General features: G+C 47.8%; 2 protein-coding genes across 3 annotated transcripts; both read right to left on the reverse strand.

Annotated features, from left to right (window-relative positions):
- Positions 1–234: 234 nt before the first annotated feature.
- On the reverse strand, positions 235–27,067 carry NEK9 (NIMA related kinase 9). 2 transcript variants are annotated; one of them, XM_058806279.1, is made up of 23 exons: positions 26,879–27,067; positions 26,459–26,488; positions 25,516–25,693; positions 22,602–22,657; positions 21,664–21,734; positions 17,828–17,933; positions 14,757–14,888; positions 13,663–13,773; positions 13,036–13,100; positions 11,995–12,045; positions 11,151–11,343; positions 9,806–9,950; positions 8,633–8,833; positions 8,203–8,249; positions 7,213–7,368; positions 6,686–6,794; positions 6,000–6,161; positions 5,461–5,631; positions 5,189–5,248; positions 4,421–4,611; positions 4,032–4,196; positions 3,144–3,356; positions 235–2,752 (listed from the first exon to the last, which is right to left on the reverse strand). In XM_058806279.1, exons 1-23 carry the CDS (start codon positions 27,065–27,067, stop codon positions 2,630–2,632), a joined length of 2,925 nt encoding a protein of 974 aa, XP_058662262.1. In that variant the 3' UTR covers positions 235–2,629. The 2 variants fall into 2 exon arrangements, with proteins under 2 accessions (XP_058662262.1, XP_058662263.1); XM_058806280.1 differs by lacking the exon at positions 26,459–26,488.
- Positions 27,068–31,471: 4,404 nt separating this feature from the next.
- On the reverse strand, positions 31,472–47,917 carry TMED10 (transmembrane p24 trafficking protein 10). The gene is made up of 5 exons (XM_058806308.1): positions 47,660–47,917; positions 42,906–43,026; positions 38,477–38,550; positions 34,153–34,279; positions 31,472–33,711 (listed from the first exon to the last, which is right to left on the reverse strand). Exons 1-5 carry the CDS (start codon positions 47,885–47,887, stop codon positions 33,590–33,592), a joined length of 672 nt encoding a protein of 223 aa, XP_058662291.1. The 5' UTR covers positions 47,888–47,917; the 3' UTR covers positions 31,472–33,589.
- Positions 47,918–70,759: the final 22,842 nt, after the last annotated feature.

The following is a 70,759-nucleotide window of genomic DNA, read 5'->3' on the forward strand; positions in this document are numbered from 1 at the left end:
AGAAAAGAATGGGTTTTTTGTTTGGTTGTTGTTGGTTTCTTTTAATGAAGGGACACAGAAACTGACTTTTTTTTTTTAACCAGAGCACAGAATCTAAAAGCCCTTTCACCCTCTTTCTATAAGCAAAAGAAAATAACCAAAACCAGAATGCCAAAAAAACAGATGACTGTATGCATATTTCCCTTTCCTTTTTTGGAAAAAAATAAGACAAGAAAAGGAGTTCAAACACGGGAGTATGAGTTTAAACATTTATTTAAACAGAAATTCCAAACCACTCCACCCTTTAACCTTTCAAAGAAAGACAATGACAAACTAGTTTTCAGCCAGAGTGTCAGAGCAGGCATAAGTTGTGTTCCACTACAACACTCAGTAGCAATACTAGCAGGAGACCAACACATATGGAGCTAGCACTGCAAGAAGGGGAGAAGTAAAAAGGGTTTGAAACTGCTCAAAGGCACTTCTGCCTGCCTGCCTTTCTGTTTTCAGCCCAAGACAAAGGTGCTACCTTTAAACTGCTTTTTTTTGTTGCATAGCTGGCTGGTGTGAAATCTGTGGTCTGTAACAGGCACAACCTGGATAGCGTGAATCCTCTAAGGCACATATGAGATTGTGGAGCACAGGGCATCCTCTGTCAGGAGCCCTAATCCTCCACTAGATCCAAGGGGAATCCAGTCTGTGCACCTAGCTTCCCAACTGCAGAGCATTGAGAAATGAGGATAGCAGTGCACTGCAGGAGAGCGACTCTCATCAGCTTGGTGCTTGCTTTTTGGACATGGCTCAGGCTCAACATTTCAGTCCTCAAAGGCACTGTTGCACTTAACCAACGACCCTCAAGCCGGGACCCTGACCTGAGAACTGGCTCCAACGCACGGGGGGGAAAGGAAAGCAGAGCCACAAGGGCAAACAAGCCTGGCTGTACCAGGGCACCTGGTTCTCACTGCCTCCCAGGAGGGCTCTCCTCCTGCCCTGCTTCTGGCAGCAGTGGACAGGCACTCTGGAACGATTCTTGCCCTGGACACTGCATTGGGAAGACAGCACTTGATTCAGCTCCCAGATACTAGCAATAGGCACCAAAGAAGTATTTAAGAAGCATTATGTTATGAGCAAATGGTTTGGCATCCACTTCTAGAGACAAATGGAGAATGCTGGATTCCCCGGAATAGTCTCTCAAAAGAAGACTGTCAGAGGTGATGTGATATTCACCTCCAGTAGACCTAAGGCAATTCTAGTAACATGCCATCGATGGGGATCATTTAAACCTGATGAAATGATAACCCCACTCTCACAGCAAAGGTGAGAGGAACTTAGGACTCCTTGGCGGCACCAAGTAAGGCAGGGGAGGCTAGCTGCTCCCAGAGATCCTACCAATCCCATTAGCTTTACTTCAAAGTCAGTTTGCTAATAAATTTAAGGGGAATAAAATTAACCTCATTCTCTAACCTCATTTATTCATTTTCTCTAGAAAATGAATAAATCTTGAGCATCAGACCATGCCTCTTCCCATCTCCAATTTTCTTGGGAAAACGTCTCACTTCTTGAAAGAAGGTGAATTCTGGACTAAGATTTGATCATTCATGGTCTTTGGGGAAGGCTGCATCCTGAGATCACAGCAGTAGTGACGTATTCTGGGTAGGAAATGGCATTCCAGCTTCATCAGAACACTGAGTGGAAAAACACGGATTTTTCCCACACCCACACAGAGTGTAGGCACAGGGACTGAGCAGAAGAGAAGCCAAGCAGGGAGCAGCTACAGGTTTATGCCAAGAAACCAGAAACTCTGGCACTCAAACCAAGTTGAACAGCTGGAGCAAGAAATGGGTAACTTAGTCTGAGGCCCAGATGCTTGGCATCTGGTTGGGAGACATGTGGTCTGAAACCAAGAACTACAGATCCAATCTCAGACAGTCCCCACTACTGCTACGGGAAACACCCGATTCACTCATCTTGGTGCATTGCCTGGAAGTTGGAAAGCCCTCAGCACCCAGAATAAAGCCTTCAAACTCTGTCTATACAGACCAGTGGACTCAGCCATATGGCCAGAAGCTATGCCTCGAGGCCAGGGACATGCTGTCTACCATGATCTCCCTAAGAGGAACATCTCCACTGCCTCCAGAATGACACATTCGCTGGTCCCTCTGCACCTGAGCAGAGGCCGGGGCCTTATCATGTGTTAAGGAGAGGATCCTAGTCCTTCACCCCTCTGAAGTGAAGGTGGCAAGTCTTAGGGCTCAGCCAGCTTCAGTACAGAACATGTTTCCTCCTCTCATCTAGAGATGCAGTGATGAATACTGGGGTCCCAAAGGCAGCTCCCAGGAAACAGTGAAACAATGAAAGGGCCACAAGCTGCTACTGGAACCATCGCCATAATGGGGCCGTTCTGCCTCACATGCAGAACTGACAGGTAAGGTACAAAGAGGAGCTGCTGCTGCTTCAATCACTGAGCTGGCCTAGAGCTCAAGGGCCCTCCCCCTCTCAAACTCACTCCTAGTTCATATCAAACGTACATGGGTGCTGCTCTGGAGCCTCTGGCCTCGCTCCTTGTCCGCGAGTGACCTGACGCCAGAAAAGCCGCTCTCTGCATTTGGTTAGTGTGCTGTGAAGTTAGATGGATCCCAGTGGGCTCAGGAGACTAGAGGTTGGAGCGGCACGAGTCCGTTCCCAGGAGACACCAGGAATCTGAATCCACATCAGGTTTTGGATCCACTTCCATCTCCTCTTTGGTTGTCTGTGTTCCTTTGGAATGAACCTTCACCTGCCAAAACACACAGCAGTTACCCAAACAGCACCAGGACAAGTTGCACAAAAGCTAAAAGCTGCACAAGGCCCAGTTTGTGTTCTCCACAGCCATTAGTTACTCTTTGCAACATATGACTGACCATCACTTCTCATCAAGAGAAATAAAGGGAAATCCCAAGTCCTCAAAGGGTGGGCTGTCCTCAGAGGAAACTCTTCATTCCTGTTTTGCTACTACCAGAGCCTGCATCAGCAGCTTATAAAAGAAACAGGCATCTTTCTTAGTCCCACCAAATTCTGTTCTGATGGAGATGGCTGTTGAGAGTTGTTCTCTTCTGCACAGCCTCCACAATCTGCAGGAGCATGGTGAGCCCTGAGCACGGATGTGCACCCGGATGACGGATTCTCACCTGCTGCATTTCCTCCATCCTCCTGCAGAACCGCTGGAGTTGGGCACTCAGACGAAGGGTTTCCTGCTGCAGCTTCTTCTGATCATCCAGACACTGTAAAACCAGGCCTCGCAGGTGTGTCACCTCCACTTGCAGAGCACTGCACATGCAGCCTGCACTGGGAGATGCATCCTTCCCTTCACCACATGGTAAGGCTGGACTCAGGCAAGTAGGCTGCAGAGACATGGAAGGAAGGCAGGCCAGGTTTGAGTGCAAGGCCAGGAGCTGTATATGCCACAAGAAAAAAAAACACGCCCAGAGTATTATCCCAGCTTGTTCCCTGACTTGCCAAATTTCTAGTAGGCAGGGTCAACAAGATACTTCTCCTTCTGTCCTCTGTACAAAGCCACTAGCTTCCTTCTTTTCCTGGGAAGCCTGTTCCTATCCTCCTAGCACCAAAATCCATACAGTTTACCCCCAATTCCCTAAGTGTAGGATCCATGCCTCCCTTGGGACAGAAAACTCCTGAAGTTAGGTAGTCTCACAGGTTGCAATTTCTCATTGATTTTCTGTATCAATTTATCTTCCTATCTCTGCTTTCTAAATTTCTGTTTTCTGCTAGGCTTCTGAGACCTCAGCTTCTCTTTTTTCCAATTGCATTATACACATTTTCCCACAGAACTGATCTCATTACTTTAAATCTGACCAAGAATCAGCTTTGTACTCCCAAAAAATCCTTGAGAATTTTTCTCTTTGCAGCATCATCTCTGATTATCACCAGCCCTCTCTTCCTCATCCAGATGAATTAGGCCTATCCAACAGTCTCTTCTCAGCTCTCCCCATAATTCAAACATTGCCATTTATGGTCCCCAAGAGCTTTTAGCCAAGCATTCACTTTGATAACATTACCCAGGGCTCTGTTTTGGGCTTGTTTAATCCAACGGGTTCCTCAGAGGCCACTTTGAGTCCTTGAAGTTTCTGGTAAGGAAGAGTCTCCTTCTCAGGCTCTGAAGATGCCATGCTCAGAGGAAAGGGGCTGTCAGGCATGGGGATGAATTCAGCATTCTCCAGCTCCTGGATACACAAAAGAAGCTCTCTCAGGCCTGCCAACTTCCTGCAGGTCATTTCATCTCAATCAATGCACCAACACCCTCTTGTGGTTAAACAGGCAGCGAGGCTTTAAGGGCTCTGTGCAACACAGCTCTAAGAACCTATCAAGTATCCCTCAAAGGTGGAAGGGGCCACCCAGCTCTCCCAGCCTAGATGCCCTTTAAGGTATTTCTGAGAAGCCACGTTACCTTCCGAAGCCAGCCAGGGCAGGAGCTGCTGTCAGCACTGTTGCCTCCTGTAGCTTCTGCAGTGCTGATCCAGCCCCCCAGCTCACGATCTGCTTCCATGGTTCCCCGAAAGCCCCCACTGGGATTGGGGGTTTCTGCTTCCTGTTCACGATCCTCTTCCTCTCCTCCCCCAGTTGTGCAGCTCTGAGGCACTAGCAAACAAAAGGGAAAACTTTTGTTTGTGCACCAGAGAGGTTTGTGCACCTCTGCTATTCCTGTTGCAAATCCCAGATGGAGCAGAGAAGATGCATAAATGTGTACTGTATGCCCATGGTGAGAGCACATGCTAGCATTATTCCCCTCAGCAGTTTAGCTCCTAACGTTCCCTGCAGGCCTCTCCACAAGGGCTTGTGTGCAGCAGTCTTTTGCAGTTTCTTGGCCCCAGCCCTCCCACAGGTCCAAGAAACTGGACTTCACCTCTCCAGCAACTATAGCCCCTTCTCATATCAGTCCCCTTCAGTGAATTCCTCTCAGCTTTTCCATGTCAAATTGAAGTTCCTCAACAACAAAGGCCTCTCTGCACCCATGTTGTTTCTCCTGTTTCAAGTGTTGCTTCCTTGGGTTTGGGCCATCTCTTCCTGTACATGGCACCAACTAGATTTCTTCCTTTTGAGCTCTTCTGTGAGGCCTTTCAAACACAGAGAAACCATGCTGCAGGACCAAACTTCCTCCACTCAAACTAACCACTGAGTGGACTTAAACCAGAGCTCCTCAGGGCATGTTACTTACCAGTACCAATGGACAGACCACTGCTGTTGGATCGTATTGTTTTGGAGTTCAACACCTTTTCTGCAAGGAGAGAAGCATGCTTTCAGTCAGACTGCCACACAGAAAGCAGGATAACTCCTACAAAGCCAGTGGTGCAGGCCTATGGCTCAGAGCAGCTTGCCACATTTCCCCCAGAAATTTGGCCTGTTCTCAGGCAAGATTTATACTCTCCTGGCAAAAGAATATATCATCATAAACAAGATCCCAAAACTACATCCTAAATTTACACTTACCCACAATGATGATGGTGTGCCAGCCACGGCATGACAGGTCTGGAACATGATGCAATGATCCAAATATTGGCCGAGGCCACGAGGTACAAATATCTGAGCCATGAGTTCTCTCAGTCGAGGTCATTGCCAGCCGCCCGTTCCCGCCATTACCCCAAGCAAAGATATGGTTGTCTGAGGAGAGAGAAATTCAGGGGCTCAGGTCCCTCCCTCCTTCTGAGCCTGCAGTTGCTGTAAGGATCAGTCTTTCTGCTGTAGCTGCTATCCCAAAGTACCTAATCCACCAGCTCAGTTTAGACAGTGGGAGAACAAACCAGTAACAAACCTAACAGGGAGCCACCAAGTCAGTACTCTGCAGCCTTAGGGACAGCAAATACTTGGAGGGGTGATTAACAGGGCAAGACAGCCCCAGGCCAGGAGGATTTCTTTATTTTAGGGCTGTGCTGCAGGGCTGGTAAATGAAACGATCAGTGAGAGCCAGTTAACCGCTCTGCAGATTAAGTTTAAAGTAACCCACCACAACTTGGCAAAGAGCCACTCACCGTCAGTAGCAGCTATGGTGAATTCATCTCCACAGGAAACCCTGATCACCTGCTTGCCCCCCAAGGGGCCTCCCAGCAGGTTTATTCCCAGGTGCTTCTTATAGTCCCCGACACCAAGCTGTCCACACTTGTTGGAGCCGAAGGTCAGCAGGCGGCCTCGCTCTGCCAGGAGGAAGGAGGAGACAGTCACAGTGAGGGCCCAGCTCTGCAAGCAGCCATGAGACAGAGCACAGGCAGCAACAGGAATGGCTCTGCTGAGTGGCCAGCCAGGCTGGAAGGGGACAGTGCCAACCAAAAGGAATGGGTTTAGCCTGGAAACACCTCCCCATTTCCTTTTCCCACTGCTTCCCTTTTCTGATGCTGGGGGTTGGGACTCCTCACAGTTCTCTGACTGATGTGGCTTGGGCAAAACCTAAGTTGATCACAAATAATTCCTCTGCTAGCCCAGAGCATATTTCCCAAATTTTTTTTTTCTCCCCTTTAAAAAAACAGGAAGGCTGACATTGCTGCTTCAGCTGGCCAGGAAACAAGACTGCTGAGAAACAGGAATCCTGAGTTCCTGGAGCAGGCATGAACCTTGCTACCAAGAGCAAAATCCCCAGTGTCAAGGGCCAGGCTGAAAGGGCAAAGTTGATGTAATGTAATTCAGCAACCAGAATTCAGTTCTTACTGCACAAGGCTCTCACCATCAATAGAAGCTGTGTGTGTCTTCCCTGGAGAAATGGTACGGATCTTGTAGAAGGACAGCTGCTTGGCCAAAGTAAGGGAAGTGGCGTATGGCACCTCACAGTATGTCTGACAAAAGATGTTGGTAAGCACAGAGTGAAAAAAATCACACATTAATCAGCTAAGACCTACTCATGCCTGACCACAATATTAAACCCAAAGTTTAGGTTTAATGGACCTAAAGTCTAGGTTTTAGGACCTAAAGACAGTCCTAAAACAAGTATGATAAAAACCTGCCAGAATCTGTATCACTGGATAAGTCACCAGAGCAGCTCACTCTGTTTCACCGCCTCAGATCTGACATAAGCCCACAGGCCAGACAGAAAACTGAGGAACAAATTGCCCCTTCCCATAATCCCAGTATCCATTGTCTTGACTGGAATTAAAGCATTGGCATGAAGCTAATGAGTACTTTGTCAGAGAACTTCCATTTCCCCATATACTACTGATTGCTGAAAGCTGGTGCCAAGCATCCAACCACACTCACATCATGATTGATTATCCCTGCTGTGCACTGATTCAGGCCCAGCTTGTTGAACTCGTTGAGTCCACATGCCAAGACTTTGCCCGTCTGGGTAAGCAGGAAAGTTCCATCACAGCCACAGTGAACGGACACAATGTTTAAGGTCTTCGGAACATCCACCTAGGTGGAAGAAATACATCCTAAGAAAATAAAAATCCCAACACCTATTACATGGAAGCTGGCACGTGGAAAACATATGAGGGTAGAGCAGCGGCACAGCTAGTCTGGACATTATCAACAGCCAACACAGTTACTTTGAATGAAGCTGTAAGAATACCATAAAGTCTGTAGCATATGGAAACTCTGGTCACAATGCAGATATTCAAGGCAGACATCAGTGACCAGCACAGGAACATGAAATATGATGCACAGGCAACCTGGCCAGATGGGCTCTACAAACAGCAAACACAGTTAGGTGAGCAGGACTGGGTTTGTGTCTGTGCCATGTGGGTGTGATACTATGTGATCACAGATATTCGGCTTCCAGGCACATCCTTATTTTTTTCTAATGCACAGAGGGCTGGAATACTGCAGTTACCTCAGCATTGTATTTCAAGAGGGTTTTACTTTCAACTAATCTTTAACTCATTATATTAGATTCAAAGACTTGCAGTAATTGCACCGCTGTAAGTTTTCTCTACAGACCCAAGGTAAGCCATTTGGTATGTCTCACTATGATTTCTACAACATCTGGCATTTCCAGTTCCATCATGGAAATCAGAGCAATGAAGCTCTAAGCTATGATGCTGTCTGGTTTGTGAGTGGTATGATGATCTGACATGATTGCTAGGAGAGAAATGAAGCAAAATGAAGGGAAGCAGCAAAGTTAAAACCCTTGAAAATTCTATAATGCCTCAGAAAAAAACACCTGAGCCTCAGAGAGAGAGTATTTCCAAACAGCAACTAATTTGGATTTATGCCCTTGCAGATTTTAAGAAGTAGTCACAGCCCTACCTTCTGAGGGGTGTAGTGATCTTCTTCTGAATCCAAGCCCAAGCGTCCTGCATCAATGAAAATACTGCAGTTACAATGGCCTCCCCAAGTGCCCATATCTAAGAACTGGTGTTACCTCTCCACAGTCCCAAAATGATCTCCCTACAGAACTAGAATCTCCCTGCTCCCCTACATCCATCATCGCCCACCAACCCCACTCACAGAACCATTGGGAAGCCAAGTGGCACCTTAGAGCTTTCCAAAGTTCTAAGGCTTCAGTCTCCAGTTCCCCATTTTTACAAGGAAATAAAGTCCCAGAGAAACAATGGTTTTTGCCCCCAGGGTATATACCAGGCAGCCCTCACCCAGGCCCTGCACTGCACACCTGCAGCAGGCCCCTTTCCAGCAGGCACGTCCCAGTGCCTTTAGGGATCAGGGAGACTCTACCTACCGTACTCTCCACAGCCCCACGTGTAGACTTCTCTGTTCCTGGTCAGCACTGCCACATGGTTATCTCCACATGAGACCTGCTCCACAGCATTGGTAAGAAAGAAATCCAGCTGCAGGGGCTCAAGCACTTCAGAGCCATAAGCCTTGTCAACGCCAATGCATCCATAATAGTCTGAGCCAAAGGCATACACCTGGCCCTCGTCTGAAGGACAGAAGGGAAGCTTGGTCAGCACATGGGGCTCCTGTTGGGCTGCATATTAACTTCTTAGGACATGGTCAGAACAACTTCTTTCCCGCAATATTCTTCTTTAGTGCAGAAGAATGTCATCAGGAGACTATGGAGTCCTTTCTTGTTCATGTTAAGATGGATCTTACATGACAACCTGTAGCTACCTCAGTGTCAAAAAACCTTTGTCTGAACCTGCCAATTTCTTTAACAGTAACCCACAAATTGATTCTGTGGCCATCTAAGTCACTCCTCCCGCAAAATGACCACCTGAGCTTATCTCTGTCAAATTTCTGCCTTTTCAGCACTGGAAAAATAAGCTTTTTGAGAATAATTTCCATGGGTAAAGCAGAGTCAGATTCTTCTATAATAGACAATACCACACCTAACACATCCTTTTAAAGTATGATCAGGGTTAGAACTAGAGACAGCAAGCAGATGTCAAGCATTCTGAATTAAACAGTAAATCCTAGATACACATTCTTTTTCATCACTGGGTGATTCTTTCCCCACACAGTCCAAAGAGAGTTCCAAATATACCCACATTCTTGATTTCAGGCTTCACTATCTTTAGTGTGAGCATGAATGGAGGCAACACAACCACAGGTAAAAGCAGAAACTCTGTACAGACACATAGATTTGTGGTCAACACCCAGCTTTATCACCAAAAAGTAGCACATCCTTAGCAAAATCCCATCCTTCTTGGGAGTCAAAATAATGTTGACCCATCTCAAATGTTGAGATACAATCTATCCCAAATGCAATAATGGTGGTACTATCCTCCAAATTGAGGGATGAGTAGCATATGGGGCTCTCTCCTTTGTGCATGAAGCTGCTTTGCTAATCTCATGGTGAAGGCAAACACCTCCAACAGCTCAGCAAAGTGACAGGATTTGTCAATGCCTACATATCCTTAAGAGTCTGAGCCAAAGGAGATCCAGCTCTCACCCGTGATGCACACTGTGAAATCATCTCCACAGGACACCTGGCGAATGGCTTTGCCCTGAAGCTTCTCCACGTGCTTTGGCTGCCGGTAGGAAGCTCGGTCTCCATGTCCCAGCTGCCCGTGCAGCTTGGTGCCCCCCTGCATATTCTGCAAGACAGAAACCCCTGGTGAGGTTACATTCCCAGAATCCCACAGATGCTGTCAATAGCTTACAGTAAACAACAGAAGCAAACAACAGAAGACAGCAAGGAGCAAAAGAAAATGTTCTGTCTGCTCTTGGGAAGAGACTGACATCTCTGAACATACAGCAGGCAACAATCTCAGTGGCAGCACAGACTTTAGTGCAGTGATGCACTAACAAGGAGGGATCCAGTCTCAGGTCAGCACCTGGTGAGGAATCCCTGCTCCGTCCTCATCTGCCAGGCTACAGAATCTAGTCCCTGTTGCAGGACTGAAATTCATCCTTCAGCTTTTTGAACTACTTTTCTAAATCCTAATGGCTGCAAAGAAATGCACAACCTGAAACAAATGTCATTGACATGGTCCATCATAGTAACTGTACAGGAAAATTATACAAAATAAGTACTGTTGAAACAAAAACTACTAAAAGCCAGCTGAAAGTTTTTAGTGGTTGATCTTGCAGGAACATGCAGCAAATTACTCCAAGCTGGACTCCTCCTATTTGGATCTCTTTCCTTTCCTACTGACTTCTAACCTGTTTTAACAGATTCTGTATCATCAATATAAAAACCCATGGAAGCCAGGAAATGACCTCCATGTCAGAGACCATCTCAACATGAGAAGCTGAATTTGATTGTTTAAAATGCATTATATGCCAACATTTTTATTCAGTTTAAACTATTCCAGAATTTCCACTCATCATAAAAGGCAGAGCTGTTTAGTATGAGATCCCTCTGCTTTCAGATGGAAGTTGCCTTGCAGATGACAACTGTATTACAAAAAGGTCACTCATCCCACCCATTCTGATCTTGAAAAACCTCCTCGAAAATACAAAAACTGAGAATCACTAAGTCTCCACTGCACGTCTAAGTAGTCAGGAATGGAATGAACACCTCAGGAAGAGATGTTTGACTCAGTGTTTGGGCCTGCAAGACTACCATCTACAAACCTCAAGTGCACAGCAAGTCTCCAAGACACTTCTTGTCACAAAAGAAAATGTCTCCCAGAAAAACCCTTGCCTTGGGAGACTTGTGTCAGCCCCAGCTCAGATGGCCTCAGTGTCCACTGCAGTTGGAATTCTCCCTTTCCAAGCTCATGAACAGTCAGCAGTAGATGTGAACCCCCCTTTCCCACCCTGACCCGCCTCCTGCAGCTTGTCTCACTTACCACCCAGGTGTAGAGCTCCTTCTCCACCGTCACCACAGCAAAGTGAGTGTTACCAGCACACACCTGGCGGGCACTGCAGCCACTTTTGATGGCATCCAGCTTCTGGGGGGTGGACTTGCCACCACCCCAAACATACACCTCACTGGTGCGGGAAGTCACCACGGCAATGGGAGCCTCGTTCACGGTACTTGACCTGCACAAGACCCCCCCCAACAAAACACATATGCTTTCATGAGTTTGCATTCCCTGTCATCATCCCTCTTCCTGCTGTTGTCTAAGCAGTTTGCTCTTCACAACCATTCATGGTTTTTATTTTCAAAAATAAAATTCAAAATAAAAACCAAATTCTATTTGATAAATAACAGACAACCAGCTATATATGTCACAGAAGCTAACTGCTTCACAGAGCAGCCCTGCTTACAGGATTGCTGGGAACTATGCTGAAGCTATGCTATATCAGGTTTTATAGAAGATATTTATTTATATTAATGTAATATTCATCATTTAGACAATCATGTTCCTCCTGATGAAAGGAATCTGTGTGAAAGGAGAGATTTACATTACAACTCAGATATGTAGGCTGCAAAGATGACATCCTCAGTAAGACAGATTAGAGCTGGATGGGACCTGCTGAGGTACAGCTCCAGCCATACAAATAAGTAGGATATAAAAGGCAGAGTAAAACACAGGACAATAAGCATGCAACTGCTGTGTCAATCTTCTAGCATTCAGGGATCTTCTAAACCACACTGTTCCATTAAGGCTGTCACAGGCTAACACTCTCAGTTCCTCTCTGGGGAGCTGTTCTCTCCATACTTCCTTTCAAACACGTCTAAATAATTACCTTGGTCGCTTATTTGGCCCATTAAGCAGCGTGACTTTCTCTTCCATCTCCCTGCCAAGGGAGAAAAAGGATTTTAGGAAACAGCAACATAGTCTATGCAATTTACTGACAAGCAGCACACACAGACTGTTTTCCTTTCCAATAAAATGCTGCTGCCTCTTGGAGGAAGCATGGCAGCTGTTTACCAGCTCGCAGCAATACACAGTAAGTAGGGCAGAAGTAATGTAGCACACAGCTAACAAACTTCTAGAGAGCTGAGGACAACAAACTATGTCTGCATGAAAATGCAGCCAACCAATACCCATATTGCAAAAGAATAACCTTAAAAGGCTAAATACTATCAGGATTTGGCCTTTTACCAATGCCTATAGTGAGACAAAACTCAAGCTCTGCTGATCACCAAGCAAAAGAGTATTGCTGTAAAGGACTAAGTCTGCTGTTCCCAAATAAACCAATGTGGAATAAAAACAGCCCAGAATTACTGTCTTGTTCATGACAAGATAGTGTGTGCAGGCTGATGGTCTAAACTAAGCTAACAGGGGCCACTTTCAATGCAAGTCTCTCTCAAAGAGGGAGACAACAAAAGGAAAAAGTGGGAGTCTCTATATTGAAAGTATATCATTCTCTATACTGAATGATCATTCTCTATACTGAATATATATTTTGAATATATATATTCAAAATGGCTTTTTCCAATGACTGCAAGAGGATCTCTGCGACTCTTCGTTCACAGAAATTTGAAGAGTAAAAAGAAGCATTCCTCAAAGAGTCTCAGAATGGAATACCTCAAGGTTCTCAATACAAAAGCTTCTAAGGATGCAGAGACCTTTCCCATGCACCAACAGAACATCAGATCAGAAGACAAGACTGCAAAAATGTGCTTTTCCCCTAAGGAAAATGAAGTACTTAAATATCTGCCCCACATCAGTCTAAATCCACTTCAGAAGGTTGCTATGAAAGCATAAACACCACCAGTCTGCACAACCCCTCCTGTGTTCCCTGTCAGCCATCCAGGTTTTCAGGAAGACCATCTGAGGTTACCTCCTGCGTTTGCTGAGGAGGGGATGTTCAAGCAATTCATCTGCAGTGGGTCTCTTTTCTGGGTCCTGAAAGAAGGAAGCAACAAGTAATTCTCTGGGAAATATTCATCATCTACAACAAAATCTTGGGCCAGAAGACTCATTCAAGCCTGCCTGGACTTCCTTCCTTGACTCCCTTCAGAAGGGAAAGGAATCAATTCAAACATTTAGAGTGAATAGGGATAAATACTACAGATATGCAGGAGGGACTTGCATGCTGCAAAGGTATTAATACTATGTTTGCTCTCAATAAATTAATTCCCTACAGAATGCCAGAGCCCTAAGAGACTGCACTGAGATGATGCTCCTACATTCACAGCACTGCATTAAAAAATAATTGCTTCTGCCAGCCCATTAAATACTTGTGATCACAGTAAACCCAGCACACCTCCAGATCTTGCAGGACTGAGACAAAGCTTTCAGAGGACTGGAGAAAGCCCAACCTTAGTGATGCCTCAGGCCTCACAAAAATTACCCTGCATCAAGAGCTCACATACTGAAACAGGCATGTCATTCCCCTTCACCCATGAATTCCACGGCTGAGACAGCTGGGAATGGGTATCTGAAAGTTATAAAGTATTTCACCAACCTGATCAAGGCAAGAGTTCACCATTTGGATCAGCTCCCAGGAGTAGACAGTGGAATCCACCTCCATGGCACGATTTCCCTGTACAATCTTCACACAAAGGTTCAAGGGATTCTAGGCAGAAACCAGAAACCAGTCCTAATGGAACCAAACTGGACAATGTGTCCAATGGGGAGAGATGCTATAGGCCACCACTACTTTCTTCCTCCATCTCTGATCAGGACAAATCCCTCTTCTTCCCTGCCTAGCAGGTTCTCCAGAAATCTAATAACAATTCCTGCAGAAATGGTACCTCTGATAGGTAGGACTTGGCAACATCCAGCTTTTCACCAAATTCTCTAACAGTGCAGGGAGATCAGGCTTCTCTGTGCATGAAATCTCCTCTGTGGTACACTGCCCTTAAACGCACCACAGCAGCAAAGCCTGGACTTGAGAGCCATCACTGGAGAAAGTCAGGAAAGGGTGGTATTTTCACATCTTTTCTTTCAGGGTTACAAAATCTTGCCTACAACAACTAGCAGCTTCTCCCATCATATGGCACAAACTAGCAAATCACATGTGTCAGCCAGCAACGCTCCTTTCACCCTCCCCTAAGCCAACTTGACCAGACTTCTCTTGCAGCCAAGTTTTGAGAAAGAGTAACAGGATCTAATCTCATGAAATGTGAAGGCCAGAACCTTTTGCTACAGAATGCTACACAGAAAATTCACAGCTAGTAATGCTAAAAGAGCAAGAAGACTACACAGTCACAAACCTCCTCCTTGTAGTGGAAAGGACACTTCCTTCACAACCATGATACAAATTAGCACAGTTATTATTCTGCATCTAACAAACATGAGCTGCAGACAAGGGTGGGTTTGGCAGAAGCCAGGGAGGCTGCTGCATGAAGGCAGGAGGGAAATCTGCATGAAGGGTAAGGGGAATCATGCAGATATTTTCTCTGGCTATAGCTGTCACTCTCAGGCCACTGTTTTTTTAATTAGTAGATTTAAACAAAAACAAAAGAAAAATATGACTGAAGAAAACTATGAGCTGAGTGTGAATCTTAGGACAATAAAAAATAAGGTTATTCAGTCCATGTTGGTTTGAAGACTTACAGTGGCATCAAAGGTCCTCTTCAGAGTAAGCAGCTCAAAGATGACACAGCCCACAGCCCAAATATCTGATTTGAAGTTGTATTTCACACCCTGGCAGAGTTCTGGGGACATGTAATATGGAGTTCCCACCAGCTAGGAAAAGAAACATTTAAAAATCAGGAATGATCCAACAGCTTTCAATTCAGGAACTCTGTATCCATTCTGTTCACACAGGACAGAGCCAGACACAGCACTGGTGATACACCTCCCTAATGTCCTGGAGGGATGGGAACAACAAGCACACTTTTTCTCCTGTCAACCACAAACCTGTCTGGCCCTGAGCTTCCTAAGAGATCCTAGACACCTCTCTTCTCATGTACCTGATGTGGTACAGACTTCTCACTAAAGTAATAGTCACAAAAACACAGCAAGGACTTTCCCCTCTCTTAAATATACATCATTTAGGGGTAATCAGGGCTTATGTACTGACCAGGCATATGGAAACCATCACACGAGGCTGAAGATAAAGGATCTAGCAAAGCTTCCAAATACAGATGCCAGACCTTGGCTGTGGAGCCATGCTGATCACAGGATAGTGCCAGGACAAAGGCTGCTCTGTCTCGAACAAAAAGAAGGCTTCCTTTTGGGTCAGTATGCAGAAAGCTGGCTTGAGTCCCACCCAAAAGGCCTTCACTTCAGAAGTGGACTTTCCTGAACAATTCTTTTGTGTAGAACAAACACCCCCCACCACACAAAAATTCAAACCCCTGCATATAAACACAAAGGTCTCCCAGGTACTGCAGAAGCAGTGGCTTAGCTCAAAGTCACAACAAGGAGACACAGAACAAACGTGATAAAAGATGTAAGAATGAAGCTTCCAGATGAATGGAGCTCACTCCTTAGAAAGAAACTAGACAGCAAAACAAAGTAAGAGAGAATTTAGAAAAAGGAGAAATATTTATAGACGACCTCTTTTCAACTCTCTCAGCAAAGCTCCAAGGAGCTTTACAAAGCCTGCCCTTCAAGAGGCTCTGCAAGTACACTGGATACCTAATGGGCACATTGAGAGTGTGCCATCTCCCTCCCATTTCCTGTCACAGAGCCTGACCACTGCAGAGCTACACGAGTCCCTGCCATGGGAGGGTTCAGGAGCCCTGAGATTCTGAGTATCACACAGAGAACTAGGACACTGCACATAAACCTTTTCTAAACAAAGGATAATGTAAGCTTTCTGTAAGACAGATGTATTTTCTGCATCTTTGGTAAATGGTAGAAAATGATAAATTAAGAAATCAGCGTTTAGTAAGAAAGATGTGAACATTCTACAAAATCACAATTTGACTGCTACAATTACAAATACTGATAATAACATGTTTTGCACTAATTTCCCAGAAAATTACTTCCAGTCTGCCACTGGTCATTAGGTTACAAATTGAGCAAGTAGACCAGGGGATAGCCAGCATGTAAAAATCAAAATATGGTTGAAGGTGTGTAGTTCAAAATGTTTCATATGTGAAAAAGGAAAAAACAATGTTTGCAAGGTCTAGTAGGTATAGATGAATACAGAAAACACAGGCAAAAACAAACCTGGAAATTCACAGCACAGACTGAACTGCCTCTGAAAGTCAGAAGGCCATGAAAAGTGTGACAAAACAGAAGTGGCTCTACTGCAGCCCAGCCTAGTGAAGGCTTTATGCAGAAGCCTTGAGTTCCCATTTACAGTGGAACTGCACAATAGTGCTCATGTTCTGGAAGGAGACTGGCAAGTATTTAACTACACATCCTAACAGAGCACCAACGCCTGGCCTTAAATTGAATGATACAGGCTGGTAAGAGGAAGTGTGAGCTGGCTTGTGTCCCAAACTATAATAAAGGCTTTAGCAGACAGGAACTTCAGACAATGTCTCCTTTTCCAAGCCTAACACTCACCACAGAAATTAATGGAGCTGAGAAATCCAAGCTGAACCTTGCAAGTGCCTGCAATACAGCTTACCCTGTGTCATAACTGGCTGCAAAAATGCTTTCTGGCAGGGTCTGGAACAAGGCCAAGTTTGACAGCCTTCTGGCAGAATTAATCTCTCCTACAAAGCTTTGTCCCCCTTCAGGAACATTACCAATAAGCCATACATCTGGCTACCATAAGAAACACAAGTGCCTTTCTTGCTTCTTCACAATCCAGTTCAGAGCCTGAATATTAAAGAGATTTGAGACATGCCTGTGGCACAGTGCAATGTCAGGCACACACATCCAAGCTATCACAGATCCACCTGAGGCAAAATTTACCTGTTAGCACAGCAGTATGACAAAATTACTGTAATTTGTTAAGCTGGCCTTAACTAGCCCAGAGGAGAGTGTTGCTGTGATGTGACCATAGTGCTGTCTCTGTCCTTCAGCTAACACTGCCTTCCTGTTACACAGACTCACCTTTAGAAGTATCGTGCCTAGGGGAAAGAAGAGCAGTGCTCTCTAGCATGGCTACACCAGTTCTGGTACAATTCTATTCCCATAGTGGCACCTATCTTTAGTCTGCTGCTGCTTTCCAGAGAGACAGACCTCCAAAAGTTAACCTGGGAGCAAGGATAACTGGAGGCTGCAACACATCAGCAAATATGGCAAAGTTAGTGAGACAAAGTTAGGAAGTAAAGTTCTAGCGAGGTGGGTGCCAGTCTCCAAGTAATAAGTGACAGGACAAGAAGAAATGGCCCCAAGTTGCACCAGAGGAGGTTTACACAAAATTCTAGGAAAAATTTCTTCCCTGAAAGGGTCAAGCATTGGAACAAGATGCCCAAAAAAGTAGTTGAGTCACCATCTCTGGAAGTGTTAAAAAAAAAACCTGTGGATGCAGCACTTGGGGACATGGTTTAGTGATGAACACAGCAGTGCTGGGTTAATAGTTGGACTAAATGATCTTAGAGGTCTTTTCCAGCCTTAATTCTATGATACCATAACACTGAGGGAAACTGAGGGGTGAAGGAAAGGAAAGTAACAGAAAACAAGCAGCAAGAACGTACAGCATCCCTGGTCTTCTGCAAGGCATGCAGAGATGAAAAAAACTACAACTCAGTTTGCACACAAAGATGGCAGATACTCACAGTCTCAGCCATAGAGTACTCAGAGTTCAGCTTCTTTGCCAACCCATAGTCTCCCAATTTAATCAGGTTTGCCTTGGTTAGAAAGATATTTAATGTCTTTATGTCTCTGAAACGAGAAAAAGAAATTCAAACACTTGAATACGCTTACAGATTTCACAGTTTTTCACAGATTACTCTATTTTCCCCCTAAAATGAGCTACTTGCTACTCTGCCAGCACTCTGTCACACATATGTACACAGAGTTCTCCAAAAGCAATTTTGCCCCAAGTATCAGGGCAGTAACTGTAGTTGTCCATGTTTTATCACATTCCCACACAAACACAACGCAGCTGCAGAAGCTCAGGCTCAGACACCTATGTAAAGGCCACAGATCAAAGATAGTTCTTTCTCCCCTCTCAGTTACTAAGAATGAAGGTCATTGAGCAGGTCTTATTTTTCTAGTTTTATAAATAGACCCAAGCCAGGAGATGCTGAGCTCCCTAAAAACATAAGTATGAATATGTATGTATGCAAATATAAACACACACACAGAGGGTGTGAAACAGACGCCACTCTAGAACTTCAGCATAATGTCTTTACTCCTCAAGAAGAACTCTTTATAACATGACACAGATTCCAGCCCATGAGTTGGCTGGGCTGACTGAGAAGGCAAAGTCTACATTTGAAGGGGGAAGGAGATCAGAGCAGGCTGGTTAGAAAGGAGCCTGTGGGCTGCATGCCAGTGTTGGGGGTGATATCCATAGCCCAGGTGAAGTGCATCTGCACCAACACACACAGCATGGGTAACAAACAGGAGGTCCTGGAAGCCACCATGCAGCAAGGAAGCTGTGACACAGCTGCCACCATGGAAATGTGCTGTGTGCACCACTGGAGGGCTGCAGAGCAGCTCTTCATAAGGGACAGCAGAGCAAGGACAGGCAGTGGGGTGGCTTTGAACGTTGGGGAGCGTTTCAACTGCACAGAGCCCAGGGTCAGGGACAATACGGCTTGGTGCCGGTGGGTGAGAATCAGGGGGAGGATCACCCAGCCAGGATGAAGGGCTGATGTTTCATGATCACCAGTTTTGGTGGGAGATTTTACCCTGCTGCATGTCTACTGGAAACTCAGCACAGTAGAGAGGAGGCAGTCTAGGAGATTCCTGGAGGACGGATGTGGAGATAACGTCCTGACACATCTGGTCAGAAAGCCTACTGGGGCAGTGCCTGCTGTTTCTGAACAGAGAAGGGCTGGTGGGAGATGTGGTGGCTGGAGGCCATCTTCGGTAGTGACCATAAAATTAGTTTTCAATTCTTGGTGAAGTAAGGAAGGAGATCAACAAAACCTCTACACCTTGGAGTTCTGGAGGGCAGACTTTGGTCTTTTTGGGACACTGGTTCAGACAGACCCTTGGGAAACTGCTCTTAAAAACAAAGGGGTCTAGGAAGGCTGGACACACTTTAGGAAGGAAATTTTAGAGATGCAGGAGCAGGCTGTTGGAGAAGCTGGCGGCCCATGGCTTGTGTAAGTGCACTCTTTGCTGGGTTAAAAACTCTGGGTGGCCTGGGCACAGAGCATGGTGGTGATGGGTGCCACATCCAGGTGTCAGTCAATAACCAGTGGGGTTCCCCAGGGCACAGTGTTGGGCCAGTCCTGTTTAATACCTTTATCAATATTTTGGACAAGAGGATTAAGTGCACCCTCAGTCAGTCTGCAGACAACACCAAGCTGGGCAGGAGTGCAGATTGGTTGGATGGTAGGGTAGGCTCTAAAGTGGGATCTAGACAGGCTAGATCCATGGGCTGAAGCCAATTATAGAGGTCCAGTAAGGTGAAATGTCAGGTCCTGCACCTGGGCCACAACAACCCCTGCAGTGCTACAGGCTGGGGGCAGAACGGCTGGAAAGCTGCCCAGCAGAAAAGGACCTGGGGATGCTGACTGACAGCAGCTGAACACGAGCCAGTGTGTGCCCAGGTCACCAAGAAGGCCAGTGGCACCCTGACTAGTATCAGAAGAAGTGTGTCTTCTTGTTTAAAACAAATAGGATTGTTCCCCTATACTCAGCACTGGCAAGGCCACACTTCAAGTCCAGTTCTGGGCCCCTCACTGCATGAAAGACATTGATGGGCTGGAGCGTGTCCTGAGAAGGGCAACACAGCTGATGAAGGCTCTGGAGCACAAGTCTGATGAGAAGCAACTGAGGGAGCTGGGGGTCTTTAGCCTGGAGAAAAGGAGGCTCAGGAGAGAACTTTCCACTCTCTACCACTGCCTGAAAGAAAGTTGCAGCAAGATGGGGGTCAGTCTCTTTTCCAAGGTAACTGGTGACTGTTGTCACAAGAGGAAATGGCCTCAGGACATGCTGGGAGAGGTTCAGGTTGGCTATCAGAAGAATTTCTTCACTGAAAGGGTTGTTTAGCATTGAATGGGCTGTCCAGGAAAGTGGTAGAACCACCATCTCTGGAAGCATTCAAGAAACAACTAGATATGGCACTTAGTGCTATGGCTTAGTTGACATGGCGATGTTCAGTTTGACTCTTGAGATCTTGGAAGTCTTTTTCAGCCTTAATGATACCATGATTCTAAGTATTATGCCCAAGAGATCAAAAGGCTGATGGCCAAAACTGATAGAAAACACTCTCTCTCAGACAGAGTAATCTGTGTGTAGTTTCACAAATCAACACAAGAGGCTGGAAATAGAGAGGAAGCCCTGGCAGCATGATATGCTTTTCATGGCCAACACTTCTTAACACCCACTTTTCCTAATGCACCATCAACAACTTCCCAGTGTAGGTCAGGAAAACATCAAGTAAAGCAGCACTTTGCATTCATCCATTGTGGCATCACAAAGCCCTGGGTCACTCTGACAATGTCTGGAGCAGAAAGAAATCACTGCAAACATTTAAACAATTGTTCAATTCGTTATTATGGAAGGATTTGGGGCCACACATGTTCAGAGGTGGTAAGCAGGAAATCACTGCAAAGCAGGACAGACATAGCATTTGCCTCAGGCCAAAAACTTAGGCACTATTTGCTGAGTGTAGGCTACCAACCCCTCACTAGCAAGGCTTGCCAATTACTAAAGATTCAGAATGGCAGCAGCCAGAATGCTATCCTACAGAAAACATCCTCACACAGCTATCCCCATAAGTTAGTGCAGCACATGATCCAACTGTGCTGAAAGTGGCTGTCTACATGTGCAGTACCCCCCAGAACATCATGGCCTCCTTGAAACACACATAAGATGTGAAATTTACTGCTCCCAAACAGAAAAGGGCAACAGAAAAAGGTAATTAACTACACATTAAAATCTCAGAATAACTGTCAAAATCACCACTACAAGCTAACAGACTGTACTAGCTCCTTAAGTAACAGGCCACAGAAATAAGATTCGGACAAATGCAGGACATATCTTCACATGGGTTATATTAGAGCAATGGACAAATGCAGAGTCTTCATCACCATTAGGCTCCAGGAATTACAGAATGATGTACACATTGGCTTGCAGCTATTAACTCTGGAACAGCTCAGAAGTACCTTTGGCCTGTGGTAAATGCTCTTCCTACCCACTTTAACAAACATCATTCATGTGCTATCGCAATAAAGGGCAAATTTACTTCCTTCCTCTGTGGATAAACTCTTTGTTCACACAGCTGCAGTTCCAATTTCAAATACGAGATTTCCTGCACATTTATCACAAGACAGTTTCTAGCCCAATAAAAAAGGGATTCTTGACATCTAGGAGATGCTATTACACTGTGGAGAGAAGCTTGGTGCTTGCTTCAAACAAAAGAGCAAAGAAGTTCTTCACTGACCCCCATGAACTGCACTGGTTACCTCAGCTTTCTGCATGCCACACTTACCTGTGAAGAATTCCAGCTCGATGAATGCAGCTCACAGCTGATGCAATTTGAAAGAGATACCAGACCACCATCTGCACAGGAAGGAATATAAGCATAATGTGAGGCTTGAAAAAAATTCAAAACCACAAAACCCTACACATCCCTGTCACACTGAGGCACAGCAAGATGGCCTGGCCATACATTTAGATGCCCTTTCAGAAGTATGAAAATTTTAGAATTTTCTAGTTTGGAAATCTCTAAAACAGATATTTCCATAGGTAGATTGTTCTACTTCCATTCATAGTGTCTGTCCTGACAAGCATTAGAGATCCAATAAGTGACAAGACTTCAGAATGACAACTAATGACCACTTGGGAAACACCTACAGTTGTGCTCTCCAAAATATGAATTGGGACCACTAAATACTCTCCATGAGCCAGAGAGCCTTAGAAGTTATTAAATAAGACAAGTAAGTGTAATCTAAAACTAATCAGCTCAGCATGCAGTGAAAGCAGATGGCAAAAAGTAAGTTTTAAATAAAATAAAGACAGAAAATGAGAAGAGTAAGACAGATTCAACAAAATTACTTGAAAAAAAAACACATACAAAATTATTAAGAAGGGACAGAAACAGAGGGCCCACTAGGAAGAAACACAGAAAGGTTTAAAAGTTAAATGTTTGCCAAGATGATAAGGTGAAGAAAGCCAGCTCTCTTTCATTATCCTCCATTGGAACTATATACTGCTTATAGACAGTTTAAAAGGAAAATAAGTTTCAGACGGTCCACAAATGCTTGCAATATTGAACAAGGAGGATACCAGCCCCCAGATAAACACAGAAATTCCCCACCATCACAATGAAAAAAATTGAAGAAATACACAAATAATCCTACAGATTATTTGTGTATTTGCCAGAACATTAGGCCAGCCCCACTGCTCCCTCAAACCACTCCAAATTACCTCTTCTTCAAATAACTTGTCTTTCTGTCGCAGAATCTTATCGTAGAGGTTCCCTCCTGTAATTATAAGTGAGTGAGAAAGACAGAGATGTTCATCTTAGTTAATGGCAGCAGTTACTCTGCTCAAATGCTGCTGGGAATACTCAATCCTGCTAAGAGATCTGATCAATCGCTACAGCTCTCTCACAGCATTCTTCACTTAAACTCATCAGGCACTCACAAAATTAAGTTCTTCTTCCATCTAAGAACTTCAGTGGTGTGTTTAAGCCTAAGCAGAGACAATTCTCTAACACCACACTAATACTCTCTGAAAAGCAAACCAGTAAGCTCAGCCAGCAGTCCTTACTTTTTTATTTATCTTTTTAAGTGTTTCTTGGGGTATGTAAACATGTATCAGGTGTACACCAAATCACATGAGATTGTCCTGCTCAGCATTGTATATACAAATAACACATTAAAAAAGAGAAAGAAAACAATTTTTAAGTCAGAGTAGTCCCTGAAAGCACAATTGACTGTCTTTCCCTACCTACTCCCTCTGGACTGGCCTCTTCTTTATCTGCCTTGCCAGAATTCACAGAATTCACTGGTGCAGAATTCACAAAGCACTGACTACAGCTATACCACTAACAGAAGCCTGAAATCAGCAGAAATCTTTGGTGCACCCCATGAATTCAAGAGAGCAGACTGAAAATTAAGGAGAGGTGAAAGAAATTATGCTGAGGGCTGCAGGTATTTAAACTCCCTGTCAGATCAGCACCCAAACAGTAAATCCCAAAACTCTGATCACCTCCTGTTGTTATTCCAAATCCCAATTATCATATATTATATATATTTCTTCTCATTCAGCCTTGCTGTAACTTCTCAGCATTTCTTTTTTCTGCCTTATGTTCACATTTACAAATTAGCTACAAACTACTTTCACACTCACAATTTAACCGAAGTATTCACTTCTGCCTCTTCTTATGAATGTCTTTTCTAACTACTCAAACTTTGCAGGTTTTTAGTCATTTGTGTTTTTCATCTCTCTTTTTTCCTCCCATTTTTTTGGCAGCTTTTTGGAACAAAAGAGCAGCACGATAGGTACTACATTGCCAAAATCCTACCCAAGGAGACAAGTTAGCTCTTGACTCATACAACAAATACCTCTATGCACACATACAAAAACCAAATTAATTTTGTATTTGTTTCATCTACTCACATCTAACCTTCCAACACAGGTTATTCTCTTTCCAATTACTGTATTTTATAGGATATTTCTTTCCAAATGTATTTCATTTGTATTCACTGATGTTATCCCATGGTAAATCCAAGTCTTACAGTACCACGATGTACACATGGAACTAAAGGCAAATAAATCCGTAACTCGCCTTCCTCCTCTCTAAAATAGGGGCAACATTTACTGAAATTTGAAATTCTTTTCTAGATCTTCAGAAGAGACAAGCCAATTAAATAGTAAAACCTTTGGATTCTGAGAAGAAGAAGTCTGAAAGTGACTAGTCCAGCTTTACTTTAAAAATTACTCACAAATTACCTTGGGCTTGTACACGGTAAAAAAAAAGCCAAAGAAACAACTATTTATGCATTGGCACAACCACTGCGTGGAAGTCCAAAGAATATTTCCTCTTTCTCATGTCCCTTGTTCTCTGCCATTCAGACACACTCGGGCAACACCAGCTATACACTCATCTCTTGGTTATTATCCCAAAGCCAACAGAGGCATTTACAAATGTGCACAGGCATCAAGACTACACAGCTTTTCTCTATGCCCTCCAACAAATTTATCATGGCCTCAAGCATTGCAGTCTTTCCACAGCAAGTAAGCAATTGACACAGAGAGAGAATGCCTAAAATAAAAGGTGCCTCAAAGAGCTAACACTCCCCTATGCTTGCACTGGACTCCATCCTCCATAAGAACAAAAAGCAGAGAAGAAAAACCAGCTTTGGCCAAGCTGCCAACCATGGTATCTGACACCCTTCTAAAGGACGTTGCACAACTCTGTTGTGCTCTCCAACCTGTTCCAGTGAAAGCAATCTGTTGTATAAGGTGATCACAACACGACTATACCCTTTTCCAGCAAAAAATGTTTTCCTAATGAGCCAAGGCTTAATGCAAGCCCTATACAAACACCAGATACTCTGCCTGGGGAGCCGTCCCACTCACCCAAACAGAAGCCACACTGCAGTTCTAGGCATGCATCCTGTTCCAGCAGCGTAAACTGTCTATGGGCTGCTTTTCCTGACATCTAAAAGCAGCTGCTGGTCACAGCCTCATTGCAAATCCTGCTCTCGCTCCATCCGAGCTAGGACTGCCTTCCCTACCAACTCCAAACACCATCATCTGAACTACTCTTGGACAGAATTTCAAAACTTTCTCCACCACCAGAAGGACCAGGTTTGTTGTTTGGGGTTTTTCAATAGTAAATGTAAAAGCCGAAAGCAGAAATCAGGGAAAAAAAACCTGACTGCAGCGTACCACGACATTTTTAAGCTCTGATTTATAAATGCCAAATTATAAACCTATTTAAGTGACAGCACTGAAAAAACAGCGCCGCTCTGCACTGCTAGACATGGCCAGAGAGTCTCCCAGTCTTTTCCCACTGCTCTCCTAAAAGAACACAGCAAGATGCACTGGAAGTGTTTATCACCAATAATCCACTCCTTTCAGCGCACCAGCCATTCAGAAAACTCAAGAAATCATCAACTGCATAGACTGCCTCCACTAACTACTGGGCTTCTTTTTTAGCACCTGAGACACAAATCAGAAGGGTTCTCAGTCTCTTCTTCAGGAGCTATGCAGCAGCATTCACCACCACTCCTTTGCTCTCCAGACCCCAGAAACACTTCTGCAGGTTCTGCAGGAGGGTGACCCACACACATGGCAGCTGCCTGTTCACAGATGGGAGTAGGGACCTCACCATTGCAGTACTCCAGCTCAATCAGGAGCGTGGTGTTATCCATGAAGTGATTGTAGTATGCGATGATGTTCTCATGCTGCAGCAGGGCCAGGATGACGATTTCGTTCAGAGCATCACGACGCTCCTTTTCTGACAGCCGGGTCAGGTCCACCTCCTTCCACACTACAAGCGAGTCATCCTGAAACACAAAAACATCTTTCAATCAAAAACACACTCTTATGAAGAGAACAGTATGTGCCTTTATAGGAGGGAATTAAAATACCAGGAAAAGTAAAAGACTTTCCTGTCTCTTACATATTTCAGAAAAATATTCCTCACAACTTAAGTTTTGAGGTTTGCAGTTTGTCATTAGAAACAGTCATGGCCTGAAGCCATCTTGCTAGCTGGCCAACACTCACTCTGGGGGAAAAAAAAACAAAACCAAAACACCAAACCAAGGGAAAGACACGGGGTTTGTTTTATTTCAATAAAGACTAAACTTACTCCTGTTCAGTAAAGGGAGAACATTGTATTTTTAGTGCTGTAACTGTAGGATGTTATACAAGAGCACAAATATTCAAAGGAAAAAGCCTAAAGAAAAAAAAACAGAAAAAAAACCCAAACAAAAAAAACTCTCCAAAACAAGCCAATAAGGAAACCAGAATGAATTTAGATTTAGTTTGCCCTTGTTAGGCCCACACATGTTGTCAGGCATGCTAGAGTGATCTCTTAAGTGAACAGCGTTCACTTATACTTGTGCAAGCCAGGGCACCTCAAGATGGCCAGAAAAAAACTGAAGAACTTTCCTTTGGAACTAAATCAAAGCATTTTTCCTTGACAGCCACTAAAACCACAACTACAATTGAACTGGATGGTATTAAACGAGTTGGGAGCAATGGGAGGACTGGCTTCTCATCCAGTCTCCCCTGATTACACTGAAATGCTAAGCATGTGAAAGAGTTACCTGTATGAGATGACCCCATGTCCTCTGTAACTGGAACAAAACACAGAAAAATGAGTAGTCTACTAGCGTGGGAAGAACCTCCACATCTCCCAGCCAAACTTCAGGGGACCCAGGGGACTGGCAGTACCCAAACGCTACAAAGCCCAGACCCTGCACCCCCGGACACAGGGGTGAAGCTGTCACTTGGTATCCGGGCTGTTCCCAGAGCGGTGCCAGGGGATGTCACCCTGGGGGCTGTCAGTTACCCCAGGGGCCGAGCCCAGCTGCGGCTCGTCGGGCACCGGCGCCTTGGAGCACCGGCCCTGCCGACCGCCCCTCCGGCCCCGGCAGCGGCCCCCGCCCCTCTGGGAGCGGCGCCGGGGCTCTGGGCGGGGGCGGCGGCACGGAGCCCTTCTGCCGCCGCCGGGGCCGCTCACCTACCTCGGTGCGGCGGTACAGGGTGGCCTCGCCGAAGGCGCCGCGGCCCAGGGTGCGGATGGGGATGTAGTGCAGCTCCTCCTGCTCGCCGGGCACGCCGCCGCCGCCGCGGGAGCCGCCCCTGCCCGAGGACTCGTTGCCGAAGTCGGAGCTGATGGAGTCGCAGTGCCGCTCGTACTCGCCCAGCGACATGGCGACGGCGGCCCCGCTCGGCCCGGCGCTCCCTCAGCGCGGCCCCGCGGGCTCCATGTCGGCTCCCGACGGCGACCCGGAACCGCTTCCCGCCGCTGCCGCCGCCGCGACCTCCGCGCTCCCGCCCCGCCGGGCCCGGCCCCCGCCCCGCCCGCCGCCGGGCCCGGGGCGCGCCGAGCCGCCGCTGCGCGCCGCTTCACTGCCCGAGGAGAAAAGCTCCAGCGTTAGCTTCCTAGGAAGCTTTTAGAAATAAAAAACTGTCTGAAGTAACTGATTTATATAAAAAAGTAATTACTCTTCTTATTGTACCGATGTTAATGTTTCTTTTTGCTTAGCCGTGCTACACATAATATACATTATTGAAAAATAATTGACACAAGGGAGAACACACACATGAATAAACACCACGACTGTACCCCAAGCACAAAGATCTGTCGGAGTAGTGAGAGCACTTGCAGTGGATACACATTTCACACTGTTAATAAAGCATAGCCCTCTCCCTCTCTGTGCCACTCACAGTTCATGATTCTTTCTCTACCGAACAAATAAACTAAAAACTTCATAAACCTTAGAGCTGAAGCTGCAATGACTTCTCTGTCATGAAGAAGTATTTGCAATCCTACTCTTAGCCTTGACTCATTTTCTTCACAAATGATGCACACCATCATCATTTCAATGTTTTATTTTCAAGGTTCTGCAGTCACAACTACAGGTGAGAAAGCAGAGTTGAATGATGGAGAACGTTCACTCCAAGACAGGTGATCCAATGCTTACAAGAGACCTCAGGAGCTGAAGCACAAAGCCCTAAACCCAAGCACAACAGAGCCCAGTCAGCTCTTATTTCACTACCTTGGGAAGATGCTTGAAGGAATGAGCAATGCTCCTTGCAAGGTGCTGAAGGTTAAAGAGCTGGTTGGCATTGTATACACCTATTTGTAAGTTATACATCAACATCTATTTGTTGTGCACTGAAACTATTTCCATACAAAGATGATGTCCTCAGGAGCAGCAAAGACAGTGTGTCAGTTTTAGGATAAGGAAGCTTGCAGTAATAGATGAAAAAGCTTGGATGCGTCTTGCTAAAGATCATTTGCTCTCTCCCTTGGAAGGAGAGTACTTGGGAAAATGTCACCTGGCAAATAGTAATTTTTAAATTTTTTTTAATCTACATGACAAAAATCTCATGAAAATGGGATTAAGGAATTTTGAACGGTTGTAGAAAATCAGAAGACTAACTGAAAAAGTCAATCTGCATTTTTCCTATTTGAAAAGTAGAGCCATCTTGACCATTATTATCTACAGTGTCTTACAAATTCTTCCACAAAATGCTTACAGTAGTAGCTACAATCAGGTTTAGCCACCCCACAGCATTGCCTTTACTGCCCTTTAAGAAGCAGGCAATAATTCTCACAGCAAAATGCCCCTAAGGTAAGTAGCAGTCACTGTGCACTTAGGTTTATTGGAATATGATTGAAGAAAGCCTACCTGACTTTACACTGTATTTTTCACTCAAGCATTTACAGAAATCAGACCATCAAGCCCCATCAAGGGGCCATGTGTCATTTTCTCTCTTGCAAAATGAGTATTGAAGGATGAATTTGGGTAAGGGTAGGAAAACTGTCATTTAAACCAAACCATAGCAAGCTTCTGCCTTACTTCAAAGATCTCATTCATGGTTTTCAGAGTCAAGGCACTACATTGGTTATATTACTAAGGAAATAACAGCTCACATATTACAAGGAAAATCAGCCCATGCTGAGAAAGAAGTGACAGGGCATCTACATAGTTAATTATAGTTAAGGAGACAACACCATGAAAATCCTGTTGCATATAGATAGCAAATACTTTATGTGTGAAGGAAGATTATCCAAACAAAGTACTTGGGGGGAAAGAAAAGCCCAAGCAGCTGGTATGGGTGAGAAAATGCAAGAGGGTAAAACTCTGCAGCAGGTCAGACCAGAGCTGCCATGGGACAGAGCAGGAAAACACAAGCACCTTGTCTCCTCTGCTTGCCTCATCTATTGGCAGCTGTAGGAACAGCATCCACCAAATAATCAAGGAAAAACAAGTTCTTACCATTACAGTTCCAACAGAACATCTTGGTGCAGTTTATGCAAAGATCACATAATGCAATCGATTTAAAAGCTACCTCAGGAATACCAGTTGTGAAAGGAATTTAAGTGACAGGAAACCACGGAAGTGAGAGAAAGCAATGTGAACATGGTTGTGTCATTGCTTTTTTGAGGGTTATGTGCCCCCAAAGGAAGTTATTTGACATGTGCATTTTATTGCAGAAACTGAAGTACTAAACAAATTAGTCCTTTAGGAGATAGCAGCTTTCTCCAACCAAGAGCTAAACCAATGATCCTCACAGCAAAGATCACTGGGATGGACACCAAGACATCACTGCTCCTCTGGCAGGCTGTGCCAGTGAGCTGAAATACAGATGCTAATGCATTGAGTTTGAGGTGATGGACCTCTGGCAATAGGAGAACAGAACAGGAATCTGTTACTACAGTTTTGCAGAAAGTTTAAGGCACTTCAGCTGCAGCTGAACAGAGGAATTTCTACCTCCTGACAATCCTTCTAGTGCAAAGCAAAATAGGATTTCTACAAACATTACTGAGCAAATACAAATGCTTTAGTGCAATGGCAAAGGCTTGGGGTCAGTTGTTTCAGGTTAACAAAAAGGTCCAAGAAAAGCCAGCTCACAGTTTTTCTAAATCCTCTGCTCTTTCCAGCCTCCTCAGAGAAAGGTTACCTGGCTCTGGTCTGCCGAGCTACCACACCATCACATGCAGTGATTTGGGGGAAGAAAACACAAGCACAAGTCTGACAAATTTTCTAGGTGGATAAGGGGCAGCAGTAAAAACCTGTCAACACTGAACTCCTGTAGTCTTCAACAGACCTAACCTTTTTTTTTCTTCTCTGAAAGATTTATCCATTTCAGGTTTGTGGTCTCTCTTTCCCAATAAGACACCTTCAACTTAAAGAGTTTATTTCCCAAAGACTTTCTTCACTAAAATCATGGCCATCTCAGGCACCTGAAAGACAAGTACAGCACAAGGACACAACTAAAGATATGGGAGGCAAAAATATACCACATGAATTTACAGAGGTAAAGAGAGGCCAAGCTACTTTCCCAAACCTCTGCCTCAGGACCCGCCAAAATGTATGGGTAGGAATCCCCTCATGATCTTGACAACCAGTTGCCAAACCAGTTTGAGTCAAATGTCTCTCATCTGCCAGTCAGAAGGTAACACAGATGTTGTACACTTGGGTTACTTCTCACATACCTGAGCAGCATCTAAAAAATGAGCAAGTGTGTAAAATGCTCATCCCCTCCCACATGTAGGCAAACAGCAGCTGCAGTGGGCACCCTATACAGGGTGTAGCCCACGCTGGCAGAGCACACAAAGATAAACCTTACTTGGGAATGCTCACGTGCTGAGTTAAGTACTGTGATAATTAAATCGTTAGTCACATTGAGAAGTGGGTGGAAGAGGCTGCAAACGTCTGATGCAGTTTGCTACAGGCAATCACAGATTTACCACTGATGCATCTGTCACACACAAAGATGGGCTCACACCCAAGCATCTGCAGCAGCTCAACTTGAGGCTATTTCCCAGAAGAGAAATGTAACGAAGACACCAGCCCTGTACTCCCAGTGCTGTAAAACCACCAAGACCCATTACCAACCTACCGCATGCAAGCAGCTGTATGATTTCACATACTGAAAATATTCATCCGGGGAAAGAACTTGCAGAGGCTAATCCTTATCAAGGGATCTGGGAATTCCCCTTCCTGAAATCCTCCCTGATAGTACTAACTAGTTATCTAGCATTTTTATGTCCCCAGTCTTGTTATGTGGCATATTTCACTTGGCTACTGCATAGCAAAAGGCTTGCAGGGCCAGCAGAGGAGATCTGAAGCATTTCAGTAAATGCCTAACCACCCTCTTCAGTATCTGCCACTCACATAGTACCAACTCATCTTTGCAAGAGTTTTCAATCTCCTCTGAAGTACAAAACTGAAAGTACTTCTGTTTGTCTTAATGAACAAAATTTTACGTGAGAGCTGCTGGTGAAAAATTGGATCTTGTACCCCAGAGCACCAGCCCTTGTTTCACTACCAGCCTCAAAATTCCTCCCCACAGAGCAATATAATTAGGAAGGGGGGAGGGAGAAAGGCAAAAAATGGTAACCTGTATTGGGACACCTCACTTGCTGCGCTGGTCCCACTCCACAGAGAAGCCTGTGCACCATTCCCAAGTCTAGAATTAATTGTTACTAGAGAAGCCTAAGGCTTGTGGAGACTCTGTTTACTTGCTACTTCCTGCAACAGGTCAACTTTCAGGGAACAGCAACCCGTAGGAACATGCACAGAGAGGACAAGACTCACGGCAACAAGGTGAGGTGGGTTGTTTTTCCCCAAAAATTTTTATTTGAGAAAGCTGACAAAAGTCTCCCAACCAGTCATTACAGGTAAATCCACACCAGTCCCCCACACCTGCTCCCCAGTAACTACTCCAGTACAGTGAACATCAAAACATTAACACCAGAACAATTAGAGTGTAACAGTCACCTGGGGAACTTAAGGCCTCACCATCATTTTTAAGGTAACTTTGTACTCAGATAAGGATGGGGAGAGGATATCAAAACAGACAAGACCGGAAAAGACCCTTTTTTGTACTGTCTTTTCAAGTTATATAAAAGCAAAAGCAAAACCTTAACAGATCTACAGGCTTCAAACTGTAGGACCTAAAACTACCTTCAAATGACTTCTGTAATTCAGTCCTGTGGCACTGCTGCTGTTCTGCACTATAACAGCTTTCAAGAACATAAAGGATAAAATGGTTACAAGGGCAATGGAGTGGACTTAGGATCCTAATATGGCCTTATCAAAAACCAAACAAATTAAAAGCAATCAAAGTACTTGCAGTGGAATTAACAACTCCAGGAACTGGGAAATGGCAAAGAACTAATGTATTTAGACAACAGGAGATCATCTTTACATCCTCTTTTCCACTGCCTCACCCTGGACAACTGTTTCCTTCCTAGCAATAGATCAGACTCAGGTGAGAAATTATAAAACTATGCTTTTTTTGAAACTGCTAGGCTGGGCCCAAGGCCATGACAACCCCATACCTACCCAGAAGAATCCAGACACAGGACACCAGAATGCTGTGCTGCTGAACCACTTGCTCTGAGGAATGCAGAGACGATGACAGAATTGTAATCACATCCTAAAAACTGCATCAAGTCCAGGAAGTTAACCTGCCTGCTTTTTCCCAGCCTCGCTTTTTTAACATAGTGCCCAATGGACAGCTGAGAAATGGTGAGAAGCTGCTGGCTCTTACTATTTAGTACTGCACAGGAAAATAACAGGTCTGTTGAGGGCACAGTACAGACTGCCCCCTCAGATGTAGAATTAGCCTATTCCCACCCTGTACTGCCTTTTTTCAGTTCATCCACATTCTTCCAATTCCTCTGCTACCCTGCACAGAACTACTGTACCCTCGGACCTCAATGCAGGGTACAGACCCTCATACCTCATGTTATCATCAGCTTACCCTGCTTTGAGGTCTCATGAAATGACATTCAGCCAGCTGCCTGGATAGATGAGAAGTCTCCTGCTCAATGTAAGAGCAAACTTCCTAGCATGACCTGCTCCCCTCTGCTCTGTGACTACATCTGACCGAGGCCTCCTGCACAAAAGCCTGTTCCTGACCAAGGTTTTCAGGAAAGCTGCTGCACCATTTCAAAACAAGAGAGGCAAATCCAAGACAAACATGTGGGGGAAGGGTGGGACCAAGGCTGGATAGGTTATTTGAGCAAAGCAGGCTTCTTTCCAAGCTCAAATACACTTCCAAGCCTGCCTTAGAAGGCTCCCCTTCCTCCAGGCTGAATCACCATATGCTCAAGTGCCCTGACCTGTCAGCACAAAGACACCAGCTCCCACAGGGAGAAACACAGAGGTCCACAACAGGGACCAAACCTTGGATGACCCTCTATTCTCAGCCCTGCTGGAATGATGAATCCTATTGCTTTGCACTCATCTCCATTTGCTCGAGGCTTAGATCCCAGCTGGTGAGGACAGGGAATTGCCCTGCTCTGCCCCAGAGTGACCTGCATGCCACCTAAAGAGCGCAGCGGGGTCAGGTGGTTCTGAGTAACACTGCAGTCACAGACAGATGGGAGACATCATCAAGCCATGATTATAGAAGGAGAACAGACAGCGCAAAAACTTGCTGCAGCTGTCATGGAAACATCTTTTTTTATTTAATCACTGCCCCAGGAATAACCAAACCCAGCATGACCTCCCCCACCCTCAACATCCAACAGGATTTCACAAGTCCCCCATTGCCTCGATGTTCAGGCTCCCCTCCCCCTTTAAGGTCCAAGTTCCTCCACAAAAGCTCCAGTCAGTGGGTATCCTCTGTGAGATGGCTCCAGGAGGCCATGGCTAGGTCCCAGTGGTGTCCAGCTGGGTCTGAGAGGAGGGGGAAGAAGATTTGCTCCTTTACTCAATCAGCTTCTTGGCCTTGAAGAAGCGACGCAGGTAGAAAACTTGCCAGGTGGCCAGGCCGATGAGACAGCACATGGAGAAGATGCTGAAGTACAGAACCCGTGTGTTTGTCGACTCTGAAACAGAAAACAAACCATTGCACCTGAGTCTGGCATCACAGGATGCACCCAAGACAGAAAAATTCCCAGGACTTTTTCTCCTCCCCCGTGCAAAAGCAAGATAGCATGAAGGCAAGGGCACCTGAGAACCAGCAGCACTTGAGAATAAAAGCAGAGGGAACAACAAGAAGGATAAAAAGAGGGAACAAGGTGAAGTGTGGTTAATGGGCAGCACTGAATGGAACAGAGTAATTCCCATTAGGAATGGAGACAGAAAGAAATGATTTTTAGAGACAGAACAACAAGACTCAGTGACTGCTCCAGGTTTCCCTTACTAGGAACAGAACAGACAGAGACCACCATAATTGCTTGATCTCTAAATGCTGCCCTAATAACACATTTAACAGAAATTAGGGGTTTTAGAGTTCCGTCCCTCTGAAGGGGCACACAGTCTCTCACCATTTGTGTCCCTCATCTCCTCTTCTCGTTTCTTCATATAGGCGAAGTCGTTAACGATGGACTCTGAAAGATCTTCCAAACGTCTCAATTCTACTTCCAGGGGTTTCAACTTCTCCACTTTAGCAATCTAGAAAACAGGAGAGTCAAATCACTGAACCAAAACCAAAAGCTCCCACATGGGTTTTTACTGCCAGTTTGAGCCACTCCTCCCCACGCGCTACAGATCTGGGGCATCCTTCCCCTCGGGAAATACCTCTAAGAGCCAGAAACTACCATTGCATAAAACACTATCACTTCTCCCACCTGTTTTCTGAAACACACTTTCCTACTACTCCTCCTACACAATGGAGGAGCACAGCATGCATGCAAGCACACTTCTTCCTTATTCGGCTTCATGTTAGCTAATTCACAGTTGGCTTCTGAGGAGTGGGTAGAAGCTCTTGCCACATGACAAAACCTCCAGTGAGTGTAAGGCACAGACTGAGATACAGGTGACTAACTCACATATGTATTCGATACAGTTCCGTGGGCACACAACCCATTAGCACCGAGACTCCCACCGCTAGCGCCCCAGAGAGCCCAGGCAGCCCGGTCCCAGCAGCAGCGGCCTCATTATCCCACAAGAGCTCGGGGTTTCATCCCTGACAGAGCCTCCAGGCTCCTGGCAGGGACGCCGAGCCGCCGGGTGGCGCTGCGGGGCCGCTGCGGGGCCCGGCTCCCGTCGGGAACAACGCGTTTGCCCCGGAGCGCCGGGCCAGGCGGGACAGCGCTGCTGCGCACAGCGCCCGGCTGCGCCTCACACGCTCGGCATCCAAAACCAAAAATCCGCCGCAAATTCAATTAGAAAGCACAGCACACAACAGCAAGTGTTCAAGTTGAACGTGTAGACATGTGTCTCTGCCCCAGCTGTGGCTATAACCTGACACACGTGTTACATAAAACGCGCGACACAAGGACACTCAAAGGAAGCTAAATGCAATTCCTGACACTTCTCCACGGTTTGGGTAACTGCGGTTCTTGAACAGAATTTGTCACGATTACCAAGAAGTGACAGGCCCCCGCCATGAAGGCCGGATGCTGTGCCCTCAAGTAATGCAGCAGAGGAAAAATGAGTTAGAGAAAACACACAAAGCACCTGCAGTTCAGCACCAGTCTCAGCCTCACAGGATTACTCAGATACTAGCTGCATGATGGCCATCTCTCAGCGATCCATGCTGACAGGCAGGCAGGAGGGCACCCAGCACAAAGGTATCCCCAAACTGCCACTTCAGATGCAGCTGCCTGGGGATCAGAGCCAGAGCTGAAGAGATGCTCATGACCAAGCCAGTGCTAGCTAATCAGCCCTTCCACTGAAGGGTCTCCACATGACACATATCCTGGCAAGCAGCAAGCCATCAAACAATCATCTAAGGGTTTTATGCTGAGGCAAGCTGTATATTATAGCTCTGCCAGCACAGCAGTGTCAGTTTGGAGTGTTTGAGAGGAGGGGTAGGAAGGAGAAGTTAACCCCCTCCTGCTTTCTAGCCAGTAGATTGAAATGACAAAACCCTGCAGCCTGGCCACGTATCTGCCAGCAGAGACCTTTGCTGAAAAACTAGCACCAGAGTTTGCATGCCTACAGCCCAGACTCTGCTGACACTGCTAGAGCAGCAGGTCTGTAACAAACACAAGGTCCTGGGCAGCTGTACTGACAAGCTTGCCTTGCACTGACCAGCTCCCTTATCTTCCTCGAGGCCTCATTTCCTCATTCACATAAGGCTACAAGGGTTCCACTGGGAAAAAACAAGGTTTATCTGCTCCATCTGCACCCCTTCAGCTGCTCTTAATAGTTGTAGCTACAATCTAGTAGCTACTTTTAGTCCTACATTATTCTAAGATGTGTATCCTGCGTCATGGAATCAATTAGAGTGGAAAAGACATGTTAGATCAAGTCCAACCTAAGACCTAACACCACATGACAACTAGGCCATGGCACTAAGTACCATGTCCAGTCTTTCCTTACGCGCAACTTTCCCAGGCAGTCCTGGAACCTTTTACCCCTAATGAACCCAATATGCACAGCTGCTCCAAGAGATTTTGTAAAAAACCCCACTAACCATCTGTAATAGTGGAACATCATCATCCTAGAAAGAACATCTGGAGTACCAGCACCAGGATAACAACCCCAATGAGCTTCCCAGTGGTCACTAAAAGATTTGTCAAAGCCTAACTCTCTTCTAGCATAGAAAGAGATACACTATAGCCAAGAATTAATAAGAAGTAGTCAATGTGGAAAAAAACCTAGATCATCAAGCATGCTTAGTGCCACCAGAAATATTTTCACTTTTATAAATCTTCATTTCTACTTATTGAATGGATAAAGTTATTCCTCCCAAACCCAGAAAATTAAGACATGACATTGCAGTTAGATTCTCTAATCTGGCTCACTATTCCAGCTGCTTTGTTCCAAGAATGTCTGGATCTATGAAAGTTTATGAAGCCAGACTTGGACAGTATCAGTGATCCTCATTAAACTCCCTGAATCAAGTCTCCTTGCAGCAATTCAACAAGAAGCACTAGGGCTGTACAACAGGTCACTGTTACCCAACAACACATGAACATCACAAGCAAAAGGCTCAAAAAGGCTGCAATTCCACAAGAGAAACCCAAGCAACATTCCTGCCCTATGAGACCCTACAGCAACCTGTTAAGTCAAAACTCAAAACTACTACAGCAAACTGAGAAGAGAGATAGTGAAAAAAAAACACATTGCAAAGCAGTGTGGTTGAACAGCAGTTGTACAAATAATAAGTCAGTTTGAGTCCTTTGTAGGCATCTGTTCAACAAGGCTCAATACAGTCTACAACTTTGAGAGGTCCTCACAAGTCAAGGATGATTGCCAGGGCTGCCAAGATCCGCATTTGGTATCAAGTGGGACTGCAAGTCTAAATTCTTCTTTTCTTGTATTTGTCCATGGACCTTTTCCCTTAATGAGCATAAGAGATGCATTCCCAGACAGTTTTATCAGTACAGCCAGTGCGTATGTAGATACACAGCCATAAGAGAACCTTTCTGCACAGCAATTGTGCTTCTGGTAGCACTACAGTAAAGTAACTCCAGAGTATGCTTTGGGGTGGTATTTAAAGGGATTTTGTAAATATAGCAAACATAATCCTCCCAGCTATGCTCTCAGGGATTCACCCCATAAAATTTCAACATCTTGCAATCCCTCAGTAGCAGGTTGACAAACAGCTGGCCCTGTGAGTGCTCCATTCTTCCCTGACCCCCAGCACATTTTTTACTCTCCATGTAGGATGCACTCCCAACTGACTTAAGCTATGATTGCTTTGCTCTTCCCTGACCCCAAGCACCTCCTTACAGTCCACATACGAAGTACTCCCAGCCAACTTAAACCACACAAGACCAGACAGCCCAAAGTTTGAAAGGATATAAAAACACCAGCATTACCACCTCAGATTTTTGTTAATTTTCTATCTGGAACCATGCACAGCCTCCTCTGCTACCCACTCTCCCCTCTATGGCATCTCCCATCTCCCTTAGGCAGAGTGGACACAGCAATCATCTGTGGGACTCTTTCTCCATCAATAATTCTCATTTTCTCAGGCACAGGCTCTGTACTGGGGGATGACTGATCCCAAATTCTAGTGAGACAAAAGCATGATAGCTGCCATAAAAATTCAGCATCCAAACCAGTCAGGACTGTCTCAGCCACAAAATAACTGCTACCCTACAGCCAGCTCTTGGGCCTAAGAGCTGTCCTAAGATGGAAATGTTGAGGCTTTTATGCCTATTTCCAATGTCACGCCTTCAAACCAAATACCCACTTCACAGCAGCTACTACTCTGCCAAGCACCTTTACACTGATACACTGCCAGTTCTTGGAAACACACAAGAGCCACTTCAGGCCTGCTGAGCCAGTACATCTTACGGGCAGGAATTATTATTAGTAACACTGAAACTTGATCTTCAAGAGAGGGTCTGATATTAAATTCAGACGACCTCTGCTGCAGGGGCTGGGGAAACTTCACCTCTCAGTGTCTTGTTGCCTCTAAATACCTATGCCCAGAAGCTGGCTCATGCTGTCCTAGTGAAGAAATTCACACATTAGGCTCCAGTTCCCAGAGTACAGAATTAATTCTAGTTGATGTTTGTCTTTTTTTTCTTTTTCTCCTGTAACAGACAAAGCTTCACCGCAATTGTAGTTTGCAGACAGGCTTTCATCACCACTGGGAAAACAGCTTCCCATCACGAGCCCAGATCTACAAAAGCATCACGTGAGTGCTGGGAAAGGGAAGCCTGCAGTGCAGGCAGCCAGGGGACATACCTCCTCGTAGTTCTTTGCTTCAACGCCATGCTTCATATCCAGAGTCACGAGCTGGTCCGGCATCCTCCCTGTTCCTGGAAGCATAATGAAAGGATTCCTTGTGTGAAACAGTCAGTCTGCCAAGAAATCACCAGCTCTTCCCACCAGTGAGGAAGAACTCAAATCCCTCCCCTCCCCTCCCCTCCCTCCATGTCTGCAGCTAACTGCGGAGGCAGCGCAGTCCAGCCTAAAAATACAGAGACTTCACAATAAATCCTGGCTGAAGGAGAGCCTCCCAAATATAATGAGAACAAGCTGTAACCAAAAGCACTGAGTGTCTACAAGATGCAAATCACTGTAAAAACTGCAGAGGATTAGAACATGAGCACCAGCTGCTATGAGACAGCCTAGTGAAAGACAAGTCACCGGAGGGACAAATATTCAAGTGGGAGGCCCACGTTCACAGGAAGTGAACAAGCAACTTGTCAAGGTTACTGGGGCTGTAAATGGCTTGAAATGGCTGTAAATGGCATTCAAAGGAGCAACTGATAAACTGCTCCAACTGAGGAACATGGCCTATGAGGCCTTACATACTGGAATATCTGCAGAAGCCAAGGCAATCCCTTCACCAACCATCCCAGATAGCCAAGAACCACACTGCTGATGCAAACCCTGAGAGAGCAAGAGGCTTCTGAAGCTGGGAAAACACTGCCCCAGAGAGCTGCCAGCTGGAGCCACACTAACAGCACATAAGGCTGCAGTCACCAGCAGAGCAGGTATCTTTCAAGGCTGATACCCCCAGGCTAGGGAAACCTGTGGCTTATAGCTTCTTTCAACTGCTACAAACTGTCACATCTGAGAACATTCACAAGAGGGAAAAAAATTATAAGACAGTCATATCAGATACTCTCAAAAATGCTGCACATCAGCTTATCTGAGTATCATTCTCTGCCACCCACCAAGAAAATACGTCTGTATGTAACACATTTCCAAATCCCAGCATGTTGGGACATACAGCTGGCCTCAACCGGCTGCCAGCAAAACACAACGTCTGAATTTACTTAAACTATGAATTTCAGAGTCTCTATCCAGGAGCATGTCCAATACTCACATGTTGTCTCAGAAGGCTGCCAGGTGGGCATTCCCTCAGTCCACAAACAAATTCAATGTACAGGTTATGCTGGATCACTCCAGTTGGAGCTAGGAAGATATTCCAGACTTTTGATACAACATCCCCAATTTTTTTTTCTACCCATTCACTGAACAGCTCTTCAACACCAGAGCAGAATCACCTTCTACTGCTAGCAGGAAAATGAATAATCCACCGATAAAATGGATTATCAGCTACCAAACCGCTTCCTAAGTTTCTTTATGGGAATGCACTAATAAGAGCCCAACAGATAAATTATGATTAGGATGGGATTTTGTTGTTTCCTTATAAAAGACTGGTTACTGTAAGAAACTCCTGAAGTCCCAGCACTGTTCTTTAACAGACAGGCTGTATACAACCCCCAGCACTCCTTTCCCCAACCACAAGTTTTGACTGCTTATGCCACACACGTTACTGGCATGCATGGAGACAGGCAGGTAGGACAGACAACAGCAGCTGTAGAAAAAAACTCACAGCACACAGTTCAATGAGAGGTTTTTTAATGGTGCTCAAATTATAGCAACTTGACTTGAGAGCTCAAGTTTGCAGGAAGAGATGAGAAAGATGAAAAGACCAGTGAGCAGAAGAACAGAGCTAGAAGAATTAATTTCTTAGACTGAAAGGGAGAGCTGCCAAGATGAAGTAAGAAACCAGAAACCTTAAATCTGCCAGGTGCGAAGGGATGGAGAGCAGACATTTTGCAAGAGATTGACATTGTCAGGGACTGGCAGGGAAAAGCTCAAGCTGCTCTCCTATAAGTTTACTAAGCTCAAGGCAGCTCCCTTCACAGTCATCAAATCCTCAGAAACCCCTTGCTTCTGTGGCAGCCAAGGCTCACCAGAGCAAGCTGCATCAGCAGCAAAGAGGAAAACAGTCCAGATTCAGAGATCATGAACTAAACTGATGCCTACATTCCTGATACCTACACTCCTCAAGTCTTCAAGTGGTCATCTCACATGAGCACTGAACTGTTTCCTGGGAAATTAGGGGAGCTCTTAATTTGCAGGATGGTTGAACTGAATATCAAAAAGTTTTCCCACAGGAATTCCAGAAAAAATGAGTCCTAACACTCTTAAAGTTTGGGAGGAGAAGGATTACAGAGGGAGCATACAGCTAAAGATTAGCACACAGAAGAGCCCTAAAGGGAGAATGCAGTGAGGCCAGGCGGTTCACCTGAGATCAGCATGTCATGGGAGAGTAAATGTGCCTGGGAGCAGAGCACTGGTCAGGAAGACAGGACTATACTGCCTGGAAGAGGGTAAAAAGCCCATCATGCAAATACCCACAGCTCCAAGAAGCACCCTAAGAACTCCTCCACTCTGATAAGGTGAACCCTCAATATAGGATCTCTTTTTCACTTCCTCTTCCTCATTTCTGTGGTTAGGGATTGAGAAATCTCAGTTGCTTGGACCCTTAAGATCCAACTGCTCTAGGTTTCCTCTACCAACAGTTTGTCTCTTTCAATACTCCACAAACATCCTCCTTGGCTGCTGCCCTAAGTCCTGATTACTTACTTGATGAGACTGGGAAAAAAGACCCTAATCTTTAAAGAGAAACATGGGAATTAAACAGACTTGCTAAGTTTCTCCACTCCCACGCTGACCTTACAGAGAAAACAAGGTACTTCCTTGTGTCGTGGTCACTTCTTTCCAAGTACCTTCACCAAGTCCTGCAGATGATCAAGCCTCACAGCGTCATGTCCCTTACTTTAATACTTCCTTGACTTCCAGCAGAGACATGGGAGGTCTGGAGATACTCCAGGTGGAATTTGGGGCACTTGGGTCCAAAAACAAAGCCTCCAGAAGAGGATCCAGTTGCTCAGTTGATGAGCTCTATATTTTGGCAGCTCAGTGCCCCACAGGTCATCAAGGTAGAAACTGCATTTAGAAATACTTACTCCTCAACCATATTGAAAGCTTTAAAACAAACTTGCAACAAGGCAGTCAGGGATCAAACATTTGAGACAATCAAAACAGTTGTAAGGGGCTTGGTCTAGGCAAGAAACCTCTACTCAAAAGCACCGAACTAAGAGTCTAGACACAACTAAAGAAAGAAACCTTTCCCACTTCAGTGTGTGATCACATGGAAGCTATGAAAAGGTCTGCAGGACTGTCTAGAGACTTCTCAAATACCCAGGTGTTGGAAAGTAAATAGCATGAGTGACTCCCAGATGAGTCACAAGTGCCTGCATGTCTCAATGTGTTAGGGAACATTTGGAAGTCCTACCTTTGGAGTAAAATAAAAACATAATCCTGAGCATTTCGAATCACTATTTTATCTGTAAAACACCATAGAAGAGGTGTTACAAGCCAGATCCCTCCCAATCCCAGCAAAGAATATAGCCTTCTCTTTATATAAAGTTCTCTTCAACTTGCAAACTATTTACATCTTATATATGGAGCAGAAATAGCAAAACAGCAGCTGCCTTTCAACTGAGTTGAGGAATGCTGCTAGTAAAAGCTCTGTGAAACACTCTGGGATCTTTTAGGATAAGACCTAAGAAAAACCAGGCCCAAGGAGCAGAACTCTGACAGTAGCCATGAAAATATGGAGCACCTCCAAACTTGCATGCACTCACAGCATCACTGATGAGACTTTTGCCCACACGTTGGCCACTTTCAGCACGTTTGCCCTGAAGCTGAGCTCAGGCAATACATGCGTCACACTCACAGGAAACAAGCCTCAGCCCTCGTTAGGCAACCATGCTTGCAGCCATATGCAAAGCTGACGTCCCTGTTCATTTCCCCTTCCATTTACTGACCTCTTAAAGAGCAGCTGTGGGTGCAAATCAAGGACACATTCCCTACACACACAAATCCAAACTCATTAAACAGTTGTCAACCTGGTAGCAGGATAGCTACCAAGAACACATTGTGCATAGATCACATTCTAACAAAAGGGGAAGAAATGGCCTGCTGGGGTGAAAAAGAGGCCCTGGAGATGATAGCACCCAGCTCTGCCCTGGCTCAACTGCAAGACAGGGAGAAGCATGAACTGGCAAAAGAAGTGTGGTTTGCTTACTGGTACTGCCACTCACTGCAACTGTGGTGACCTCTGCAGGAGAATTGCCCAATTCCCCTTTCAGAGGAAACCCAAGTGCTCTACACAACAACCACAGGGGATTACTTCAAATGCAACACACAGAGCACATGTTCTGCAGTGAGATTGGCCACAACCTCCTGAAAATCAGCTTTAAAAGTCAAAAAGTGCTCTGTGGACCACTTTACTCATATTCCTAATCCACACAGCCACACAAACTTCATCAGAAGCTAGAAACAGCCAGCATTTTGTTTCACTTACCCACAGGAAGCTTGCTCTCAAAGCAGGCCTCAAACATATCATAGTCTTCAGTGGTGAAGGCAAACTTGCCCTTGCTGGCATCCTCCTTGGCATACAGGATGTGCCCAGCTGAGTCAGTTATCTGTGAAAGGGAAAATGCAGGTAAGAAACAGAGTACTTTGCTGCTGTGAGCTCACGCTGCCTGTGCAGCAAGAGTAATCCTAGCCTCCTGTTTGGATCTGCTGCTTTCTCCTTTCAACAGTTTTCCTCCTTCTTTGTGACTACATCAATTCCTCCCCTCCTTATCCACACACCAGGAGGTGACAAAGAGTGACTAAGAAGTAATTATTGAGTCTTAGATCCAAAAACCACCAATCAGCCAAAAAACAACACTCCCCCTCCCAAAAAAAAAAAAAAACAACAAAAATCTATTGTCCAAAGAATCAAAAAAATCCCAAACTGAACCCCCACTAATTTCTCTTCCTCCTATGAATCCCATATACTACATGTAAGAATTGTAGCTGAACCAAACTGTCATTCATTGCCTTTATTTTGCAAGCAAAAATCATGAATTCCCATGGCAACAGAGATAGGGACAAGACTTATGGGACAAGAGTCACATTCCCCAGAAGGTGAAATGGAGAAGGGTCCATCTGTTGCTCTAGAAATGAACCATGAGTGGTGGCCCTGAATTACACAAGGTTTGGGTGCCAAGATCCATAAAAATGGCCACTTCAGAGGACAATTCAGACTACACAGACAGAATAATGACTGCCTTGCACTAAGTCTATAAAACTACTAAGAATAGGCAAAAACTGTGGAAGGTCTACAAAAATGCTTCAACAAAGAGTATAAAAAGAAAGGACACGAATTTCATGACGCAAACTTGAGAATAATTGTGCTCAATTAAAGGCTCCATCCAGCTGAAACTCTGACTGGGGAGAGGGGTGAAAAAAACAGAAGGTGTTACAATACTGCATGAAAACGAACAGTGTGCAATCCACTGGAGTGCTTCCCATTTTCCCTCAATGCTAATTTATAACAGGTATGTCTGAAACAGCATGGACACTAAAGTTACTAGGGCTCTTTGAAACTCTTAAGAGATAAAGAAAGTAAAAAGCTTGGGAATAATTTTAATAATAAGACCAAAGTACACAATATAATTTGTGGCAAGGAAAAGGTAAGTCAGACATTCTCTTTTATTCCAGCCCTTTTCCCTGTACAAACACCATGCCAAAGGGCTACATACCCAGAACTATTCTACAGAAACACTCTTTATTCTTATTAGATCACTTAATTAACTCTCTGGCACTCTCTGGATTTGAAACAAGTGTGGACCTACTCATGGATGGGAGCTGCTGCACTAGACAGGAAAAACAATCAACTATATAAACCCTCATACTTTATGGTATAAACCATAGCAGGCAGGACTTCAGGAACAAGCTTCCTCTATATACAGATTATCCCACAATGGCCTGTTAAGGGATTTGTTGTAGCTGCCCCTGCACCATATGCTGTCAAGTGTCTGAGAACAAAGAGGAGTACTGTTCCCCATGCAGCAGCTCAGAGCTGTACCTGTTTTCCAGTGGCAAGCAGATGAAAGCAGGCCTGCACAGCCAGGTGCAGGCAGCTGTGCTGCCATCCCCTTGCCACAAGCCACCAGCTACCTCCTGACCACTCCGGCTGTTCGTCTCTGCACGGTCATGCGTAGGATGGCCTTGGGACAGCCTGCGCTTCAAAGGACGAGTCTGGACTCTTCAGATTTTCAGTCTTTGATATTGCTTATTATTTATCACCTACAAAATTTTCTTCCAGCCCGACAGAGGTCTGACCAGCAACGCAGCCAAGGGCACTCTGACCTCCCACTGGGCGGTCGTCTATTTTTATACTACAAACTACGTACATCATATTTACCTTTATTTCCCAATACCTTTCACCCATATTAGCAAGTGTACCTTCACCAAGAACCAATCCCAAAGATCCAACATCACCACAGAAAATGGATGACAAGACGAAGAAAGAAGAAGGACAAGACACGCCCTGATCCCTCCATCTTGTCTCCATAACCTCCCTGTACCAAAATCCTAAAATCTGTATTTCCACCCTGTAAATACTTAATTCTTATGCCATTCATCCCCAAGTGACTCTCTTGTCCTCAAACAGGTGGCACATCCCTTGCAAGGTCAAAATCCAACCACCAGGTGCTTCTGGCAACATTCCAGGATTTCCGAGCCCCCAAGGGTTGTCTCAGTAACTCTGGGCATCCAGAGTGATGTGCTGAGTTCCCACAACCTCCTGTCTGGAAGGCACCAGGCACTGGGAGGCACTGGGAAGCACTGGGCCCAAGTGAGCAGGCCGTTCTGCAGTAAAGGACTGTGGATGTTTCACAACGTGGCATGTGCTGTTTTAGTGCAGGGGTCATAATTAACCAAGATGCCTCATCAGCACGACATCACACATTCTGTACACCAGGTTCTCCATCACAAAAACGAGTTAGAAGAACTTAGCTCTCATATGCCCCTATTATTCTGAGCACTATTTTCGTATGCCTTTGTAGGCACCAGAGCTAATCTTTATGCAGCCTGATCCACTTTTGCCCTTTGCAGCTCGTGAACAGCATTGTGGACAGTAAAGGCTCTGCTATCCGCTTCCATCAAAACTGAATAGCATTACCCAAATGAGCCACACACACTGCCCATTCAGCCGGGGTGCGAGGGCGGGAGAGGCTGCTAATAGCCCGGCCAGAACGCTTGTGGGGGAGTCGACCTGAAAGGAATTTTTCATGCTATTCTAACGTTATTTACGGTAAGACAATCCCCTACAGACAGGGCATTGTTTGCCCTTGACACACAGCGCGATAGGGTCGGGCTGCACAGTGGGGCAGAGGCACGCGGCTGCCAGGCAGCGCCCCACGCCCCCCGCAGCTGGCAGCGCCGCGGGCTCCCCACAACAGAGGGGCACTGTCAGCGCTGGGCCAGCGCACACACACACACACAGACCCCCGCTCACCAGCAGGAACCCACTGAGCCGGGACACCGCTAACCACCACCCTCCTCTGCTCGCTGGCCCAATCCAAGATGCCAGAGCAGAGCATCCAGAGCAGAACAGAGAGTACCTGCAGGCATCATGCCCTCAACTACACAGACCCTTCCTGCACAGACCACAGAGAAAGCAGGCACTAGCAGAGAGGTTTCAGCACTTAGAACAAGCCCAGCATACTGGGGGCTTGTTCTGCTGACACAGCATACCTGAACAATAAGAAGGAAAGCAAGAACTGCATTCATTATTTTTTCTCCTTTGCAGCTTTTCAAACTATTTCATTTTATGGTTTGAACAAAAAAGAACTTCTCTAAGTAGCACCACCCGGATACTAGCTTCATCAGCAAAGCCAACTAAGACTTAAACATGGGATACATTGGTTCACCATCACCTTCCTAGAGAAGTTCTGCGTCATAAAATTGAGTTTTAGAAGAGACCTTGGGGTCAACTGACCTAAGAGTGGGGAACCTGAGAACTAGGAGGGTTGGTCACCAAGCACTAAGAGACAGGTGAGAACATGGCACTCTGTCTCAAATACATGTGCCTTACCAGGCACATCCATATTTTAAAGCCTTAATGCTGCTTGGCCCTGCCTATATACAGATGAGTTTCCTCTAACAAATGAAGCAAGAACAGAACAACATGATTTTTTAAAAAGTAAGACTCTGGAAGAAGCCTTCCCCAGCCATAAGCAAGTACAACTGTCCATAATGCCAGGGCCTTCAGACACTGGTAGACAGATGCTGGAAAAGCAACCTGGTTTCAGGAGGTTTGAAATACTCAAGAACACCAAGTTCAGAAACGCCTGAGCAGACCATTCTGTCTCCGTTTGCGTGCTTAGTATTGAAACTTTTGGGAATGCAGACAGAAATAAAAAAGGGGGCAGAAAGCTTGTAATGAACTGACTATGTAGCAACAGACCTTATTCAGCTAGGCTGGAATTTTGAAAAAAGCCTAGGAAAGGCAGATTGTGGGCAGAATTTAAGTGAATTTGTTGAATCAAAGTGAAGATGTTGAAGTTTCATAGCAGCATGTCACACATGTGTTATGAATACTCTGCCAATTCTGAACCTCCTGAAGATCCTTCAGGATCATTTTCTTCCCTGCAGCAAATATCTGCCTACCTAAAATCCTTGCAAGTCACGACACAGCAAGATGAGAATAGCCATTTTGGGTACCAGAATCTGGTACAGCAAAATGTTCCCAGCACCCATTGCACTGTGCCAGGATCCCGCTGTGCCAGGCCCTCCGCATGGAGGGAGCCCTGGGAAAGCCACGTCACCAGAACTCTTTCCTGCTCACACGGTGTCAGCAGCCTGGCTACAGCTTTATCGCAGCGGCCCATCTCGCCAGGCGCCGGATAATCTGCATCTGTGCGGATTAAATGGCAGACTGCGGGACGGGCCGCTGCAGCCCCATCTTTGGGGAGAAAAAGCTCCTGTTTGGCTCAGGCTAAAGCGCCGCCCTGGTCCCTCGCTGCCCAGCACCCGGAGCTCCTGGGCGGGCTGGTAGCCCCTCGCACCGGGCGAGTCCCGTGGCACGGTGCGGTGCAGGCCGGGGCCGGGCGGCTGTCGGCTCACGCGTGGGCCGGTGTCACGCGTGGAACACGTCACCCCTTCCTTCCTTCCTTCCTTCCTTCCATCCATCCATCCCCGCCCCGCACGGCCGGCGAGGGGAGGCGGGGCCGCGCCGCCCGCCCCGGCCACCCCCGCGCCCCCGGCCGGCCGGGGCCGCACCTTGAGGTTGGCGGAGGGTCCGCTGGAGGAGCCCGGCGGGGCGCTGATCTCGTACTCGCCCGTGACCAGCGTGTCGCGGTGGATCTCCTCCCGCAGGCACTTCCGCGCCTTGCCCGGCAGCTGGAAGGAGATGGGCCGCGCCGGGCCCACCAGCAGGAGCAGCAGGAGCAGCGGCAGGAGCGGGGCCCGCCCGAGGCGGGGGCGGCCGGGCAGCGGCGGCAGCGGCATGGCGGCGGCTCCGAGTGCGGCGGGCCGGGCCTGCCTCCGCCGCACGTGACCGCGCCGCCGCCGCCGCCGTGCGTCACCGCGGGGCGGGGCCAGGGCGGGGCCGCCTGACGGGCGCGGGGTGAGGGGCCCGGGCCGCGGTGTGAGACTCTGAGGGAGCTGTTTCGTTATGAAACAAATGAGTAATGAACTTCATCCAGTAATAACGGAGGGGAGCGAGTAATAATTATCTCCCTCGTTAAAGAATTGGAAAATTAGAGCAAAACCGAGCCGTGCTCTGAGGCACAGGAGCATTCTGGGGACGGACCAGCGGCCCGCATCTCTGAGGTCCTTCCCTGGGAGAGACGCTTGCTGTTTATTGTGTGGGGGTTTTTTTCATTTTTTGAAGAGTAACTTCCCTCTTGACTTCTTCACACAAGAAATTTCGGTTTTATCAGATGTCTCTCTTCTTTGCATCAATGCCTTGCAAATACCATTCAGTAGGAGTATCCCAGTGTTTTTAAAAGCAAATAAAATTATGATGATTTTGGAAGACAGAGCATTACTTTTTTCTCTCCTTTTCCAGCATACACTCAGATCTAGTTTTTCTTTTTTTTCCCCCTGTTGATACATTTTACTCTTTAGGAAGGCAGCATTAAGAAGACCCTGACCAGCTTTGGGCCGCTGCTTCCCCTGGCACCGCATCCCCTCCATTCCCAGCCTCCTGGCCCGGCAGTGCAGCTGCCAGCAAGAACAGGCACAGCTGGGAGCAGTGACTGCTCTGTGGCATAACCTGCGAACAGCGAGGAGGAAAATTGCACTGGTGTGTGCTTATGATCACCACGGTTGCAGTCAGCTCCTGAGATCAGCTGCAAATATTTGGGTGTGCTAAGATATAAGGAAAAGCAGGAAGAAATAAATGGATAGTAATATTGCTAGACAGCAAAATATATTTTTTATTTCTGTTTGCTTGAGTAAAAAAATATTACACCATTGTTCCACTTTTATTCATTGAACCTCACCAGCTGTGTTCTCTCTCTGGTCAAAACATATCTTTAATGACAAGCAATAACAAGGAGTTGGTACAAACTTTAATCTAAAGAGGCTTTAAGCAGCAAATTTCATGCTTGGATGTTCACCTACAGAGCATTTTAAAGAACAGTTCAGCGCTTTTTGCCTGCTTGTGCTCACACTTACTGAGAAAATATGGTGAAGGTCTCCTGCAGAAACAGGCACTAAGCCCAAATGTACAGTGGTGGAGTGACCTCATTACTTGGAGGGAAATAAAAAACTTTCACAAAAAAATAATTCACTAAAAAGCCGCCTAAACAACAAAAACCTCCTAGCATTAGACCTTTGCCCTTACTTTAAACTCCAGTTTATTGTTTGAAGTGAGATTTTCAGTCATTTGATGGACATTTCAATACATTTTTAAATCTCTTATCAGTTCACAAACCTTCCCTTACTTGGACAATTAAATTATTTGGAAATGTAACCATAATAAAATAAATATTTTGCTCTTTCTGCAATATGTCAAAGTATATTTGCAAATGAAAACATTCTTTCCATTGCAGCACTTAAGGCAGAAAGAACTATTTCACAAACTTTAAGAAACACAGATTACTAGGATATGAAGATATGAAATGTTCTACCATAAAATTCCTCACAAAGCTGGCACAGCATGACAAATTTCTTCATGCAGGACATCCCTCAAACCAGTGATATGTATCCAGCCTTCTAACATGTCTAAAACATTCAATATTGCCTTATTTTCCAGAGGAAGTGGCTCATCCATGTTAAAGTAGCCTCGTTTTCTAGAATCAAAGTGTGAACTCAACCATCAAAAAGCAAATATATGACTGACTACAATCCCTTTCTACTGTGGCCATTTTGTCACAGTACATTTTTAGATGAGTTACACTTATGACCAACAAATTTATCCCCTGCTTTCTGTTGTAGTCTCCTCCTGTGGATGCATTATTCTAGAAACTGCCACACAGGCAAGTTCAGATCTAATTATAAAACCCCTTCAGAGATCCTTTAGTGCTTCAGTGTGTTATGAAATAAAATGGTACAGAGCTGCTGTGAGTATCTTCACAATCCTCAGCTTTTTTTAAAAGCACTTAAACATGCAATGGGGCAATTTCCCTTGAGTGTGCAAAGAAACTTAGAGCAGAGGGAAAGCATTTGGAGATCCTTTCAGCTGCAGGTTAGGAAATAACAGACTTGCAGGGACATGCCTTAATATTTCCACATAGTGGAGGCTAACAAAATTAAATGCTTCCTGTAATTCAAAAACCCTTAACAGAGGTGAAGGAGAGATTGATAACTTGTTACACAACTTTCCAGATGAAGCCATGACCTATTTTAGCTTAATCTGCTGTGTTAAGCACTGTGGGAGCTCAGCATCAGCTGGAGGCAGGTATTCCTTCTCTCTACCACCAACCCATCGACAAATGATATATCCCCAAAATAAACATTAATATCAGCTGCCAATTGTGACGCACTGACAAAATTCAAACCATTTTATTCATGTGATAAAAGATATCTTTTATATTTCCAAATATCCCTAATGCAGTTTTATCACTGTCTTGAAAGTGATGAAAAGAGCAATGAATTATTCAGCTTTCAGATCTGTTTCAGCAAAAGAGCAATGGAAACCTTTGGATTTCTAAAGAGTCTGAGACAGCAAAGGCCATTGAAGAAAATATGCCTTTTCTCACCAAATTTCTAATTTTTTTCCCAACTGACAAAGTTCACAGAGTGTTAGCAGAAGTCAATTCCTGCCACACCAAAATGTATCTTTTATCTATGGTAAATGGCAGAAAGCAACACTAATTTGCTTTCTCCATGAAACAATGTGTATGAATGTGTATGAATTACGTAATTAGACCTTTTTTTTACTGCTTTTGCGTCAGCTGCTGTGGCATTTTTGCATTTTCTTCTTTTGGACAATAAAAAGTTGAAACAATGTTCCTCTTAAAAACTATTCTAGACTTACTTTTATGTTCTAATCCTTTAGCATTCTGCCTTGCACCTGGCAATCCACTACAAGCTACTGAGAAAATGCTATAAAAATTACAAATGCTTTACGATGCTAATCAGTGTTTTTACTAAGCATGCAAAATTATCCATCCACCACTTCTAGAAAGTGCAAGGCCATTCCTTTTAAGGGTCTATATTTGAACGCATTGCTGGGATATAACTCTCACAGTCATCATTGTGATCACAATCCAGATAGAGATGCTATTCAACCAACTAAAAATAAATCAGTGGCTAAACAGCCATAGAACAGCATTGCACTGCTTTGTCTCTCCTGTAATCTGTCCCAGAGATGACATGTACTGTGTGCTGGCCATATAGCTAAAATATATAGCATTTGGGTAAGAGGCATGGAACAAAACAACTTTAGATAGTCAGAATCATTCAGAGTTGAATCCTTTGAGGAGATGAACTACTGTTACAGTATATTTATATGTATCTGCTTCCATTTCACCAAGTGACTAAAGTTACTCCTACAAAGTACTTCAAAATCCTTCATGGATGTGAATTGCTTGAAATCAACTGTATGAGGCTCAACCTAAATGATGAGTTCATTTAGGGAAACAAAATGTCCTTCATCAAAGACAGCCCAGATTCAATCACAAACAAACCACTTTGAGGAAGCGAGCATTCATGATTCTTCTCTCATCTCTCCCCAGAGCATTTCCTGCTGCCAGACAGGTTTTCAACTTTTAAGCAATAGCCTGACAGCCCTCCCATCTTTTTGAGGAAACCTCCCACTTCACTTCCCAGCAACTTTCACCTACTGCCCTCCTGGAGTTCAAGGGAGGCCCATATCGCCTTCCATTCCCAATGGATGGCTCCAGGCAAAGCCCTGCTTCTCCCACAGCCCCAGCAGCTTGAACCATGTCCAGCAGAGGCCTGCTGGCCTTTCCTACTCACCAGCAACACTGTTGGGATTAACTTTTCCAGCAAACACCAATACAGAGTTCACCTAGAAACGCCCAACCTCTGCAAGAAGCAGCTAGCTTGTTACCTCCTCTCAAGTGCCAGCCCTGTCCTCCTCTGACCTTTGTGATAAACATGCCTCTGCTCAGGGAGGGTAACAAATTACTGTTTGCACAGGCTTTCAAGAATCTCTACAAAAGAGGTTTTGTTACCTAAGCCACAACTGTAAAAAAATAGAAGCTTGAGGTATTGTCTTGTCTCAATAGGCAAATTCTCCAGTGTTAAGTCATACCATTATTTTTCTTTCAGTTGTGAATCACAGTGCAGGCTCAAAACAAGACACAAGAGAGTACATTTTATGTTTGGGGCGTGACTTTATAGTTACTTTTTCTTAAAAGACCGTAGCTGAGATCCATCTGATTAAATGCATATCTCTGCATCTCATGGGCATTGGGGGCTGCATTCCCTTTCCAAGCAATGGGGAGAAATAAGTTATTCTAGAGAGGTCTCCTCATCCTGAACCAGACATCTAAATCTGGTTAGATAAATCTCACTCCAGGTTTCTTCAAACTGAATTTATGCTAAAATCAAGGTCTAATCAGCAGTTACCTTGTGTAGTGATGCTCTGCATGAGTCTGACTGTGCTGTCAGGCACACAGCTGTCCTTGCCCAGTGTACAGCATCTTAAATAACAGCTGCTTGGCCAGGTCCACCTCCATGCAGCTCAGCTCCAGCCCTCACTCACCTCGTCCCTACCAACTGATGGGGATCCCCAGGGCACTCAGACCAGCTCCTCCACTGTCCTCTCTCTGATAAAGGCTGCAGGTGGATATGGCATAGGGCAATGGAGAAGTCCACAGCAGAAGGACAGGATATATTTGCTCCAGCATCAAACAACTCTGAGTTAGACCTAGGCTCTCAGAAGAAGACTTACTATCCTTTTTAAAACATACACTCATTTTTATAAATCTGAATCTTTCTGCCAGCCATATAAATTTCAATGCGTTTTAATATTGCTGAACTCTTTAATCAGATGCTTTCCTGAGGTGCTGGCCAATGTCTGTAAAGGTATTTCCTTAGAATCAGTTTCAGATTTTGATGACTGCGATCCTGTCACAGAACCTATCCTCCAGTTGTACCTGATGGGAACATGGTTGATTTCACTCTCAAGAAAGGTGTCTGCCTAAGCTGCGAGGAGACAGCAACTGAGGGAAATAGATGAGGAAATGTACCAGATTAGCTACCAGGAAAGGCTTGAGTATCAGTGTGTCTAAGGGCAACTCTTCCAAATGATTCCCAGCTAAGACAAGCTGTGACTTCAGTGGTATTTTTAAAAGAAAAATTCTGAACTGAATTCTTAATGTAACCATCCAGAGAGACTTTCACATGTCAAAAGTAATGTGAAAAATATTCAGGAATTAAAAAAGTAAATACTCTTGTGTAGGCTTTGCACATGATAGCAAGAAGCTTTTATTGTGTAGGAAGCCTGAAGTCTTTTTATTATTCTATGACAGTGATGATTAAATGTTGAAACATTTTGTTACTGGAGGCTGTATTTCTTCAAGGGCTAATTTTAATTATTTTTTAACTTTTCAGATATTTAACATTTTTATCTGTCTGTTCCTAGATCTTTCCTTCTTATACATAGAGAGTAAGTGCAAGAACACTGGGGAGGAAATACCAAGACAATAGAGTTGGAATTTCTAATTTGAAATACAAGACTAATCTCAGCTGTAGCTATGGAGCCATGATTTCTGAATTATATTATCCTCATATCACCTGATAAGAATAAAAAAAGGACATCTATGCACAGTAATGATATCTATTTCAAAGATATCTTCATGCTAGATTTAATGGAGAGTATCAAGCTATGTTCCCCACTGAAGAGAATGCTTAGTGAATTCTTCCAGACTCACATATTTTTTTCAGCTCAGAACAACCTTGCTGATTATTTGAAGATTAGCATGAAGAACATTCCTTCCTGCAGCTCATCAGAATGGCCAGCACCTAGCAAAAGCCATGATGAATATGAGTTCTTGTATATCGACAGCAGTGCAGCTGAATGCTGCTCAAGTCACCAGTTCTTGGGAGGAGGCTTGGCAGCAAAGGCAGCAGTTAGATGGGATGTTTATTGGATGTCTTCCACCAGCTGCACTGCGTGGTAGCTTGACTGTTGGATTATAAATATTTCCCCTTGTGAAAAAGGGAAGTTGGCTGGATGAACACTGATTCAGCAGGACATATTCATAGCCTCGACAGAGATTGGTGTGTAAGAAAGCAGGAATGGGAAGCATCGAATTAGGCCTGGGAAGTCCCCTCTCTCCAGAGGCACATGAGCAGAGCACTTATCTCTGGAAACTAGTCAGCATGGCACGTGGGCAATAGGAATATTAATAGCTCCTCTAGAGCAAGATTTCTGGGGGCAGGATGGCTCACCCAAACCACAGCCTCCGTGGCCACTTGGTGCAGATGGGCAACTTCTGCATTGAGGAGTTCCTTCTGCAAAGGCAGAGTGAGCTGCTGGGCTGGGAGGGGGGGCAGGAGGCGCCCCAAAACCCAGGGAAGAGGTACTTTGGAGATAGTGCTTTGCTCACTGTTGAACAAGGCACTGAGTCACCCCTAAGCACTGTACCCAAGGCCGCTGGGCCATGGGAGCCTTGCCAGCGTGGCTGTCTCAGTGAGCACCAAAGCCCTGGCTGGCCATTGCAATGTCTGATACAGACAGTATCAGGTGACAGGCCCTTTGGAGAGCTGCACAAGGAGGGCATTCTGGCTGGAGGGAATGGAAAAACACACAGTGAAGATGGATAGGATGTGTAATCACAGGTTCTCATCCATGCTGCAGCATGGCTATGAAGACTGATGAGGACCAATTGGTAAGAGCAAAGTGGAAATTTCCTTTGCCCTGCAGAAGCCTTCCCCAGAGGTGTCAGAGTGCTGGGATAGCTCTGGAGTTTGTCTCAGTGCTGGCTTTGTGCTCTGACTCACCAGGGCAATTCTGGAGCAGGGGGTTTTCCAGGAGGCAGGGGCTGAAATCCCCAGGGATGTTGGTCTAGACAGAGTGCTCTTCCCTTTGACCTCATTGAGGGCCTCAGCTTCCTCTTTATGCAAGTAACACCAGCTGCCAGGACAGGTTATTTTGAGCTACAGAACAGTTATGAAAGAGGAATATGCTGAGAGTTTGAGGAAAAAGATGCTCCTGTTATAAGTATCCTTTTCAGACCACAGTTGTGCCAGGATACTCATCGCTGCTTCTCACAGGAAACAATTTTTATTCCTGACATCTAAAGAGACTTTAACAGCCTGAGAATGGCTCTTTGCCTGACACTGGGCAAGAGCTGTAGAATGATCTCCATTTCCCCCAGGATAATCAGAGGGAAATCCCAGTCATTAAGTCTTCTGTCAAGTGTTGACGTAAGAGGGATTGCAAATGAATCCTGCTTCCCATTCATCTCATCCCAGCAGAGATCCCGCTAGTAAAACCCGTCCTCCAACAGCCTCGGGGAAATCCCAGACCATATCACAATGCTCTCCTGCCTTTTCCTGCAGCAAATACACCCTGATATTTCATGTGCATGTGTTACATCTTCCAATCCTCAAGAGCTGCTTTGTAAGAGAAGGCACAGGCAAGGTGTGAGTGCAGTGGAAGCACAAAAGATTTAGAATATTCTGGGCCATGGAGATGTGTGACCCTCTCTCCCTTTCCCAGCAGCTGGTCCCTGGCTGCCTCACCTGCCTTAGGTGTCTCATAACTCTTCAGCAACAGCCAGCCTGGCCTGAGCAGGGCTGACTTGTGGCTTGTGGGGAAAGGACAGGTTTTGTGGCCCCTTCTGGCCTGTCCCATCCTTTCCACTTCTGTATACTCTGCTCTCTCAGAGGCTTTCTGCTACAAATCCACAATTTAAGTGGAGTCAAAGAACCTGGCAACCTGGGCAGCCAGAAGATGAATGAATGCCCCCTGCCCCTGGCAGGAAGCACCAGGAGCTCTGCCTGCGCGTGGGATGGGCAGTAGGATTAGCATCACAGGGGTGTGAGGCTGCACTGAGTTGTGCATTGAGGAGTTTGTGGCTGGGAGAGTCACCCAGACCTTGGTACCAACCCAGGGAAGCTGGATTTTGCTGTACAGCCCTTTGATTGCCAAACACACTTTCTGAACTGCCTCACTGAATACACAACACCAGTCTGTGCCACTCCAGCCACTCCATACCCCATTGCATTGTCATGGGCCAAAGGAGAAAAAGATAACAGAAGACATGAGGGACACACCAGGTCTTCCGCACTTTATGGTTGACATTTGGATTGCAGCAAGGCAATTCCTCAGAAACCAGAGATAACAGTCATCAGTGGACACTCAGCAAACAATTTCCCCAAGGATACACAAGCAACTTCCAGCTGGCCTTGCCAGGCTGAGGGCAGGACTGAGTGAGCAGGGACATCACCATGTGACATGGATATTCCTTCTCTTATCCAGCCACTTCATTCCTGTTGAGCTTTCACCTCCAGGAACTCATGGAGAAGATGAACAGACTTCATTTGTTCTGAGTGGTTTGGGGTTTGGGTTTTTTTGAGCCCAGCATGAGGAACTGCTCCTGTGGCTGCCCTACTCACCTCTTGCTATGCTGATATATATATATATATATATATATATATATATATATATATATATATATATATCAGTGATTCCTGTCTCCAGGATCTGTCTGGGATCCGAGCCATCTCTCCAAAAGGAGATGTATTCAGAGCACGGTCATACGACAGAGGTAGAGGGAGAAGGTGGCATGGGTCCAGGGGACACAGCATATATTACCTTCACAAGTAGGCACATGCCCCTCAGGGTAGGAGAAGAGTTTTTGTCTTTTGTTGTTGCTGTTGTTTTTCCATAAATAATGAAAAACACAGCCATTTTTTCCAGGGCTCTTCTCATCTTTAGTGTATGACATTGCATTAACTTGCTCCCCTTCACAAGTCTTCAACATGTCAGTTAAATGAGGATGGAGAATATTAGCCCCAGAATTCAGGATGGGACACCAAAGCCCCCATACAGACACACAGACATCAGGTAAAGTTGTGCCCAAAGTCACAGACAAGAGCAATGTCACAGAATAACAGATTACCACATTCCTCTGTTCAGACTGGTAAACCAGGCAAAAAATATCAAAGCCAATACATCCAAAAGAGAAGTTAGACACCTTCATCTATGTGTGCTTTGGACAATGACACTATTACTTTTACCTAGTAATCAGGAGCTTTGAGCAACTGAGATTTCTCATGTCAGCAGGGAAATTCTCAGACCTAATCTATGTGTCTGTACAGGAGTGTGAGTGACTGTTTTCCAGCTTCTTTCCAGGCTTTTCTCCTGGCTTTATTTCCCTGTTCTTTTTTCTTTCTTAAAAAGATCTGAGTCTCCACACAGTGTTTTCCGAGGCAGCTTTTCCCCTCTTTTCAGTACTACACAGCCTATGGCTCTACCAGGTTGCAAAGTCAGCAGACAAGGGGACCTGGCCAGTTCTGCAGGTCACCTCCCAGGGGACAGCAGCAGCTCCACGTTCCAGCCCACAGAAACAAGTTTGCTAGAAAGTTCTGGCAGAAGTATTCCTATTCCAGTACTCCTCTGCTTGGGAGTTTGGCCTCAGACACGGTGAATCCAGAGCCTCCAGAGAAGCCCTGCTCCGCCTCCGGTGGTGTCCACGCTGGAAAAGCGGGGGTCAGCGCAGCGCTGAAGGCCAGCTTGCGTGAGAGCGCTCAGCCTGCGTTCCCCAAAGGCAGCGATGAGGCATGGAGCCGTCCCCGTGAGCCTTCGGCAGCCGTGCTCCCCCCTACCGCCTCCTCTTCCACACATCCATCCCCTGCGGCCATACACCAGCCTTGCTGACAGATCTTACTTGAAAGCTCTGGCAGGCTGTGCCACTAATGGCAGAGCCCTGAGCCGGCTCCCTCCGTCTCCCTGGAGTCCCTGCGCAGACGTAGGTGCACGTCACGGCCTGCTCTAATTTTATCCGTGTTTGATGGAAGAGACGAACTGAGCAGCAGGGAGGCAGCTATTTTGGTTTTCTCTGTGGCGGTGGGTTATATAAAGCATCTTGCCATGACCCGCGTCGCTTGGGAGCTGCTTTGCTTTCAAACCCGAGGCTCGGAGGCTCGCTGCCGGCAGCCGAGACCTGCGTGCGGCTGCGTGGGCCAGGTGTGCCGAGCGTGTGCCGTGTGTGCCGTGTGTGAGTGCGTACGGAGACGGAGAGAGTGCCAACGAGATTCAGGGGCGACCATCTATAGGGAGAGCCTGGCTCTCCTCCTTGCCGTGCGGTGTGGCACACACCCAGGGCTTTCACCGTTCCAGCGCCAGCATTTTCACACGTGCTCCCCCGGCAGCGCAGCGGGCACAAGCGGCTGCAGGCTGCCCGCGGTGGGCACGCTCTGGCCGCAGAGCACCGCCGCTCTCATCTCTCCCGGGCAAGAGGAGCGGCTCCATTAGGTGGCAGCAGCTGCAGCAGCCACAGCAGGAGGAAGCTGCTCTCCCGGTGGAACCTGTGCGGGTGTGCAGGAGGCCCCCGGGGCCGCAGAGGTGCCTGGCACAGCCAGGCAAGCACTGGCACTGGGTGCTGGGCAGCTTGTTACCATGGGATGCAGGAGATGTGGGCGGCTCGTGCCCTAGCTACCTGTGGTTCCTGGTACTCGGGGATACCTCTGTCTGACTCTGGCCGAGGCGCTGTGCCGCCCGGGGGCTGCCCCCCCGCACGTAAGGCACTACGCGGTGAGCAGCCGCTGGATGCGGCCCCATGCTAGCTGAGCACAGCGCCCAGCCTCGGCGATGGCCATTCCCCAGCCGCAGCGAGCGGAGGCTTTAGGCAGGGCTACTCGCCCCTGTGGGCTGTGGCTCCTCCACGCCTGGCCCTCGCGGGTGGTGCATTCGTCAGAGATGCTCCGGTGCTTGGTCCCAGGCTAGTGAGGCAGGGCAGCAAGCTTTGGGCTTGCCGGCTTGGGAATTTTTGGCAAGAGGCGGCATGACCAGGACTCCTTTCTGCGTCTGACATTGGAAGAGTCTGCCAACATATGGGCAAGGTGTTAGAGCCCACTGCCCACTGGGAGTTTTGAGGAATGTCTCTTGCTTTTGTTTCTTGTATAAGCAAGCAAATTTAATAGCACAAGCTAAAGTAATTAGGACGTGTCACGATGTTGATTGGCACCTCCCTGCTTCTCTGGTCTCTGGGTGCTGCTTACTCTGTGCTCAGCTCTCCTGCTGACTCATGTCAAAGCCGCCTTCTCCCTAATGACCAGGGGTCAGGCTAGGACCCAGCCTGCTCCGTGGCTCTCCTCGCTCCCACGCAGTTCCCGCTGGGCCTCCCGCCGTGGCACCGGCAGGACGCACCCACTTCCTAAAGAGTCACCTCCTGGGAACACCGCCGAGCCTCTGCGGCAGCCACGGCATCCGACTCCCTCCCCCTCCGGGCATGTGCCTGCCTGAATGCCCATACCTTCTGTCTGGCTGCTCCCGAGGCACTGCTGGGCCAGGGATAACCCGCAGGACAAGGGGGCTGTGGTCCATGTGCAACCACCACCCACCCGCCCAATCTGCAACAGGCTGGAGTGGGAGAACTACATCCTTGGGGTGTTCCCAACAGGACCCATATCTGTCTTCCTCATGCATCCCCCACTGGCGCCAGGAGCCCCAGCCCCCTCAGCACACCACCGCATCCCCTGTGCTGGCATGATCCCCGGGGAAAGCGGCGGGCGCAAAAGGCATGCCGGAGGAGGGCCGGGTGTGCGTGCAGGAGCGTGCATTTGTGCACGTCAGGGAGAAGGAAGCGGGGTTGTGAGCGCTGGAGGCGTTGTGAGCGCCAGGCACAGGCTGACAGGCAAGGGCTGCCGCTCCCGTAGGAAGATAAACTGTTTCACAACAGTCACGATCGCAGTGAGTAGTTCACTCCAGAGTGCTCCTTCTTGCTAGGGAGGGAGAGGATAATCAGAGCCGAGAGGAGGAGTGTAGGATGTGAGGGAGCATCCCAAAGATTATGTGAGTGTGTGTGGAGGGAGAGTATTTGTGTGGAGAGAGCAGCAGCCCTGTAAGACCCTACACACGGGGTGCGGACACAGGAGAGGAGTAATGCTGTTGCACAGTAATGCAGTAATGCAGCCCCCTCAATACTGATGTGGAATGCTGCCCGGGGGCAGAGGTCACTAAACCTGCCAGAACTGGCACCAGAGCAAACAAGAAACGCACGAAGAAACTAAAATACTTCAGGGAGTGAAAATATTGCAGACTTGGAATATACTGAAATGGGAGAGCAGCCAACTAGCCTCCTATGAGTTCTGCAGAGAAGTGCAAATATATTCAAATATTGTGTGAAAGGACAAGTCCTCCTGCAGGAGCTCAGATCCATCTCTCCTTTCCTAGTGCAGCAATTCAGTGAAGATGAGTCTCAGGCTTGAACTCAGAGACTCTGCTGATAACTGGAGCCCTGTTAGCTTGAAGTTGCCTCTGTGGCCATGCTTACCCTTTTTTGGTGCTGAGGCTGTTTGAAGTGGTGTAAGCAATACCAATTCCACAGAGCTCACTCAGATCCTCCCTGTTGTGCCAGCACAACACTATACACAACTGCCTGGCAAACCAGACCCAGGAGCTGTTCTGGCAGAGAAGCCATCATCTTTTGTCTTTCTGGGGTTAGTTGTCTTCCAGCACAGCTCACTGCGAGGCTCCTGAGCAGCACCGGGCACCCCGGCTTGGCTCGGAAGGTGCTGGCTGTGCCTCCCAGATTTGAATCAGCTGATATGGAGGGAGTGGGGTGGCTGCCAGCACCACACCCTGTGTCGTGCCAGCACAGGCGAGTGCCCATCCACCCAAGTTGCAGCTCTGCAGCAATGCACACCGAGCTGTCGTGGGCTGGCTTTTCCCACTCTTCCTGGCATGGGACCATGGGAGCCTTCTCCATGCACTGGCTGACTCTTGACTCTGCTCTCAATCACTTCACCATGATAAAATGGCAGAGGACAGATTGACAAAAAACAGCAAAGAGTTTTCTCTTGGGCTAGCAAAAGAGGGCAACTTACCACACCACAGCTGAGAACTGGACCTGGCAAGGAATGGGAATGAGGTCCCCCAGTGGTGAAGGTACCCTGACAGTTCAGCCCATGGCAAGCCCGAGCAGCAGGCAGCCTGAGCTGACCTTCAACCTGCTGAAATAAAGTGTTCTGTTTCCATCCAGGTCAGCTCTCTGAACTGGCTTGCCACAGGTCTACATGCTCCTATGTCTACTGCAAAGAAATGAAACATGTGACTTGAGCAGGAGGGGACTAGGAGCACCGCAGGGCTACATTGCCCCCCCCCCCCCCACCTTCCATCTCTGGTGTCCAGCTGCTTGCTCTTGTCCCACAGCATCACTGAGCTGGGCCTGCGTGACACAGGACAGGAGAGATTTGGGATGGAGCAGCAGGAACAGGGTTGGGCAGACGCACTTCTGGATGTTGAACTCTGTCCTCTGCACTGCCGGTCCTTCCCTGTCCTCTGCCCCACTGCTCCCTCCCTTTCTGCAGGTGAGGCCCCATAGCAGACAGGGTGGCAACCCAGTAGCAGCCCTGGCTGGCAGGACAGGGCGCACTGAAAATAGCCCAGTTGGCCAGTTGATCGAGATGAGGCATGCGCAAATGAGAACACTGGGCTAATTGGTGTCTGTGACTCCCTGCAGCCCAGGAGCTGCAAGTGCCTGTGCTAGCAGCCCTGCTGCGTGTGCCCTGGGATGGGATGGGGCCAGAGGGCTGACAGCCTGTTTTGGGACAAGGGGAGCAGCAAGAATAATTGGTGTAATTAGTGGCATCTCTCCTTTCTCGTGTTAACGTGAAACACGGAGGAGAAGCCCTCATGCCATAGGCACCAGCTGCCTGGATGCATCAGACGCATCCCCCGTGTGTGTCAGTGGCAGGCAGCGCCCGCGGCAAAGGCTGTGGGACATGTCCTGGCGGGACATCCCTCCAGCCCTGGCGACCAGTGACTTTGGACATGCTCTGCTCTGCGGCCCCGAACCCCAGGCGTGATCCCCGCCTTTGGCCACCTACCCACACTTTCCCACACGGCCAGCGGTCTCCGGGAGCAGTTGACCGGCTCCCCCCGGAATGCGGAACGCTGCCGTGACCGTGCGGAAAGCCTCTTCTCACGCCCGCTGATTACCTCCCCAAACACCGGCACTTCAGGCTTGCCCTTGAGAAGCAAACACTAATTTCAGCCGCGCCCTTTCCTGCCCCGGGGCTGCAGGGCGAGGGTATCCACAGCGTACGCCGTGTTCCCCACCGAGGGGTGTGGGACAGGAACCAGCCCTCGTAAAATCGCCCGGATTGAACCTGCTGCCCTCAGCCTGCCAAACTAAACAGAGCTGATGTAAAGCCAAGAGCAATGACAAGAGCCTGGCTGCTGGCGAGGGTTGGGCAAGCAGCTGGTTTCCAGTTTGCTGGCCTCAGCAGATGGCGGCGGCGGGAACAGTCGCTGGGAGTTCCCACCCCGCAGGCACCCGGCTCAGCGGCCGAGGCCGGGGCGGCCCCAAGGTTCCCTCCTCTCCCGTCTGCCAGCAGCTCCTGCGCAACCCCACTGCAAAGACAGCTTTTGGGATTTCAAGGAGCCACCCAGCCGGCCCTAGCACGGGGAAACCGGGGATGCCGGTGGGTGGGTCCCTCCGCCAGCGGCCTCTCCATGGGGTGTTTCACCTAGCAGGGCTCTAGCCGCCACGCATTTTAAGGGAGGAAGCTGATGTCAGAGAGAAAGACGCCCAAAGGAACACCCAAAGACCGGCTGCCGGAAACAATGCACCGGGAACAGGGCTCTCTGGAGCAGCCCCTGCTGCCCCGGAATGCAGGGAGAGCATTTGCTCTGTTTCGCCTCTGCCGGGCACCCCCGCTGCTTGGTGACAAGAGTGTAGATGGCACTGAACAGTCTGCTGAGCAACTTTGGCAGAGCAGGCTTTTCAGACGATGCTGCTGGCAAAGGATGCTGAGGGATCAGGCCACTCTTCAAGAGATGGACCAGAAAACACTGCAACGTCTGTGATTCACTTCTTAGTTTCTTTCCACTTGTTCCAAGGCTAGATTTCTCAGGTTTGCTGGACATTCACTTTATATCCACACTGCACTCAGCAAGCTGGATGATGGGCACAGCAGACCTGTTCACATGTGCTGGGGGTGCTCAGCCAGTACCTGCAGCAGGGCAGGAGCTCATGTGCACATCCATCCATCCATCCATCCATCCATCCATCCATCCATCCATCCATCCATCCATCCATCCATCCATCCATCCATCCATCCATCCATCCATCCGACTCTCCCAGCTCCGGGCTCTTCCTGCAGCTGGGCTGTTCGCATTGCCAGCCAGGCTCCTCAGTGCAGAGGGCTGCACCGCTGTTCCCAGTTAAAAATAAACCCACCTTCTCAGCGGCATTAATTTTAATCCCGGGCCCATCTCCCTGCTCAGGTTACCAGCCCGCGCCCTCCCGGCGCACGGAGGAGGGGCGCCCAGCCGCCCGTGGGGCTGCCGGCTGGAGGGACCTATGCTAACCCACAGCCCACACCGCTGCCTCCTGCCCGCGGGGAACCCCGGCCTGCGGGGCTGCCCGGGCCCGGCCGGGCCGCGGTGCCCCGGCGGCAGCCGCGTGGGCAGGAGCCGGCGGGGGGGCCGGGGCCGCCGCAGGCCCCGCCCGGCCGGGCCGCCGCCTCCCAAACAAACAACAGCCGCTCCCGCTGCCGTGGCGACCGCGCCCCGCCCGCCGCCCGGCCCCGCCCCTCCCGCGCGGCTGACGCGCGCTCCGGCGGGGGGGTGGGAGGGGGAGGCGATGACGTCACCATTCCGTTTCCACGGGAACCACGCGCCGACGTCACGGGTTTGTGTGTTGTCAACGTCCCGCCGTCTCCCGGGCAACGTCAGGCGCCGGGCCCGGCCCCGGCAACAGCGCCGCGATTGGCCGGAGGGAGGCGGGGCGGGGCCCGCGCGAGCCGAGACCGCCCCCTCGTCGGGCCGCGCCTGGAACCGGGCCGCGCCTGGGGTGGGCCCGGGAGCGGGGGGCCCCCGGCCACAGAACGGACTGCCGGGGCTCAAACCGGGGTGGAAATCAGGCACCACGGCCTCTCGCTCAGCTCCCCTCTCTCCCTGCCATCCTAGTGAAATGGGGAGGAGGCAAACTTGTAGGTTGAGATAAGAACAGTATAATAATTGAAAACAAAGTTACATGCTATAATCATGCCAAATAATGATAGTAAAAGGGAAAGGAGGTAAAACCAAACAAATGATGCACAATATGAATGCTCACCACCTGCTGGCCAGTGCCAGACCCCAGCACATAACAGTGTTTTGTGTCTCTCTGGGGTTGCCAGGTTGGCACCATTGCTTTTTACAATATTTTACTGGTTTTTCTGGATTCCGCACTTGTCTGGGGGTAAGGTGCAAACACATTTGGTGTGTCCACTGCCCTGTGTACTTGCTCATACAGTCCCACGCCCACTGCTGCCACTCTGAACCTGCCAGCTGTCCGGGTGGGGAGATCTGGGAGCCTGGCTGGGATGTTGACTTCAGCAAGCACCCCAAAACTCCAGTGTCTAGTCCAGGTGGGCCTGGCAGCCTGGAGGAGTCCTGCACAGCTGTGCATGGCAGGAGGGAGACACTGGGCCCTGTGGGGGTGCTGTGTGCTGGGTGGGGCCCACGGTGCCCCATTTCAGCCGCAAGAGCCCGAACTCACAGCTCTGTAGTCCAGTTCCTCTCCAGCACCAGGCCATCTCCAGCTCCCTGGGAAATGCTGGGTTTGCTTGGAGAAGGCAGGAGGGAACCCCTGACTAGAGGAACTGGGGACAGAGACCCCTCTGGGCTACCTTACTGGGGAGCACAGGGCGCCTTTCTCTCCAGGCTGGTGCCTGCCCACATCTGCACTGGCACTCGGTGCCCAGGGAGGCCAGCACCGTCCACTGGTATCTCACATGGGCGAGAGGTGCCAGTTTTGCAGCCCGCTGAGCTCTACTGAGATCCTAAAGCAAACAGTGACAAAGCAAGTTAACCTGACCCCACTGGCTTGGCAGTTGTGCCCCTGGCAGCCAGGCTCCTGGCAGGAAAGTACAGAGGACAGGTTCTCCATGTGCAATCACCAAGTCAAACAGTCCCAAACTGGACTGCTGTGCCCCTTCTGTGAAAGGTCCTTGAGTTTCCAGGCCTAGATTCTCCGGCATGTTTATTATTGTCTACATGTTTAATATGTGACCTTGACAGCGAAGAAAATGGACAATCTCTTCAGAGTCTGGTATGGGCCTGGATGATGGCAAGAGCTTTTCTCAGCTCGGGATGAGCTGTGAGCTGCTAGCAATGAGCACAAGAGACTCTCCTCCAGACCCTGTTCACTGTGCAGAGGTGGAGCAGAGCACACAGATGATCTGTCAATGCCCTACTCCCGGGTCTCTCTGCACAGGCATATGCTTAACTCTGGCTGTGCAGATACTTAGGAACGAGTTAACACAAAAGATGTTTCCTCTTCCAGCAGCTATCCCCTGCCAAACCAAATTGCTTGGCAGATCTGAATGCATGGGGAAGATCAAAGCCTCGGGGCTGGGCTGGCAGTGCTCTGCACTGTTTACATGTTTATGTATTCATGGCACTGTTAACCCCAGACGATTTAATAATACTGAATTTTGTATTTGTTACATTTCTTAAATACCATCTAAGGAACCTCAGCTTCCTGGGGTATTCCCAATGTTTGTTCCTAGGGCAGAGAAGGCCAACTCACCACATAGCCATACCTTATTATTTATTCTCTTTCTCCATTCCTGGGGTCTCCATTCCTGCAGTGACAGCATCTTTGCACTGAGCTGACTGCTCCCTTTGGCTCTGCCTGTTCAGTCAGAGGCACGGCTCAGTTGGAGAAGGGTGCAAACACCTCACTTCAAGTCTTGCCATTTCCTTTCAGCAGCAGCAACTGAATGTGACTTGCCAGTGGGCCAGGGCAGGCTGAGTCTCTGTGAGTCCCTGTGACAGCCCCGTCACTACAAGAGTTAAGGACTCAAAGAGAGAGATCTTACTTGTGTTCATGACTGTCCTCCAGGGCAGCCAGCCCACCTGGCATGCCGGCGTCTGACTCTCAATGGCACAGGAGAAAGGTGACCTGGGGACTATCTCCAGTGAAGCAGGGTTGTTTCTCCAGGCAGTGACAAAGGCTCAGTGTGTCTTTCTTCCTCCCAGACTATCCTTTGCGATCCTTTGTCTATCCTGAGTTGCCTTGAGCCTTTTTTTTCCCCAGAGCATTCCCCAGTCACAACTAGAAGGTTTCTTTCGGTCCTTTGCTAAACAATCTTCAACATCCTGCCCCTTCACTTCAGCTGCTTTGTTCTCCATCTGTAACAAAATCTCCTTAGCTAAGCACAGTGGCATTTTCCTCCTTCTTCTCAGCACTTCCTCCTTTGCTACCTTTGACCCATTTTTACTCAAGAGCCACTACACCAATAGAGGAGCAGGACCCCTGCACCCCGGCCCCAGCACAAGCATCAGTATTGCTGCTCAGCCACACAGGAAAGAGATAGCTTGTGTAATGTGGCCATTCAGCTCCCACCTCCAGAAGGCTTTTGGACACAACAGGAAGCTCAAGCTTTCTCTTGATTGTGTGGGTTTTTATTGCAGGCATCTCGTGGGGTGCCATCAAGGAAATAAATCACAGTTGTGCTTGCCTTGTTTGGATCTTGTCTGATAATCAGAAAAGTCCTGCATCATCCTGTCTGTCACTGGGTTTGAACATGCTGCCTTTCACTGAGTGCATTTTCCTCTCCTCTCCTCCCAGCTGATCAGTGCCCAGGAACCATACCTGTGAGCATGCACAATGCCCTGGGATGGTCCTGTGGTGCTGCAGCTGGGAAGAGGCCAGCTTGGCCATGGTGTTCTGGCTTTGTTGCACTGCCATAACACACACGGCACATTGGTGGCGGCAGCAGCAGGAGTTTTGGTGTTTTATCTGGAGAACTTTGTGCTCAAATTACTCAGGGTTATGAACCCTGGCTCGTGGGGTGACGGCTGCCAGCCTGGCCTTGGGCAAGAGGGCGCAGAGGAAATGCTGCGATGGGCGAAGCTCTTTCACACCTGCTGGCTCTGAGCAGTGCATGGGTTCCTCAGCGTGGGCAGCAAGGTCCAGCTGTGCCTGGTGAGTTTGTATCCAGCACAGTGCAGGCAAAGAGCGGTGACAATGAGTGGGATGGCACAACAGCATCAGTCACAGTAATTGGCGGCCCATGGCACGCAGCTGTGCGACCACGAGATGCCGGGATGTCTCTGCTCGTGGTGTTTATTCTTTAGGATGTCCCCATCACACACCCAGCTGCTGTGATTATTAATTACTATTTATACTTTGCTTTGGGTATGCGCTGTACCTTTAAGACCAGCAGAGGTGGGAACCCTGCCCTCCTGGAGGCTCCCAGGCTGGGTGGGAGGGTGACAGGTGCAGTGAGTCTTGGGGGGAGTTCAGGACACTTGGATAACATACCATGAGCCCTTCCTCCACCCTTTGCTCCCCAGCCACATCAATAGAGGGGCCAGGCTCCCACCATTGGTTTTTCAATGCTCTTTTCTGCTTTTCCGTCCTGTTTTCTTTTAAGTCCTGCAGCCTCTGCCTGGCTTTAAAAGCCTCTCTGGGGCCAAGGGGAAGGATGGGATTCCTTGTGCTGGGAGTGAATGCATTGTGGGACACCAGGAGCAGTGGGTGTGCAGGTGTGTGTGGGGAGAATTTCACAAATGCCTCTGGATCTTGCCCATAAAATCTGTACTGCAACAGGTGCTCAGGTTATTGATCCTCTGTTAGTGTAGGCAGGATGCTTCGCCAAGCAGTGATGACTTCTCAGTGCAGGGAGCTATTAATGGTGTCACAGCAGTGCCCGATGCATGCCAGTTCTGCTGCTGAACTCTGGCTGTCTGGTCTCCTTCCCAATGACCCCAACAGTCCCTGTTTAGCTGGAAGCAGATGTCCATCACGTTGTATGTCTAGAGAGGGAATATGGAACCATGCTGCAGTCAGTGCTGCTGAAAGAGAGTGGGTTGAGGCAGTCACGTGACTGCCAAAGGGCTGTGTTGCTGGCATGAACTTTCCCCTGGTGCATGGCCAGATTTAGGCACAGCCATCTCTTGCCCCTGAAGTAGGTTTTGGCTGTGCAGTTGCACTGGCCCCCACACTTCATGTGCTTTTCTGCAGTGGTTTTGCAAGGCCAACCTGAGTTGCAAGCGTAGATGAAGGAGGGCTGTGAAAGTAGGGCCAAGTTCCAGTGTTGCACTCTGAGGTTTAGGATCTCACTGTTCTGCTGTAAGCCTCAGAGCTGCAAGCTTTCCCATCTCCCTGCTCGTTAGGAGGAAAAGTGAAGGCCAGTAAAGTGGAGGGGTTCTGTTGGTATGCAGGACAAGATCTTCATTGGATGGATGCTGTCCTTCTGCCCTGCCGGCACCATTGTGATGCCCAAGAAGGGCAGTGGGAATGGCCTCTTCTGTCTGGCCAGGCATCTGGGAAGAGCCATCTCCCTTCTGGTCACAGTCAGCAGCCACTTCCACCTCACTAGCATAGGACCCGGAGGTGCAGTGGGCTTGTCTGAAGCAAGGGAATAGTCCCTCATGTCCCTGCAGATGAGACCCCGTCAAGCACCATCAGAGTCTGGAAAAACCCTGCTGGCCCTGGTTGTACAGGTTTAATAATGTTGTAGTGTTCAACGAACTCATGGTCCACTCCACAGATCGCAGTAGTTTATGAGGGTCTAATGCCTCTTCCCATTCTCAGCTGGCAGGGGAGGTGAGGAACCTCCATCTGCCTGGCATGCTGGTGAGGGCAACCCTCTTGCCCAGGCAGGAGGGTTCATGCTCTGACTCTGTTTTGTCGCTGTGGTATCGCCTGCTTCCTTTTTTTGTTCTCACACATACTGTGGTAAAACGTGTGCACCCTGTGTTTGGAGCAAACAACAAACCCACGTCATGTGTTTTCGCTTTCTCTGTTTCGTTGCCTCCACGTGTTAGAGCTGTGCAGCATCCGTGCACTTTCCGTTTGGTACAAACAGATCATGCTTGGTCACCAGTGGAGATGGCAACAGGTGGTTTGCATGGGCACCACAAAAATATTGTAGGCTTTGGTGAGGTGGATTCCCCCCCTGATTTCCAGACACTTCTTTTGGGGAAGGTATTTTGGGTAGAGGAACTCTGGGGCAGTTTCTAGAGAGAAGGGCTAAACTGTGTTTTTCTGAAATGTGCCTGGCAAATGTCTGAGACTGGAAACTGTGTCAGAGGCTCTTGCCCATGCTGGGCACCGATGTGTCAACCTATGCCCTGTGGCTGCAGAGGTTTGGCCCTTTGCTCACTGCTGGCAGAGATGGCAGGGTTGTGGCTTTGCTAATTTGCTGGCAATGCCTCCTCTGGGCATTGCTGAGGGTCTCCTCACCTGCAGCCTGGGGCTGCCAAAGAGACCATGTTTGCCCCATTATTTCAGTAACTGGCGTGAGGGGAGTGCTGGCCGGGGCAAAGAGCCGGTGGCAGCACAGGAACCTAGGGTGGCAGATGCCTGCCCCGGGATGGACTGGCCCGCGGGCCAGCACTGAGCTGCTGAGAGCAGCACGGGCCCCCGCAGGTCCTTTCCCAGGGAGCGGCAGGGGCCGTGAGCTGCGGCAGTCCTTGGCTGTCCCCTCTGCTCTGACGGGCAGTTCAGAAATAGCAGCTGGCCCAGTTCTCCCGCCCCCGTGGCCCAGATCTCTAAGAACGGAGGTTGCTCGCGCAGCAACAGCAACAGCAGCAGCATCAAGCGCTGCATTTAGCCCATGAGCTCAAACAGAGGGAGCGGCTGCCAGCAGGATCCCAGCCGGGCTGGGTGACGCTCCTGCCTGGAGACTGCGCTGCAGGCTCTGTTTGTTGCTGTAAACACGCTCCCTGCTGCAGCTTCCCTGTTACTATCTATAGCCGCGATCTCTTGGCTCCCGTGCGAGGCGAGTCTGCGGTCTGGCTCCCACCTTAGCCTGACCTGAGCCAGGGCTGCCGACATCCCCGTCGTGGGTGGGTGTCTCCGGGCTTCGCTGCAACAAGGATCAAAACAAAACCCAAACTGGAGGAAAGGACGAGCCTCGCCCCTTTCTCTCCTCGTCGGTGGTTTCCCGGTGGCCTTTTGCCCATGCTCTTGGCGGCTATCCCAGTCGCCCCCCTGCGGCCCCTCAGGCTTCCGTGGCAGGGCTTCCCATCGCCCTGTGCCATTACCCTCACTCTCGATAATTACAAATACACATAATAGGGAAGTCAATAGTGACACATGAGCATAACGCGCTCCTCGCTGCAGGGACGGGTGTTAAGCTGAGCTTTCCCTGCCTGAGGCCCGCCGAGTACCTGTGCCCAGCTACGGGCAGACCCCGCTCAGTGCTGACGATGGGGCTTGACTTGCAGCGCAAAGCGCACCCCCGGCCCGCCGCGCCCCTTTTTCGCCGCCTTCCTTGGAGCACCTTGCTCCAAGGCTGCAAGGCCGTGCGGGGCCCCGCTGAGGCAGGGGATCACTTGAGGGCGGGACGGCGCCCCCGGGGAGAGGGTCACCTGCTACGGGACGGCATCCCCCATGGCAGTGCCCCCATGGCAGTGCCCCCATGGCAGTGCCCCCATGGCAGCGCCCCCACGGCAGCCCCCGCAGGGTCTCGCCAGGCGAGGGGGGGAGGGGGAGGGGCCGTCGCGTCCCGAACCGTCCCGTCCCGTCCCGCGCGCCGCCCGCCCGCCCGCCGCACTTGGCTGCAGCCTGGAGCGCTTCCCGTCAGTCACGCCCCCTCGCACAGGATGTATCCCATATAAGGATATCTGCGTCAGTGGGTTCCCGAGCCCGGCCGTACCACTCCGCGCGGGGGGGGAAGCTCCATGGCCGCTCCCTCCTGTTCTGCCCTGGGGCCCCTCCGCCCCTGCTGTCACCCCCTGCCCCGTGCCTTGCGTCTCTCCCGGGGGGGGCGGGGGCAGGCGGC

Source organism: Ammospiza caudacuta, chromosome 6 (genome assembly GCF_027887145.1).
Source record: "Ammospiza caudacuta isolate bAmmCau1 chromosome 6, bAmmCau1.pri, whole genome shotgun sequence".
In the NCBI taxonomy this organism is placed as follows: domain Eukaryota; kingdom Metazoa; phylum Chordata; class Aves; order Passeriformes; family Passerellidae; genus Ammospiza; species Ammospiza caudacuta.

Bases quoted from the DNA above. Each gene is read 5' to 3' on its own strand.
- TMED10 (XM_058806308.1), bottom strand. From the start codon at position 47,887: ATGCCGCTGCCGCCGCTGCCCGGCCGCCCCCGCCTCGGGCGGGCCCCG. The intron at 43,027-47,659 runs GTGCGGCCCCGG...TCCCTTTCACAG, and splicing joins GACCCTCCGCCAACCTCAAG to ATAACTGACTCAGCTGGGCA. The intron at 34,280-38,476 runs GTATGTCCCCTG...CCTGTTTTCTAG, and splicing joins AAGCAAAGAACTACGAGGAG to ATTGCTAAAGTGGAGAAGTT.
- NEK9 (XM_058806279.1), bottom strand. From the start codon at position 27,067: ATGTCGCTGGGCGAGTACGAGCGGCACTGCGACTCCATCAGCTCCGAC. The intron at 21,735-22,601 runs GTAATTTGGAGT...CTTCCTGTGCAG, and splicing joins ACAAGTTATTTGAAGAAGAG to ATGGTGGTCTGGTATCTCTT. The intron at 6,795-7,212 runs GTGAGTGTGGTT...ATCTTTTGTCAG, and splicing joins CAGGGATAATCAATCATGAT to ACATACTGTGAGGTGCCATA.